The following is a 60948-nucleotide window of genomic DNA, read 5'->3' on the forward strand; positions in this document are numbered from 1 at the left end:
AATCCTCTGTCTCCAAATGAACTGTCAAACGTGTCTCCAAACGAGCATGACGTCACGATTTGTATGGAAATGTTAAGGGCTGTGACGTCATCATATGCGCGTTGCACGGTCAGAAAAAGACTCAGACTTAACAAGGAAAAATCAGTACGTTTTGACAGTTAGGTACCCAACGAACATGTTTGGGGACGATAACAAAGCGAACTGCAACAACAATCGTCCTCTATAGTTTATTACCTCTTTGCAGCCCCACAGAAAAACGGTGATTCTCGCTTTGTTTTCGCTCCTTTCGTGTTGGTTACTGCACAGCTGTGTAGAACAATTAAGAAATGCATGCTCCTGCTCCCCATTTGGATCTTTCTAAAAAATCTATCATGGGTAGCCTCCAGATAAGTTCTTTATCATGCTGCTTGCGAAAAAGTCTACATGTTACAAATCGTATCAAATCTGAGTAAAGCCCCAAACGCAATATTTAACGGAACAGCGACGAAACGGCAAATTTGACAATATATGGGCTCTGTCAATTTTCCGTTTGCGTTGGGCAAAACTATACTATATATAGTTATATAATAGTCTCCTGGTTTGGCTTAACATAAGAGAAAAAATTGGTACAGTCAGCTCTTCTCGCTTAGAAAATTATTATTTTGTAAAAATGTTATTTTTTTTTTTTTAACTAATTTTTTTGCTAATTCTCTAATACACGCATTCATCTCTTAGACTGGGTGTCTGTTTTTAACACTATCATCCTTATTTGCTATGTTACTTTTTGTTATTATTAATACATTTCAGCTCTGGCAGTTAGAATTTTCCTCTGGTTGAATTGAACCAGGAATTACAATGTTTAAAATGTTAATTAGAAAATTTTCTCAACCGACTTAACCTTATCATTTGCCATTGCCACAATGCTGCGCCATGATAAATTTAACCATTCTTACCTGTTTTCTGCTGCATTCAGCGAAAATCCGCAACATTTATTTAGGCATGCAACTCCGGCAGGCAAATAGTCATTTAGCATTATAGAAATACTATACAATAATGGTTATGGTGGCTATTTAGCATGACTTTTAATCTATTTAGTTTAAATTTATTTCAGAGTGTGGACAGCAATATATTTTTTTGAGTTATACTGACCCAAATTTGAGTTCAGCCGGACGAGCGTGTTTTTATTTAATTTTAGTCGCAGGGTGAGTTCTTGGATGTTTTCTTTTTTGACGTTTCTTTCATTCCACAAATCAAAACACCAAAAACACCACCACGTTTTTAAAGTGAACTTCTTCGCATTATTTTAGAACATTACTTACTCGTTACTTTGGTAATAAATATTGTTGAATAATCCTCAATTCAATTTATTAACTACCAAATTCATTGTTTATATTGCAGAAGTGCCAAACCGCTGCCAGCCACGATGCCGAAAGTCAGCTCCCGTTCGGGGCCTCCCCGGAAGCTGTCCACGAACAAATCGAAGCACTCGATGAATCCGGAACGCTCGACCGAAGGCTTGAAAGGGGTGGCCAAACCACGAACCAAATCCACCATCAAGCGGCTGCAGATGTACCGAAATTTCAAGGCCAAGCGGGACCGGAGGGGTAAGATTTTGACGCCGGCACCGTTCCAGGGATGGGTTGCCAGCGGAACGGTGGCTCGGGTTGAACCTTCGCCCAAATGGTTCGCCAACTCGCGGGTAATTTCGCAAAGTTCGCTGCAGAAGTTCCAGGAGGAGATGGGGAAGGCGATCAAGGATCCTTACAAGGTGGTGATGAAGCCGACAAATCTGCCGATCACGCTGCTGAACGAGACGGCACGGTATCAGAGAGTGCATTTGCTGGACACGGAAAGCTTCGATACGACGTTCGGCCCTAAGACGCAGAGGAAGAGGCCATCGCTGAAGGTGCGCGATTTGGAGGACTTAACCAAAAATGCGGAGGAATTGGCGGATCGGTATGACGAGGGCAAGGATCGTGATTTGGAACGGGAAGATGAAGGAGTGAAGGATCAAGTGCGGGAGTGGATCTTTGCTGCCGGGCAGAGTAAGCGGATTTGGAACGAACTACACAAAGTGATTGATTCGGCGGACGTGTTACTGCAGGTATTGGATGCCCGTGACCCGATGGGAACGCGGTCAAAGTATATTGAGGGATTTTTGAAGAAGGAGAAGCCTCACAAACATCTTTTCTTCATTTTAAACAAAGTGGATTTGGTTCCGATTTGGGTGACACAGCGTTGGGTGGCTTTGCTGAGTAAAGAGTATCCGACCATCGCCTTCCATGCTTCATTGACGCATCCTTTCGGTAAAGGAGCATTGATTAATCTCCTGCGGCAGATCGGAAAGTTACACGTCGACAAGAAGCAGATTAGTGTTGGCTTCATTGGATATCCAAACGTGGGAAAGTCGTCCGTTATTAACGCCCTTAGGAGTAAGAAAGTGTGCAAAGTGGCGCCAATCGCCGGGGAAACAAAAGTTTGGCAGTACATCACGCTAATGAAGAGAATTTTCCTGATCGATTGTCCTGGCGTGGTTTATCCGACAGCCGAAACCGACACCGAGAAGGTTCTGAAAGGTGTCGTCCGAATAGAGCTGGTGAACAACCCGGAAGATTATATTGAGGAAGTGCTGAAGCGAATTCGGAAGGAGTATCTCACAAAAACTTACGGACTCTCCGAATGGAGTTCGCACATCGATTTCCTCGAACAGATAGCCAAAAAATCCGGAAAGTTGTTGAAAAAGGGTGAACCCGATGTGCAGACGGTGGCGAAAATGGTTCTGAACGACTGGCAGCGCGGTCGATTGCCGTTCTATGTGCCTCCAGAGGGATTCGAAATTCCTAAATCTGTGCTGGATCAGACTGCGGATGCAGAAAAAACTATCACGGAGGACGACCAAAAGAGTTCGTTTTCGGGAGTGACGGCCACTCCAACGATACCTGATTCGATCAAGAAGGGTAAGGAGCTGTTCCAGATTCAGGACTTCCGCAAGATTAAAGTGAATTTGGAATTCGAGAGCGAGGATGTCCGCGAGATTGACAAGATCGATCTGGAACTGTTAGAAAAGCTGAAGGAGGAAAAGAAGCAAGAGGCAAAGAAGAAAAAGGAGTCCAAAGGTCAGAGTCTGGAAAAAGAGGATGACGATTCGTCCGGAATTTCCGATTTCTATTCGGAGGATGAGTACGATGAGGAGATCGGGAAGGTTGTTCACAAGAGTGCCAAGAGCAAGTCGGTCGTGCCCGCTGATAAGAGTAAAACAAAATCAGCTAGCGGAAGCTTCGAAGTGGAAGAAGAATCATCCGAGACAGCAAAGGGATTATCTAAAATGACGGCCAAGCAGCGAAGGGCCGTTGAAAGGGCATCCAAGCGCAAGAAGATCGGTAGCAACTTCTACGAGACGCATAACGTTAAGAATCGAAACAGGAACAAGAAGCCGAAGGCGCCCTAAAATTGTTTTTCGTGTTGACGTAGCATTAATTTAGATAGTTAAGCAGATCTTTCAATAAAATTATCCTAATAATTGATTTGTTTCAATTTCTGACATCGTATACCGATAAATATATTAATTAAGCTTTTGAATTAGATTGGTACCAGTTTATGAATATTTTTATTTTATTTAGATTGAAACTGTTACAAAAAATCAGGGATTTGTTTTCCATAAATTGTATCAATATCGTTTGATCCGTTCATCGTCTTCGCTTTCGGTACAGCACCCGACTTACCTCCCCTAGATTCAAATCGGCCACCGCCGGTACCATCTGCTTGGCACGCAGCCGAGCCAAGTGGCCCGGATCCTTCCGCAGCAAGCAGCGCTCCTCCTCCGGGCAGTCGCAGTAGTTCGAGATCCTAACGCTACTCCGTAAGTCGCTAGCCGTCGTCACCCGGATCGAATGCTTCGAGCAGTACGGCTTCACGGCCCAGCTGTCCCGATAAACGCCGTCGATTTTCTGGTTGCATCGTTGCCGATCCGGATACTGGTACTGGCAGCGGACGATGCTGTAGCGGTCTGTGATGGTGCTGACCGAATCCACATCCGGTACCATGGCAAGGGACAGAGACGGGTAGACCAAGAAGGCAAAAAACGTCACCCCCACCAGCACCTGGATCGGTATGAACAGGGCAAAGTACTTATCCGGAAGGTATGTCAATCCCAAGCCATCCAGGGTCGAAGTGGGGATAAATGCCCAGAGTACGTACAAAATAAACAACGTTTTGAACAGCAGGAACAAACAAAATCCATAAATAGCACGGGAAGGTGTAGGGGCGGGTGTGTGCTCGGCCATTTTCAGTAAAACTCGTATTTTTCGGAAGTAGCTGGCCCAAACTGGTCCAAGGTTTCGCAACAGAGCAGCAGCGATTCAAAGAAAGAAGTTACACCAACCCGAACGTTCTTGGCGTGCTGACCGTTGAATTCTACCAGCAGCTGGTTGTCCTGAAGCTTGAGGGTTTTCTCGATGAAACTCCGCTTTGGTTCGTTGTCGATTCGAAGTACGTCGTACGCAATCTCTGCTTCACGGCGCGAAGGAAATGGTATCTTCAAGGAGCTGGATTTGATTTTTTGCAAGTTTACATTGTTATACAGTTTATTGGTCTGATAGGTACTTACACAAAGATATTTCTGCTATCGGTCATGGTCAGTTTTTAATACTTTTTATGAAATTCAAGTTTCACAAAAGTTAGCGGCATTCAAAATAATTATAAATACATAACGCAGGGCAGCCTAGTCGTGCACCGAGGATGAAAATTAAATTTCCAAGACAAAATTTTCAAAACGTCTTATCTGCTTTTGTAAACAAAGATTCAAACGACGATTTGACGAATCTGATAGCTCTCTCACGCAAACCAACACCATCAACAGGTAGCGGAAACATTCGCTTGTCTATTGGTGGTGTTGGTTTGCGTGGGAGAGCTATCAGATTCGTCAAATCGTCGTTCGAATCTTTGTTTACAAAAGCAGATAAGTCGTTTTGAAAATTTTGTCTTGTTTTAATGCTTTTTGTGTTGTCAATTTGACGGTTGGGAGATGAGTGACGTTTAGGGTCTGTTTAAATATTACGTAACGGCACTGCTGTGAGCAACCTCTTCGTTTTAACCTCCTTATTTTTTCCGTGTATAGGCCTTTTCACGAGACGTTTAAAATCAGCTGATTTTATTACGGATCCTACACGCAAAATAATCTACTCGTAAACTTTACAGGAAAAATCACGTAGCCACTAAAGTTCACCAATACCACTAATTTCACCTGATGCATATAAAACATAAGGGTATAGCGTGAAAATTGAACAAATTGTTCATGAAATTCACCAAAATATACTATACGATATACGTGAATTTCATGTCATTGATGCATTGGCTGAGAACTCACTCAGCTGTCAAATTCTAGGCAGCCAAGTGCCAAAAAACGGCAGCCTTTACCGTGCGCGAAATGCTGGATATGCAAGTCAGTGTTGTGTGCCAACAATTATCAATCACGCAGTTATCAATTTCTCATAAGGTTAGTACTATTTACGATATCTTTTTATCTGTTCTGCAATAATGCATTCACATATGTTCGCAGCAAATTGATCACCTTCATCATGGAGAAATCTACCAACCTAAATCCAACTTTCCATCCCACAACATATAAACAACGAGTTTTTCAATTGTTTTCTGCGACGCTCTGCTTCGGTTTCCGGACACCAGAAGATGACCACCGAATTTAACAATAAAAACAAATTTCCCATGTGTAATTAAAAGTTATAAATATGTTTGTTTCCTTTTTCTTAAATAAAAACATAAAGATTTTTATTGTTTATTATTCTTATTTGTGGAAGTAGAAAAATAAACAAAGTACATTAAATGAACCTTCAAAGCCATGAAGCAGTTACGTAGCTTTTACGTGAAACGCTGGTGACATCCGATTGAGTGGAACTGAGTTCCCGTACCTTTGAGTCACTTAACCGTTACGTGAAAAGTGTTGTGGAAAAATCCACGTATATATTCACGTAGATATGACGTTACGATTATTTTGGGTGTATAAGAGATGTGCGAATACTTTTCCAGATGATTTAGCAACGCTGTTATAGCCTATTCAGATTGGGCTATTTATGACTTTGTTAAGTGAGAGGGTATCCAATTATTACGAGGTGTTCAGACTGCAGCAAGATAATATATCTTGACGTTTCCATGTTTCCTCATTTGCACGCTAATACAGGGTTGAATTCAAGGAGAGTTTTAAAATTTAATTTGCGAAATCAAGCATTTGTGTGGCGACAATCGAACATTTTTTTCTGAACAAAGTATCTACGAAAAAAAAATATGAAAAGGGATTTTCGAAGAATATTTGAAGCTCTCATTAAGGATAATGAGCGAAGCTACATTCATTAGTTGGGTTAGTTCGCCGTTATTCGGGGAATCAGACTATTCCTCAATTTATTTTTAAGTTTAAAAAGTATTTTGATTCTATACGATGATCGAACGGAGATTTGATAGAAAAATTTAGATACTTTTGGGAATTCTAACAAATAAATAAAAAAAGGACGATTGGACCAATTTTCAAGAAATATTATTGAACTAAAATGTATTTCCACCAGTATCTCCATGTATGAAGGGCAACTCAGCAATTTAATTTTTTTTTTAATGGAAACTGAACCATTGCGTTCTACTCGACAACCAATGATAAGCAGACCCCACACGAGGCATATATTGACAATACTTTTTTCGTCAAACTTTTCATCAAACTTTTCTTCAATATTTTCACTGATTAGCCGGCATGGCCGTAGCTGAAGAATAACTCATTTTTTTCTTAAACTAATACGAATCAAATAGCGGTATAACGCACAAAACACGCACACACTCAACCGTCATCGACTCCTGTGGGAAAACTGCGGGGGGAGATGAGGGGAAATATTGAAAAGAATATCAAACTTTTCTGATTTCCCTCAATATTTACTTCAATATTTTGGGTTCGTACTCACACGATCAATCTTTTTCTTCAATAATCAAGAGTTTGTCAAACTTTTTCCGTCGTGTGGGGTCTGCTATACAGCTTCTAAGAAAATCGAATCGTGTGAATGTGATATAATTTAAACTGGATTTTGGATGAATTAATGCATTACCAATCCATGTTTTTTTTAAGGTTATTCTGCTTTATATATACATCCCATTCAAATCGTACAGTTGTCCCACGTGAAAAATGTTGAAATCCAAAGTATATTAAGCCATTCAAGGAGCAGAATTGAAACAATTTATAAAATCATGTTTATTCATCAAATATATTCGTTTTACAACCATTCCTACGTCTTAAATTGTCTTTTCTACTTCATGTTAATTCTAGAGGAGCATCTGTTTTTTTAAACAATTCATGTTGAATAAGTGGAGAATAAATAATTATCATCATTATTTTTCATCATATAAAATGCTTTCCACAAAACCATCACAATCCGAGTTATTCTTCATCGCTCAGAAGATTTTCATCTAACATGCATTCGACCCTGCTGCGACAGAAAGAGCATGACTGTCAACTACGAAACGAAATGAAAACAGAGAGAATTTTCTCTCTGGCAAAGAGAGGAGAGCGTGACGCTTTTCAGTTTTGTTTTGTTGAATTTCTCCCTGCATCCCAGCTAGAACGAAAGCTCTCTCGTAATAATTGTTCGTAATCAATTCTTTTTAGCGGGTATCTTTTGACAGCGCAAAATGTATGGAATATTACGTAAATAATGACACCATAAAGCGTATTTACCCTGAAACGCCAATTATTATGTCATTAATGGCGTAATCTGAATAGGCTATTATTCAACATTATTATTAGATCTTCGTTAATAATGATGTTTTCGGTGTTACTTGGGTAGGTCGTCACAGGTCAACAAAGATACTATTCGGGGTTTTCGTTTATCAAGCTTCCAAATATCTAGTTGTTGGTTGTAGGTTGAACATGTTTGATGCTTCTTTGTTGAACGGTTCTGAACTATGGCCTATTTCAGCCATTTGATTCAGTTTCGACTGCTTTCACTAGATAATTTTTAAACATTTGGCCGCTACGCTTTCATCAAAAGGTAATGTGATATATTAGATTTTTTTCAATATAGTTGGTTACTAGTTTTATAAGGAATGACTCTCGCGATTGATGATTAGGTATTCGAACGAACTTTTCGTACTTCTTTTGTTTGATGGGAACATGACTCAAATGCTACTAATAAGGAAAAACTGCAAAAAATTTAAAACGACTCCGACACAAAAACACTGAAACTAGATAATCTAAAATATTGAAGGGGACTATTTGGATAAGGTCTCAACATTGACCATTTGAACAACGTGGCTTTGGAACCTCTGTTATTGCTTAGTGATGAATTGAAACCAACTCAATTATTATGAGAACATGAAAAGGGCCCGAAGTAGACTTTTAGTCTAGAAACTGTCAACCGCCACACCGCCATAAGCTTTATAGCTTGATGGTGATGGTCGTTGTCGACTGTAACTGCCTCGGAGAATTGTTTATCGGCTATGAAGTCTGATGAACAGCTAAAACGCTATATTAATTCTTATCCGACGTTTCAGTACCTTTATAGGTTCTTTTTCAATGGATTAGAATTGGTTTAGAGTTTCATTGTCATAAGTTTAGTTTAGTATATTGCTCGCTTTTTTTAATTACAATAAATTTTCAATATTGGGTTTTGTGATTCTTTTCCCTGACCTCAATCAAAATTCCCTGACTTTCCCTGACATTCCAGATCCAAAATGAAATTCCCTGACTTTCCCTGACTTTCCAGGTTTTTCCAGGTAGTCGACACCCTGTAATTGTTTGCATCTGAGAGAACGGATTGTATCACTACCATAACATATGCTGTATGCCGAAAAATATGTACCGGGAAATAGCCATTTTTGAATGGTAATTATACTTAACCGCCTATTACCCAAATAGTACATTTGACGAATACAATATATCATGTTGTTCATACCGTTTATGTTGAGGTATGTTTATTGTTTTTACATATGATAATTCGAATGGTAATGGCAATGTTATTTATCATCACGAACCATCTGATATATGATTCAAATATGGTTTAGAATTATGCGGGTTTGTACCTTCAAAATATTTTACTGAAAATAATGTAGCTGTGGCATGTAATGAAAGAATGTCGCATTGTATGAAAAATGTTGCTCGACATTAAAAATGTTGCATGACATGAAAAATGTTGCATGAAATGTAAAATAATGCATGACATGAAAAATGTTGCATGACATAAAAAACGTGAAACATGTTACATGACATGAAAAATGTTGCATAACATTGAAATTGTGGCATGACATGAAAAATGTTGCACAGCATAAACAACCCAAGTAACCATGGAGCTATATATGCTTGTAAAAAACACAGCCCTAAAAGTTGATTTAAAGTGGAAAAGGGCAATTATAAGACCGAATTAATGGCTCATTATTGTACGTGGATTTCCCTATTGGACCCAACCATTGACGAATACATAGACGGAGTGGTGGCCATTTTTCCGGGCACCACTATATACCCCTGGGGAGTGACGAATTACAATTATTACAATCACTCGACCATTGAGAAGCCCCTCAATTCGAATCACGTCAGTTTGACAACAGTTGTCAGTTATGCTCATTTGTTTATGTTTGATGTTTGTTTTTGTTGACGAATTTTTCAATCGCGTTAGAAACATTCAGTTATTGTGTTGAACTACGAAATTTCTCGCAAAAAAGAAGTTCGTATATTCCGTGGGTTTGACGGGAGTATCGACGATCGCGTGGGGACGAAGCTTTATTTAGAAATTGGTGAACAGAAGAGTGTCGAACGGGAAAAACTCCGAAGGAAGAAAACAGGCCACAATCACTGTGGCGGTTAGAATAATCGAGAAGGTACCCGGTATACCGGGTATTGCCTGGTATTTTCAAGAATTGATGGTATTTATTCCGTTAGATCTGAATCCGACCATGGAAATGTGAAACTCAATATCCTTCGTAAAGTTTCTGAAAAGTGAGTCCTGATAGAAACGATGGCGAGGAGTATTCCGGTTCGGCTATCAATATGGAATTTCTGATTGAGGTTTGTTGGATTATTGAACTGTTGCGGGAATCGGACATCAGCAGCCGTGATGAATTTACTCAATCATCGTGCCTGGATTGCGCTGCTGGATGAAGGGCAAGTAATATTAGCATTAATGAATGACGATTGGATTTTGTTGTATCAAGTGGGAGACGTAGAATTGGTTGTTCTCTATACACAGAGAGAAAAAAATTGTGCTTTTGAGAATATCGGACTTTTGTTTTGAAAGTTGCGCATTTCTAGTAATTTTGAGTAGCAAATCATTTACTGTGAGAACAAAACTTTCAATTTTAAAGTTTTTTTGGCGATGAAACATTGTACCTTTGAGTGCGAAAATTTTTGAACTGAGGGATAGAAAATTTTCAAATGAAATTTTCATTTTCTTGGTTTGGCAACTCTGGCGATAAATCAGAACCACTCTGGCAACCAAACGAGCTGTCAACATCTTGTTTTGAGAAAATACTCCCGGCGTTTTCGGAAACAGTCAAGCGCTCCTCAAGCCCTAAATAAATTGCTTCAACAAACTGAATGGAACCACAGGTAAATATCTCTCTTTGCCATGGAAACTCCATGACTCCATGATCTTTTATTCATCGATCGTCGCAGGATCGTCGTAGATACCTCGGAAAGATCATCAAGCACTTAACCTCGCATCTATTCGGTCATCCGGCTATCTACATTCAACGATATACATTTCTGCTTTCTTTACGTAAGTATTTCCATTCAGTTATTAGTGAGAAAATTCAGGGTGATATTAAATGCTATTAAATTTTGTTCCAGGTTGAAGCTGTTATAAGATTCCGTCCAACAGAGAATACAAGTTTCGTGACGAATTCCCGTCGGTACGCCGAAAAACGAATCCCACCGGATGTTGACAGCCGCCACCTCGAAACGCTTCCTTGATGAGGCACAGATTTAAAGAAAAGTAACAGAAAAGAATGTTGCTTGATTTTTTATTTGATTAAAAAGGATAATAAAATAAAAACGCAAAATAACCCATTCTTCTTGCCATTCTTAATGTTTTTATTTGAAATTGGAAAACATAAATTTAAAATTCGCATGTGAAATTGAGAGTGAATAAAGCTAGTTGTTTTTAAAGTATCACTAGATGATTCTAATGTTAAATACACCTTTCGTTTTGAGAGGAGAATGAGGAGAGGAGAATATTCATCCTGTCGAAGTGCTTGCCAAGGTGAAATTTTTTGCATTGGTAGATTTAACGATTCCATACTTTCTACTGTAAATCACTAACTAATTATCTTAATTTTAGCAACGTTTTTTTTAATTTTCCCAACGATTTTTTTTTTGTGTTTAAAGGTTTTTTTTTTTTTTTTTTTTTTATATCTTTATTATAGAGGTTTGCAGCCCTAGGAGTGTAAAGCTGATAAAATATTCATAACCATACTGGCAAGTGTCAATATAATTTGTAAACAACAATTAAGACGATCCCCCAGTGCGTAAATAAAGCCAAAATAGCCACCTCTATCATGACGCGAACTCGCACCGGTCGTTGGTAAACGGGTTTGGGAAATGTAAACGCAACCTTCGGTGAATAGCGAGTTGGCAAATTTGGCGACCCGCTCCAACCGTTGCCAAACCATCACACGGAAATATAAAGTAACCCATAAATAAAAAATCTGCCGTCTGCTGAAAAATTGTTCGGGTACTCAAAACATCAAAACCATTGTGATGGAGGTCAGTTTAGTTTGGATTTCAACTGGTTGGCGGCGCTAGTGCATATGAAATAATCTGATAGGTTAGATATCTCGAAATCTGGAATTTTTAGAATATTGGCGCCTTCTACAAAGTTGTTCGGGTGGTTAAAACCATCATGACGAAAACAAGTTTAATTTGAAATACAACCGCTTGGCGGCGCTAGTGAATTGGAAATAACCTAAAAGGTTAGATATTTCGATAGTTGAAATCTTAAGAATATTGTCGTCTTCTACAAAATTGTTAGGACGATTAAAATCATCATGACGAAAGCAAGTTTAGTTAATAATACAACCGCTTAGCGGCGCTAGTGTATTGGAAATAACCTGAAATGTCAGGTATCTCAAAATATGTAATTTTTAGAATATTGCCGCCTTCTACAAAATTTTTCGGGTGGTCAAAACCATTATGATCAACGCAGGTTTAAATTAAGATATAACCGCTTGGTGGCGCTAGTGTATAAGAAATAACTTGCTAGGTTAGGTATTTCGAAAACAGAAATTTTTAGAATATTGCCGTATTCCACAAAGTTGTTCGGGTGGTGAAAACCGTCATGATGCAAGCAAGTTTAGTTTTAAACACAATCGCTTAGCGGCGCTAGTGTATAAGAAATAAACTGATAGGTTAAATATATCAAAATCTGGAATTTTCAGAATAATGCCGTATTCTACAAAGTAACTTGCCATAAGACGAGTTCGTACAATTCCATTTAATTCCACCACTTGGTTGTACCTTTGACAGATACTACAGTAAGACCATCTTCAGTGTCTCGTATTTGACTCGATTCGACTCAACTCGAGCGCCAATTAGTATTGCGGTTTCAAACTAAACTTCTGGTTTTGATTACCCTGTTAAATCTTACATAATAACCAACCTAACAGATAATTCGGATAACTTTGTAGAAGATGGCCACTACACACTTAATCGACAATTTTTTGCTCGGTAAAACAAATTGACGAACATGACCGTTAAAGTTTATTTTAACTGACATCTCGTTAACAAATAAGACATTTCTTTGTGTTACTGAAATTCGGCAGTCAGCTTTCGGTAATTCAGAAATGAACCGAATTTCGGTAACACATCTGTCAAACAGAAAACTTTGTTTCGCGCTGTATTTCTGTATCGCTCACACGTGAAGGGGAAAAAAAATCATCGTTGATAAATCTTCCTGTAAGTATTCAATCGATCTCCATTTGCTGTTGAATTTTAATCATTTTAAGCATACTAGTTTTATTCAATTTCAGTGGATTCGCTCCAGGTGGAATTCACACTACAAAGATGTCTTCTGCGCTAAGGAACCAAACTCGACATGTTGGGATACCATCCAGGAACAAACGGAACCGCGGAGAAGGGTGGACAAACCATGAGCAACAATTTTCGCGAAGCAATGCACGGTCGCATGTTCGTGGGAACGACTCCATCATGGTGTGTTGGTGCTGACGTATATTTTTTTGATGAAGAGTCATATTGGTACACGTGTTTGTTTAACCTTATTAAGCAATAAACGAAAATCGAAAATAAAGTTTCAATTTCATATTTTGATTTGATTTCGTATTTTGAAACATGAAAAAAATTTTTTTGCTGAATTTCGGCAATGTATTACCGAACAGTACGGCAATTTTTGACAGCTGGCTGTTTATACATGATTTACGACCAATCGGCAATTTGAACTTTCACCGAGATTTCTACCGAGATCTCAGCTGTTGGATTCTCGGCAATTTATTTTGCCGGCCTCGGCGAAAAAAATTAAGTGTGTACGGATTTAGAAATATTTAACCTAACAGGTTATTTCTCATACACTAGCGCCGCTATGCGTATGAATTCCAAACTAAACTAGTCTCCATCATAAATGTTATGGCTACCCGAACAACTTTGTAGAAGACAAAATCTTTCTAAGTCTTATAGATCTCGAGATATCCACCTCACTAAATCTGTATATATAAAAATAAAATGGTCTGTGTTCGTATCCGCATAACTCGGAAACGGCTGGATGGATTTTCTTCATTCCTTCAGCAGATATGTTCGTTATAGTTTCCGACGGGTTTATATGATATTTCCTCATGCGAAAATTACGAGTAAAGTTCAGTAAATCGTGAAAAACTGAAATGAAGATTCGTATGGAAATTTGGCATGGGAATATTCGCCCACTATGCAGGAAAACGTCTGCCGGGTCGACTAGTTATTGCGCATAAGCCCGAAAATTTTATTCCCACCTTTGGGTTTCCGCGCCGAGCACTCAGCGCCAGACTCGGCGACAAGGAGATAGTGTGAGTGCACCGGTGTCAAAAAATAGAGCTTTTGGCTGAAAATTTAGTTGTCAAATTCACATTTTGACAGCAATATAGATGTATGAGTGAATAAAATATGCAAATGCTCTATCACGGAAGCAGTCGCTGAAGACAAGTGTCAATGGTTTCAGTGACGAAACGAAAAGTTTTAATGCAAAAAGCAATATTGCATATAAGCTAGCGCCACCTAGCAGATGTGTGTCTAGCTAATCTGATAATCACAAAATGCATTACGCACATATTTATATTACAAAAGTTGGAGCGCGTTCTGAAAGATTTGAAAATAAATAATATTTGTTTCCTGATTTTATTTATTTCCGTGTTTGCCTCAATAGCAACCGGATATTCACCACCGGTGCGAAGCATGATTGCACTTCAACAACCTTGATAGAAACAACCGGTGTGAGAACAAGTGCATAAATATAATATGAACGCATTTCGTTCCTATACTAGACACTCATTTGGATACGCATCGGTGGGGATCGTCTAAACAGACATAAAAATAGAATATAATTGTTACAGTTCTAGCACAGGTTCTAGGTTTATGCTACGTTTAGACAAGGCAAGTGAATTGAGCAAGTCGCTTGAATCGAACGCGAACTGAACGTGTAAACACCTTAATTCAATTCACTTGAACGAAAAGAAAGTTGAACATGTTCAACTTTTGGCAAGTCAATTGAATTCAACTGAGTTGTTCAATTCACTTGCCCTGTCAAAACGTAGCATTAGGGTTAGTTTCTGTTCAATTGAGCCATGGATATCTGATGCGTATCGGACTGTAAAGCAAATATTTATTTTTTTTTCAAAAATCTGTATTCCTCATAATTGTTTGTTTTGCTTTTTGCATTTCCACAGGCAAGAATCCAACTAGCAAGAATCCGACCACCGTTCAGGAAGACCACCTCTGGCATGCATACGCTTTGCTTCATTCACTGCACGGAGATTTGTAAATACACATTTGATGTATAAAAATCACCCACCTTGAGATGCAGTATGGAGCTGTCAAAAAGGTGGGTAGTATGAATTTATGCAAAATGCTTCAAAATCACCCACCTTGAAATTGATAACAGTAGTAATGAATGTGGGTATGTTTCACTCCATTATGGATGAAAATTTAATTAGAAGTTTTTTTCAATTCAGTTCAGACCGTCAGAAGAAAATTTTATTTTCAAAACGACTTTAAATCAAGATTTAAATCTTGATTTAAATCAAGAAAATTTCAAATAATCAACAAGTAGGCTCCGGCGAGTATCGGGTTACTTTTGAGGTAAGTTAAATTTACATATCTTTAGTTTTTTTCTTATTTTATTTTGGAAAATTAATTTCAAATTATTATTTTCTTTTTCGCAGATTGAACTTTAACGAGAATACCAATAGAAAGCTAATGAGACATACGACTGGTATTGACCATAAACTGGCCGAGCCCCGGATCTGAATTCACCAAATAAGCGGCGCGGATTGCTCCAACATGTTTGAACCGATGGCCTGCAGGATTTTTCTTAATCATCATTGTATTATATTATGTTATTTATATTGTGATTGATACTTATATTCTGCAATAAACTAATGATGTATTCCATCGATTTTGTTTTATAATCTTATTCAATTATCATCTGATTTTTCTATAATTTAACTAAATTATTTCAAATTTATATGGGTATTTTTCACCCACCTGCACAGGTCCAGAATTCGAAAAGATGGGTGAAAAATACACATCCATTTTGACGTACAACCCTTTTACCCATTTGTGAGTATCGCAGACTTACCCACCTTATGGGTTAGTCCACTTATCTCGAAGATGAGTGAAAAAACACCCATTTCTGAGTATTCCTTTTTCTCCGTGTGTGCAATAACAGCCGTACTCCGAAGATCTTTGTGCATCCTCAGTGCAATGACTCCCTGAACCGACATGTCAATGACCTTCCATCCACGAACTTAAATAGCCGTGCGGTTCTTTGTTCGGGAATGCATTCAAATTCTTGCGTGTTGCAGTGAGACGCCCCAGTTGGAGTTGTTCCGGAATTTAGATCCCCTAGCGGATTCACATCGTCAACTTCTGGCTTTCCAAGAATGCGCTGGTTGCAAATCGTATTATTGCGCATAAGCCCCAAAATTTTATTCCCACCTTTGGGTTTCCGCGCCGAGCACTCAGCGCCAGACTCGGCGACAAGGAGATAGTGGTCAAGTTGGTACTCCTGATTTTTTGACAACTGATGTGGATTAGTTGTGTGAGTGCACCGGTGTCAAAAAATAGAGCTTTTGGCTGAAAATTTAGTTGTCAAATGCACATTTTGACAGCAATATAGATGTATGAGTAAATGAAATATGCAAATGCTCTATCGCGGAAGCAGTCGCTGAAGACAAGTGTCAATGGTTTCAGTGACGAAACGAAAAGTTTCAATGCAAAAAGCAACATCATGGTCACTAAGCATCAACTAATTAAGGCTAGTAATACTGACGCAAAACGATAAACGCCGAAGATTGATCGACCAATCTGCAGCAGTCGAGGGTGATAAATTTCCACATTTATTGTGCTAATACGTTGATTTTGCTGCTGGATTATGCGCTGGAGGTGAGTCCTTTTCAAACATTGATAAAAATTGAAATAGGTACTTTTAATTAGATGCCTTTTCATAAACCTGAAACATTTTCGTAATAGCATAATAACTGAACATAATTATCACGAAGTTTTAGTTTAGAATTGGATATTATCTTCCGTTCAGTTGAGCCATTTATGTCTGTTTCGATTCAGGCTGAAGTATATACAATACATAATCAAAGTCTTATTGACATCATATAATCCACTGGGACATTGTCGCCTCGCAGCTTAGTGTTCATTAATCACTTCCACAGCTGTTACTTGAAAGGTTTGTAAGCCGGGTTATTATTTTTGCATTCGTATATAATAAAACTAACACGATGATACATTCATAGCTTAACTTTTCAAAAAACCTAAGTAACATTTTTCGTGAATTAATTTGAATATTACAAGGAACAGACCAATATGAAAGCTTTCGATTGCAGCACTCAAGTTAATTCATGAATAAAATGTTACTCAGGTTCTTTTGAAAAGTTAAGCGAGATTTATGCCCTACAGTTGCAGTTTCAGTTTGGTACACTCAGAAATAAAATTAATCCGTAACGGATTTACAATTATTCTTTCCAGTCATTATGCACTTTTAAACCTTACAAAGTATAAACAGTATACTATCGAGAATTATAATTTATACTAACCCGGAATAACGTAAAAATATTTTTGTTTGCATTCTGTCATTTGCAAAATTCCATCAAATCGCGTGTGCAACAATGTCGGTTCGAGTATTTTCCGGTGGACTTTCCAGGCAAAAACTCGGCCAAAAATAACAGTCGCTCCATCGCAAGTGCTCCGCGAACTTCTATTACAAATCCAGAGTGTTTTACAGACCGCAATCTAACTTAAAAGTCCAAAATTGGACTCTATTAGCAATTGATCGGAGCCACACGACAAGGCAATTGGCAGTGGAAGTGGATATTGCCGAGAACGCCATCCAATTCGAACTGCTACAAATGGAGCAACTAGTGCACGCGGTTTTTATCCGTTTGGTGGCCTGTTTGGGCAATTTCCAGAACAGAACTGCAGCCCTTTCTCAAGGACGACACCTCCTGCCTTTAACCCGTAAAAAGTTAGTACACCTGATCCCGGAACTACTCACACAGCGTCAGTGCAAGAAGACGCTCTAACACCTGCCAGCTACGACAAGGGAACAGCTACCCCTGTTCCCAGCGGATTATTTGATAGGAAAAACTCGGCCTCTTATTTTGGTAAGACAGCGTCAGTTTTCGGAGGTTGTTTCTATTCAAATAATTATGTTTCCCAGATCGTTGAATTCAATATGAATGAAACAAGATTAGCTACACTTTCTACACGGACCTTGTAGAACCATGGAGAATGGAGGAGGATTACTTGAGCACCGGAAGACGACCAACACTAATCCACTTCTATGTTCAGCGTGTTAACTATGTCCCGCTGTCCCGCTCCCGTACCTTCAGGTGAACCCCCAATGCTTCGGCCGGCTCATCATCAGAAGCATCAACGACCATCACGAATGTGACGGAATGCCGAATTATTTATAAATGGAGAATAAAACATGTATTTATCTTATTTTGCTATTTCTTTTCAATATCATTGAAGGAGAACCCAGTGACAAGAAACAAACATAACCTAGAAACTATGACCAAATCCAAAATAAGCTAACCAATCATAGTGCTTACTTATACTATAGAACATTTTTTGAAATTTATACTATCCCGGTATTTTCGGATAGAATACTAATTTGGGGTCAACCAGGCAAATAGTCATTTAGAATGACTTTTAAACTATTTAGAATAAATTTATTTCAGAGTGTACTGCTTGATGTTATGAAATTTATAACTGTCAAAATAGAACTACAACTTGGTGCCCGCAACGCAGAGTTGTAAACGAAATGCAACTTGGTTTTATTTTTTCATAAAACAAAAATAAAACAAACTAACATTTTTCGCGGTAGTTTTTACCTCGTATACGAACAACAATGAGTTTGTCCATCATCTCAAACAAACAAACACAATTAAATAAATTTGAAACTCAGTTTCATTCAAGTTTCAAATCAGGTTCTATTTGCAACAAACCAGTCGAGCAGTTGCAAATCAGTTTCAAAAAGTGCTCGAAAAATAAAACTGCAACTCTGCGTTGCGATCTGCTAGTTTCAGTTCTAATTTGATTTCCAAACACGCCATATACAAAACCCAACAGCATTGCGACCGGCCTTAGATCAGTTAACCTATTTATGGGTACTTAATTCACCCATATATAGGTAATGTGAAATTTACTGATAATATTGGTAATATTTACTTATATTATTAGTAAACATATGTAAACATTATTAGTAAAAATGGAACTTAATCGAACCCATCAGAATCAATAAGTTCGTTATAGCAAAACATAACAGGACTCGTTTTTTGAGTAAGGTAAATGCACAGACAAACAGACGTAACACTAGAGAAATTACCATCGACCATGACTTCAACGATCAATTTGAATTTGATTGATTGCGTGTTTCACAACTAGAGGCGCTAGCGTCGTATTCCTTCGAGTTTGACATTCCACTACAGCGCCTTCTGGTGACAATGCGATACGAAACATTGTTTCGTGTAACATGCTCGCAAGATAGTGGTAGAGGAGTTGAACGATATAATGTTCAAGTTGTTACGTCTGTTTGTCTGTGCTAAATGATTGAAAATTCTAATCCAATTCTTTATAATATTTTCAACTTTTTAATTTCAGATCCACACTCAGAAATAAAGAAAATTGATGTTAGATTAAAATTTAACCTATATTGACATTTTTTCAATTTAAACTATGGATTGATTAAATTTTATACTACCTAACGTTAAAACTTAATCTAAGGTAGATTTGTCCCCAAATATGTTTCTATGTATTCTTTGTGATTGGCACGCGACTATTTTTGCACAAGTGGAAACTGTTCCGACAGATACCGCGAATTTTTTTAAATTGCTCTTCCGTACCTTCAAAGTTTGCCGCGAGGATTGCTGGACGCACAAAATTAATGGTGTATAGTTTACCGCAAGTTTACCTAATTTTAAAAGATTGTCAAACGGAAATGGTGTGAAAGTGCTGAGATGCACACATTGTCTGTATTCGCCGCTCCGTCGAATATGGCTACTACAAGTTGGACTGCCTTACGGACATGGAAATGAAAAACACTTCTTTAAGTGGTAAGTTCCCATTCTTCTGAGATGGTATGACCTCTTCCATATAAAAATGCATTATTACGATATTATATTAACTTGTAAATATTGGTTATGGTTCCAGGAAGATTTCAATTCTGGAAAACCCCCGTAAAAATCAAGGCGTGCATGCTGGAGGAATTCAAAGTGGATTGACAAATTATGGCCCGAGCGAAATAGCTAGAAAAAAAACCAAACAAGACATCAGCTGCTCTGAGATGCACACAATTTGTAGTGCTAGAATTTCTTACTCACTAGTTGGCGAAGATGACTTTTATTGTAATTTAATCATAAATGTTATTACGAATTAATCACGATAGTCACCGGCATGCTGACAATAATAATTAATTAATTACACCATGTTCTCTTAGGTTTAAGATAATAAAACGCTATGTGTATTTTATTTATTTTCGTTATTCTCCTTATTCTTCAAATCAAAACAACACATTTCATTGCAGAATCCATCTACAGTAAAAAAAGAACTGGCCTCAAAGTATGCTAGATCATAATAACTTGAAGTTATACTAGGCTCGTTTATGTGGTACTTATACTTAGTCGGGGTCAACCAGGCAAATAGCCAGTTAGAATGACTTTTAATCTAATTAGTATACATTTTTCTCAGAGTGCACCCTTTGCCTCCTGTTGTTAAACTTCATGTATTCCCGGATAAAAATTTACAGTAACTTGTATGACATAACCCATTGAAATACAATAGATTGTGTGGCAAACAATACAAACTATTGTATGCTTATTGTAAAATATTCACGGTTGTAAAAGATCTTTATTGTACGTACATTAAAATCACAATATATTTAAATGTTTCCGATATATTCTATTATATTTTTATTGTTCGCTTATGTTTAGTATTGCTCATCCAAAAACTAAACAATTTTTAAAAGTATTCGGTTTGGATGATCTGGAAATCCGTCTAATGTTATTGAATTAATATAATTTTGGAATATTTCATGGATTTATTATATTGATGAAATAACAATTGAAAACAATAAAATTACAATAGCTTTGTTTGTTAAATAAATAAAAATGTTATACCGGTTCTCAAGTATATATTTTCATATTGCAGGTCTTGTTGCAGGTCTAGAAATGTTCTGCAATAAAAATTTGATTTCAAAAAAATTAAAGGGAACAAAAACTTTTGCTTTTAATTTACTCGGAGAATGGCTGGATTCATTTGACCGTGTACAGTTTTGTTTATAATTAGTGAAGAGATGAAAATAATGAAACTGTATGGTGCAAAAAGTGTTTTTTTCATTGCAGTTTCTGCTGCTGGGAAAGCGGTAGATCACTATGGCTTCTGTACCGTGGTGAGTATCTAAAGTGTTGAAGCGCGTTAGAGCATCATTACTGGGCGCGAGTATTTTGATCACTCTCACTGTACTGTCATTTTAGATTAGTCACTCTTTTTCGCATCGGTCACTATTTTCGGTATTTTCGGTTATCATTTCGGTGGCTGCATTCCGTATCGGTGACGTTCGACGTTTGATAGTTCATCAAATAGTAGCGCTGTTATTTGGTCAATTTGGTCACCTGTCAGCTGCGCTACTGTTTTAGCAGCGCGTTTACTAGCGACCGGTAAAGTGTCAAGTAATGATACTGCGGCTTATACTCACCACCGGTAATCGTAATCTTCACGCACAGAAATGTATTGTAGAAACAACAATATTTCGAGTTGAATTCAACAATAAATATTGTTAGCTCAGGGCTAATAATATTTACCGTTTGAAATAATCCATAATATTGTTGTTTCTACAATCACAACAATCAAAGGTTCAACTCACGTTATTGTTGAAACAACAATATTATTGTTGAAATAATTGTAGCTTTATTATTGTTTCAATATATGAACACAGTAGATTCAACAATATAATATTGTTGATGCAATAATGATTTATATATAGTTTATATTTTTTCTTTTTTTAGGTTAAAGAAAATAAGAAACAAATGAATGTTGAGATTTTTTATATTTTTGATTCAATTAGACATATATTAATATATTTTTTTAAATAACAAATCTTCTGATGCCCTATTTCAATTGTTAGGATGTATCCAGGACGTGACAATGAGTGAATATTCTGAAAAAAGAGATATGACTATGAAGTTTTGCTTCGAAGTTAAAATTTCATCTCTATTTACCAGACATTTTCGCCATTTGTTCATTCGTGAAGCTTATTTCTGACAACTTGAGCTTCAACATTCATTCCGGACACTGGAACGTAGGAACCCTTTTATTCTGGAAGAGTTTAAGAAAAATCACTTTATGGATTTAAATTATTTTAAATATTTGAACTTACATGAGTTGCCAGTACATCCAGAAAACTTTTAGGACCTAATAACATCTTCCAAAATCAAAATTACACTTTCACGGAGATTTTTATTTTTATTTTGGAGATAACTGAAATGGCAATACAACATACGCATTAAAAAATACACGATTATCTTTATTCAAGTAAAGTTAAAAACAACAATAAATATTGTTGAAATTCAATTATTATTGTTGTTTGAATAATAATATATTGTAGAATCAACAATCACACCTTTTTAATTCAATAATAGACCGATTATTGAAATCAATAATATAGATTTTTAGTTTAATCGTAAGAAATTCTGCTGCGTGTTATACTACAAAAGTTCAATGTACATAATGAACGCAGTGGTTCATCCCGAACAAAAAATAAATGAAAATTTTATCATCATAGTACCTGATGACATGCCTGGTAACATGTATCCTTGTTCCTTTACAGAAATGAAGCTTATGATAAATAAAATACAGTCAACTTTCGCTCGTTGGGCTAAACTCGTAGCCCATCTAGTGAAAGACTTTCGTTAGTTGGGCTGAGATTTCAGCTGTCAAATCAGCCAATACAATAGAAATTCAGAGCTGCCAACTGCGAAAAAGAAAAAAAAACTGCCGTTTATGTCATAATTTGACGTCCACCTTCGTTTTAAGTGGGCTACAGCCCAACTAACGGGCGCCCAACTAAATCGTAGCCCATCTAAAGATAGCCCAACGAGTGAAATTTGACTGTACTGCTGCTTGCTGGTCACTGATTGAAGATCGTTGGCCAATCTCACCAAGGGGATATAATAAGAACTGATGCAGGTAATTTTTCTTTTCTTCTCGAAGTATTTTTTCTAATAAAACTGACATTTTTTACATTTTTCACAGGTTTATATCTATTCGGAACAAAGTTAGTACACTTTTTTAACCGATGTTGGATTTTTCTCCAGATACAGGCAACCCACTTAACTTTGGAAGTAGTGCGCTGGATTCGTCTAAAGATATGCTAAAAAACCGGACGAAAATAAAATGATATGTAAAACAATTAATTGTATTGTATTTTTATTGTAATATTGGAGTATAATGTATTCTAAATCCTGTTGTATTCCTATTGTAAAACAATAGAAACAGTAATTGAAAACATTTAAAACACAATGTTTTCTATTGTTTTGTCGCTCGAAATCATCCCATTGAAGAACCGTAAAATCAATTGTTTTGCTCCGAATTTTGTATGGAAAATTTTCGATTTTTATTGTAAAGATACATAACAACCCCCCTTTTTAATTGTTAAAGTCCCATTTACCATTCATTTTTTCATGGAAAACCATTATTTCTCATGTGATTTTATTGTCAAAATTCCATTATATTCAAAGGTAAAAATTATGTTTTAAATGGTGTTGTAACAATAAAATTTATGATATTTTAATGATATTTTTTATCGGGGTTGCGGAGCTGCATATTATCCCACCCTTTGCTGCCAGTTCCGGTGCTACGATTCCTGCTCGTAGCGAAGGCTATCGCTGTTTTCGATCCTGCTGCTGTGACATCCTGACCAAATATTTTTATTCAACTGGTAATTCAATGGAATTTTATTACCTTTACTATTAATTTGCTATATTTTCAGAACATTAAGCATGCTGCGGAAAACCGTTCGTTTCGCCATATTGATCAGCAGCTGTAAGATACCACGAAGGAAACCAACAATAATACTTGATTTGACGGGTCTGGAGCCGAGTCTGGAGCATCCCCAGAAGCAGGTTAGAGAAGGTTAGCAGGCCATTGGAGGAACAATCCACAGCGGAGCTATCGATAAATCGCTTGGGGAACGTGGACATTTGCGTGATTCGGACTAAAAATTGAAAGCAAAGGCTGCTATTTCCGAGGCTATTCGTTTTCGTACCGAGGGCTGATTTTCTTTGCTACTATGCGATGCCAAAGAAGCTTCCACACCGATGATCTTGATTCAACGGTAAGCTATTCATCCGTAACATGTTTTAGTTTTTATTTTGATATAGAATATATTTTTAGATCTTTGCACCTGTGGTGACGGAACGGGGCTTTCACAGTACTTCCAGCATCCTTACTGCTCTCACAAGTTTCGGGATTATATACCGTCAAATCTCTACACGGCTACTGCGGAGCAGCCTAGCAGGTGACCCGGTACCTGCTGCGGTTAACGCTTACTGACCCGAAGCTGCTCCTGATCATCCAGCCAGTTCCGGTTTCGTCGATCGCGTAATTTTAATCTTTCGGTAATCAGTTTCGCTAATTGCCCAACATCCAACAACGAATAGGTTGATAAAGACTGTATATTGTAAATATATTTATATAGTAGAATTAAATTAAGAAGGCATGCCAAAAAGCTGCCAGCTGTTGACGAATATAAAAAAAAGGATAATAATGTGCACTATAGGCTTATTTGTTTTGTTTTTTTTTTTGCGAAATATTGATTTGTTTATATATTTGCCCGGTATGGTACATAATCAAAAGAGCGAGATGCATCACTCCAGCATGCTGATGATCTCAGTAACGGAGATTAAACCGGGTGCGACTGCGACTGTCTCCAACAGAACAAAAAGCTCTCGTCAAAGCTGTCCATATGCATGTGTACAAGAGCCAAGAATAGCATTATCCATTCTTTTAGGTAATCATTTACAGTATAATAAAAATAATACCTAATCTATTTTTTCGCAACATTTGTTACATAGTTAGAAATCATGATATTCATTTGATTGTAATTCAGATTAAATTGATTTGGTTTTATTGAGTAATAAACTTTTATTTTAAATCACTTAAAGTAAATTATTATTTGGTTTTATTTAGGTTTTATTCAACCAAATATTTTTTTAGGTAATTTGTTTTCGAAATTGTTCTTTTTCAACTTAGAACCTTAGCTTAATGATAGAAATAGCTGACGCTGTTGCCATTGCTTCTTCGTCTTCAACTCGACGGAGCATAACTCCAACAATTAAGATTCTCGAAGTAATTAGTTGTATTAGGGAATCAATTTTGATGTTCAAATTCAAACGCTGCCAGCTATAACGAAAATATGAGGTGAAACTGATTTACTCAAAGTCACAATAGGTTGGAGAATGAATAGCCAAACAGTTCTAAATATAGTATATTACGAAACCATTGAATAAATTTTTAAATCTAATTGTAAATTTAATAAAAAAAAATAAATCAAAACTGTTTCCTTTCCAATGAAAGAACTAAAACGAACGTTAACAACAAAATGATTTATTGATTGAGATTGACTGAGAAATATTAATTGATTAACTGTTTGATTGCGATTAATTGATTGATTAGATATTGCTTGATTGAGATTGATTGATATAGATTTATTGATTGATTGCGATTGATTAACTGAGAGTGATTAATTGAGATTTGTTGATTGATTGATCGATATTGATTGGTTAATTGACATTTATTAATTAATTAACATTGATTGAGATGGTTGATTGATTAATTGAGATTGTTTGATAGTGATTGATTGATTATTTGATTGATTTGATTGGTTAATTGACATTTATTAATTAATTAACATTGATTGATATTGATTGCTTGACTGAGAATGACTGATTGTCGGTGTTGAACTTAATCTGTAGATTAAATACACTTTAATAAAGATTTAAAAAAAATGACTGATTGATTAATTGAGATTGATTGATTGATAAAGGATGATTTATTGAGATTGGTTAATTGATTTATTGATTGATTAATTGCGATTGATTGATTGATATTGATTGATGAACTGAGAATGATTGATTGATTAATTGAGATTTGTTGATTGATTGAGATTTATTGGTTAATAAGGATTGATTGATTGGGACACTGCCACCTCGTAACTTAGTTTTCATTCATTAGAAAATGGCGAGTTCGATTCTTAGTTCAGCCTAGTATATTTTCGGGTCGGAAACATTTTTGGTTCCCTAAGCATGGTGTATCCATTGTACCTGACAAACAAGATACATACTCATGCAATAGATAACATAGAAAGCTTTCAATTATTAACTGAGGAAATGCTAACAGAATACTAAGTAAAAAGCAGGCAGTTTTAGTTTGCATATGGAGAAGAAGTAAAATATATCATGAGGCTAATTTTCTAGTCTGAGCGGGAAGTTAACCCAGTTACTACACCCACCTCTAATCAGTCTGATGGTCTTGCTTTGTAGTCGTGCGTCAAACCGCTCTTTGAATTCCCATCATAAAAGAATCATTCCCCGATTCCGCGAATTAAACCCAAACGGAGGATTGAGAATAACATAAGAAAAGCTCGTTGGGAAAACTAGAAGAATCGTGAGTACAAAAAAGACAATGAGTTATTGATTTTTCAGTAGAAAAGGATTGTTCAGTTTATTAATATGAAAACTTTACTTCTGCAAGTTTTTTTTTCTTTCAGTACATACATAGTATCAAGTAGTAATGCTTTCAAGTTAGTCTCAGTTTAATTGAGTTGGTTTGTTGGTTAATATCAAACAATCGATTATTATTTTATTATATTCACTGGCGTCAACGTATTTAAACGCGGCGACAGATGCGCAGCTGAAATTTCGTTGACTCATCGATCGTACTTAGGAACAAAGAACTAAAAGTGTCGACGAATTACCGCTGCATATAAACTTTGAGGAATACGCTGATCAGGATTCAATCACGAATAATCTATGTGCTCCAGGAACATCGTACTTTTGCGAGTGAAAGTCGAGAGATGATGTGGGGCAGACGCATAACCTAATTTTCATTGACCTTTATTTACGGGTCAAGATGGCAATGATTTATTTCTCGTTGATGCTCGGTGTGCAGTATAACAAATGCTAGCAAATCCATAATTAACTTAACGGTACTAGCTGCATACACACTTAGATTCGATTTTGCTGTTCGGTAAAAAAATTGACGAAATACTTCGGTAAACATGAAATAGTACCGACTTTTCGGTACAGTTGATCAGTTTCACCGTAAATTTGTAAATCTTTACCGAACGATCCGTTAATCTTGAATTTATTTAACGTGTTCGGTAGAAAAAAATACAATTCATTCGGTAAAAATTCACAATCACTGAATACGGTAAACACATTACCGAACAAAATGTAAAATGTCATGTGAATTGCCGAAGTACGGTAAACTTAACTCAACTGTCAAACTGTCAGCCATTTTCTGAAACAAAAGTCTTGCGGTTATAGTGATCGATGGTGAAGAAGTTTTGATCTCGTGGCCGGAGTTTGAAGGCAATTGAACAGGTATAGCAGCAGCTACAGAAGCAGGATGCTCGTCTAATCGGGCCTAAGCTTGCATTTAACTATTTCACAATCAAAATTGTTTTCAGGTTTCTCCGGTTCTTCTGTCAGGAACATGTTTCTGGATATGATTCTGGGTCCCACCGTCATATCAGCCATAACCTTGGAAACCTACAATTTTCTGTGTGGAACACATTTTTCGATTGCACATGAGGCACTTGCAATGGGTGGTATGCACATTTTGATTTCCTAAAATGCATAGTACACAAACATCATGCTGTTGTGTCCGTATTTGCATAAATCCATTCAAGATTCGGAATTTTCGAATATACAGCAAGAAAATTTTAAATTAATTAAGGAAGGGTAATTTGGAAGCAACAAAGCTAGTCATTAGTTTAAGCATGTTTAAGTACTTGTCGTGTGATATACGGTGAATTGTGATTCATACTTCTGGACATAAATAATAATAAATAATCTGCAATTTTAGTATTGTTTTATTTAGTAAAGTTCGAAAATAATGAATTAAACTTTGAAAACAAAAATTACCGAATTGGTACGGTACCTGCGTTACAGAAATTACCGAACGGTACGGTAGTTTTTGACAGATCATAAAATTTTTTGTTACCGAACTGTACGGTATTTTTTGACAGTTTATCAAAATGTTCAAGTACCGAACGTTCGGTAATGTTTTTGATTACCGAACAGATTACCGTACGTTCAGCTGTTGAAAGTTCGGTAAAAAATTACCGTATACTGTAATTTTTTTTAAGTGTGTAGGCTCTGGTTTTTGGTTCCACCAATACATCATTTATCATGTAAACTGGACCGTCTTCTTTGTCGCGCCTATCATTGATAAAAATGTCATACGTTAAAATATTAACAAAAAGTCTACTGGGAAAAAACACTCACCAATCAACCGAAATTAATGCCAGATTAGTCCAAAATGATATTCTTGGATATGATAGGTTGTAAAATGTTCGTTGCTGTTGGGGGTGTTACCGGAATTGCTGTGGTCCGAGAAGTACTTATCGGTTCACGACTGCTGCTAGTTCTGTTGTGGTAATAAAGAATATGTTACTTTGAGTGGTCGGTTGGATCTCAGTTTAATTTACCTATTATTGCAATACGTAGGCTCCTCTTTAAATTCTGATTCGTTCTTTGCGGCTGCAGAGATCATCGCCAGTTGGCGGTCCTGGAGAATCATCATTTTGATCGCTGCATCCGAAAAGCTTCTGTTGTGATAATTACACTTTTGGATTGGTGACAGTGACCAGTTGTTGTTTTATAACCGAAAAACAAAATGAGCAAAACAAACGCGAAAAGATGAAACAAAATAACAAAACTGTCAAAACGTCGGGAGGGGTAAGTCAATTCGCTTGCACAATATTTGTGTAATGCGTCACCCACGAGGGGTATTTTTTCCAAAATAAAGAAGAAGAAATGGTGCCCCAATTTTCAATGGCTTTGTACCGGACATTTCGGTCTATGTATTCGTCAATGACCCGACCGTTCGAAATAGTCGCTCCTTGAACTGTCGTTGAAATCGCCGTTTTCACCTTCACACCCGTCTTCATAGAGCTTGCTGACGTTTGATCATCTTTCTCTTGTGCGCGCACAGAATGAATAGGATTTGTTTTCATCGGGAAACGCTTCGGAAGCGTTTCCCGATGAAAACAAATCCTATCCCCTCCGTGCGCGTGCAAGAGAAAGACGATCAACGTTAGCAAACCTTATAGTAAAATCTGTCAAAACTGACTAGTCTGCCACGTGTTTTTTGCTGTTTCCCTCGGACTTCTCTTTCTTTTTCCGATGTTTTGACATCTGTTTTCATAGACAAGGAGCAAAAAACAAGGTAATATACCAAACATTTATTGAGTTTGGCAAACCTTGCTGGAGAAGGGAACGTTTGAAATAGGCAAGTGAGCCGACCTTCGAATCCATTGGTCAAGTAAATCCACAATACTTTGACATATTGAAATAAAGCACCAGTAATGCATTGCTGCATTCGTTATGCTGATTTAGAGTATCGTTGTCTGACAGTTGATAAATAAATGCAACTTCACATCATTAAAACTGATCTAATGCTATTAGCATTTAGCATGCCGATTTGTGATTGATATATGTGCAATATTGTAATGCTTGGTGTTACTTGGGAATGTTGCATGACATGAAAAATGTTACATGAAATGAAAAATGTTGCATTACATGAAAAATGTTTCATGGCACGGAAAATGTTGCATGACATGTAAAATGTTGCATAAAATGAAAAATGTTGCATAACATTGAAAAAGTGGCATGAAAAATGTTGCATGACATGAAAAATGTTGCATAAAATAAAAAATGTTGCATGACATGAATAATGTTGCTCGACATTAAAAATGTTGCATGACATAAAAAATGTTTCATGACATGAAAAATGCTGCTCGACATTAAAATGTTGCATGACATGAAAAATGTTTCATGACACGGAAAATAATGCCTGCCATGAAAAATGTTTCATGACATGTAAAATGTTCCATGACATTGAAATTGTGGCATGACATGAGAAATGTGACCCTGAAAAATATTGCATGCCTGAAAATTAAAAGTTTGCATAAAAATTGCCTCGCCATAACAAAAAAGTGGCCTTCAGTGCAGGGGGAGAAGACGGAGCACTAAAGCCCTACCTTAGTGCGCGAACACGATGTGAACGCTTTGCCGCAAACCTACTCGCAATGTGAACTGTTGAAAGTCACGACTGGTAGTTCAAAATAGCCGCAAACAGTTTATTTTTGTAAATTTTTTTTTCACTATTTTCAGTCTTATTAGCATAATAAAAGGAGTGTATCATGTCCTGCTGTTTCTTCGGAAATATAAACATTCGTGAGCAGATTTTTATGCAAAATATATTTGTTTACAATTTATCTCTAAAAGTACCTCAGGCATTCTTATTTGTTCATCTTGATTGGGACGTTTGACGTCTACCGCTTTGCTGTTCCGCAAGTTTCCAAATTTCTGAGATTTAGTACAATGTCACTTTTGCCGCAGCGCCGTCATTGTGGACTGCACCATTTAGTTCCATGTGTTGGAAATTTGCCGTTACCGTTCTGCCGCATTGCCGTTCACAATGTGTTCGGGCACTTACCCTAGCTATCGTCAAAAGATGGGTCCATTTTACTGTCTAATGAGTAATGCCGGGTTTGCAGTGTAATATATAGACCTGCGCAGGAGTTCATCAAATTCACTTACACACACACCAATGTTCGATTCGTCATGTGGAAAATAAGGCTTGCTGACGTTTGATCATCTGTCTCTTACACGTACACATAAAAGATAAGACTTGTTTTCATCGGGAAACGCTTCCGAATCTTACCCTTTTCGTGCGCTAGTAAGAGAAAGATGACTTACCGTCAGCAAGCCTTATAAGGCTATCTGACGTTTATCATCTTTCTCTTGCACGCGCACAGACGGGATAGGGTTTGTTTTCATACGGAAACGTTTCCGAAGCGTTTCCGTATGAAAACAAATCCTATCCTTTACGTGCGCGTGCAAGAGAAAGATGATTAAACGTCAGATAGCCTTACACTGCCAAAAATATCTATATAAGATATATGTGTCGCCGTTATAGATTTTTGCAATAGCTCCTTCCTAATATAATCGATATTCCGTGTATAGTAGAAAATCGAAAATTTGTTTTCAATAAAATGAAATATCTGCAGTTATCAGACGTCGCAACTCATTTCTGATTAGTGCGCATGATAGTACATACATGTGTGCATGATGCGCACTACTAATGAAATATTTCAAATTGTCGCGACTCGCGTCGCAGCGCGAGTGCTCAATCGCGCGGTCCGGTTTGGTGGCGGCCCGACAATATAGAACCACACATAAATTAAATAATTGCTAATTCGAGACCACACATATAGTTTAATTGAATATATATTTTATTAGTAGCTCGCGTGGAGAATGGTTATGTGTCCGCTGATATACATCATTAATTAAATCTATGGATTTTTGCCAATAAATATGTGTGGATTTTTAGTAGTGTATGTACGAATCTAAGTAAAAATAAGAAGAAGACACACGACGGTGTTAACTTTGACAGATCCAGCATAGGAAGATCATTTGAAAATGCTTATAATAAATTCAAGATAAAATGTAATTAAAATTTCATTGATGCATGATACGGAAAAAGTTCCGAAGTGTATGATCGATACATTTTTGGAAAATATTCAAAAAAAATTGAGATGAGCTTCCAAAGATGTAATTCAGAACTTTTTCCGTATCGTTCATCAATCAGATTTTAATTACATTTTGTCTAAAATTTATTATGAGCATTTTAAAATGATCTTCCTATGCTGTGCTGAGGGATCTGTCGAAGTTAACACCGCCGTGTGTCTTCTTCTTATTTTTAATTGGATTCGTCTATATTAAGTTCTCCAAATGAATAAAAGTGTGCGTGAGTTCGCTGTATTCCTCTCGCAGTGTTTGTGATGATTTTTCTGCAACTGGATTACCACCAACTTTTATTTTAAACATCCTACACAGTGACATTAGTGTTGGTGATTCTGGGATTCTGTTTTCATCGGAAAATGCTTCGGAAGCGGAACAGAATCCAAAAATAAATTCACTCACGTTTTCAAGGGCACACCACTCAGTACGGAGGCAGCGGACAACTTTTGTTTTTATTATACACAATTGAGTAGAAAACCGGAATGGGGGACTATCGAAGTTGGATTTTTCTCGCAATCCGTACGTTAACCCCTACTTCGCTAGTGGCACGCTAGTCTAACTAGGGGCTAATTTGGGTTTGTTGGGAAGTTGGGTTTAACGTATGGATTGCGAGAAAAATCCAACTTCGATAGTCCCACATTCCGGTTTTCAACTTAACTATCGATATTTCAGCTTTGCTGCGTCGCAGCATACGTGGAATAATAAAAATGACAGTTGTGCGAAAACGCACAATTGAGTTCTCCAAATGAAAAGAAGTGTGCATCATTCCGCTGTATTCCTCTCAATGGCGTTTTTGCTGCAACTAGATTACCACCCACTTTTATTTTATCCATCCTACACAGTGATATTGGTATTGGTGATTCTGGGCTTGGAGAAGTCAATATTGAGTGGTGTGTCCTTGAAAACGCCAGTGCATTTTGTTTTGGATTCCGAGATGCTTGTCCTTGGGGAAGTAATTTTGCGTTGATCTATTGAGTTCTCTAAATAAATTAAAGTGTGCGTGAATCTGCTGTATTGAGTTCTCCCACCCACTTTTATTTTACACATCCTACACAGTGACATTAGTGTTGGCGATGATGGCTTTGGAGAAATGCATAAAATAATGGGTGGTAATCCAGCTGCAGCAAAATCATCACTGCGAGAGCAATACAGCGAACTCACGCACACTTTTATTCATTTGGAGAACTCAATTCCTCTCGCAGTGTTTGGGATGATTTTGCTGAAACTGGATTACCACCCACTTCTATTTAATACATCCTACGCAGTGAGATTACTGTTGGGGTTGGTGAGAACTCAATAACACTCATACAGCAAATGTAAATTTGCAAAATTTCAAATCCAGCTCCTTGAAGATACCATTTCCTTCGCGCCGTGAATCAGAGATTGCCTACGACGTGCTTCGAATCGATAACGAACTAAAGCGGAGTTTCATCGCCAACAACGTTCGAGTTGGTGTAACTTCTTTCTTTGAATCGCTGCTGCTCTGTTGCGAAACCTTGGACCAGTTTGGGCCGGCTACTTCCGGGAAGTACGAGGATTACTGAAAATGGCCGATCATGCACTCGCCCCTGCACCTTCCCGTGCTATTTATGGATTTTATTTGTTCCTGCTGTTAATACCGCTGTTTACTTTGTGCGTAATCTGGGCCTCACTTTGGGCATTTATCTCCACCTTGGCCATGGATGGTTTGGGATTGACACACCTTCCGGAACAGTACATAGCCATGGTCATACCGTTCCAGGTGCTCGTGGGGGTAACGTTATTTGCCTTCGTGGTCTGCCCGGCTGTGTCCCGTGCCATAGTACCGTATGTGGATTCGACAACTGGGCCGTGAAGCCGTACTGCTCTAAGCATACAATCCGGGGGACGACGACTAGCAACTTACGGAGTAGCGTTAGGATCTCGAACTACTGCGACTGCCCGGAAGATGAGCGCTGCATGCGGCGGAAGGATCCGGGCCACTTGGTTCGGCTGCGTGCCAGGCAGATGGTACCGGCGGTGGCCGATTTGAATCTAGGGGAGGTAAGCCGGGTGCTGTACCGAAAGCAAAGACGATGAACGGATCAAAGGATATTGATACAATTTTATGTGAAACAAATCCCTGATACTTTGTAACTGTTTCAATCTAAATAAAATAAAAATATTTGTGGTGGTATTGACGAACTTCTTACTTTTGTCACTCTATTCTCTTCTAGGATTCCAAGCTCGTGTGCCCTCTTGGCAAAAATTTCTTCAGCTCTGCACAAATCAATAGCTTTCTCGAGAGTAATGTCCGTAATTGCAAACATTTTTGTACGAAGTTTAGGCCACTTGTTAGCTGTTACAATCTTGTAAGCTAGAAGTTCCTTCTCTAGAACTCCCAGCTTGGCCACTTCAGCAAGTACTTTTAACCTGGAACTAAAATTGTCTATTGTTTCACCAGTCGTTGGTCCAGCCGAGAAAAAATCAAGTCGATCTATGATTAGATTCCTTTTATTCCTTTCTGATTTTGCTTTACTCTTGTACTTACTTGTGAGTACTTGCTTTTGGTACTCTTGTGAACAAGCTTTCTGATCTCCTGCTTCAATTCGTTGCGATATTTTTCGCATCGTGTCGAAAGGATGCGTGGAGATGACGAGGATAGATCACGGATACAAATTTCATCCATTTGATTCAAAAATATTCATGTTTGTTCACAAACTGATAATATGTTTGAATCAAACATATTTATTTTGAAAATTAAATTTAATGCCTGTTTGTTTTATGCGTGCACTAGTGGGTAGCCCCTCGCTCGCTCTTGCAAAAAGTAAACAAAAACTTCAGTTCGGGTCAGGTCCGATTGGATTCCAGCAAAGAAAGGGAAGCAAGTTTTTTCTTGCTTCCAAATTGCTGATGAGGATGTTTTTCAGGTACAATAAGGTAAGTAAATGAAATATGAACGTTACCAATTGTGGAATCTGGTAGTCAAATGCTACCAGAATATAAATATTGCAATAATTGATAGGAAAATATTTTTGCGGTCGAACCAAAACAATAATATTCATGTTTGATTCAATAATTTCGGTGGTTGAAGCAACTTAAAATGCATATTTGATTTAAAAATAGTTTTTGTTTGCTTCAAATGTAACATTATGTTTGTTTCAAACGTATTTATGTTTGGTGCTAGAACAAACTGAACATTTGTTAGAATTTACCTCAAATATGTTTATTTGTACCATACTTTTTTCTGCGTGATGAGGATGAGTAATGGCGGAAAACTTTCCCGAGGTGTGGCTTGCCCCTAATATTCCCGGCAATCAGGAAGTGGCAGTTGAAAAAAAAAATCCTTAGGGATCCCGAATTCTGGAGAAATCTTGTAAGCTAGAAGTTCCTTCTCTAGAACTCCCAGCTTGGCCACTTCAGCAAGTACTTTTAACCTGGAACTCAAATTGTCTATTATTTCACCAGTCGTTGGTCCAGCCGAGAAAAAATCAAGTCGATCTATGATTAGATTCCTTTTAGCGATCACCTTATACTATGTTCGCACTACAGCCTGAATAACATGTTATTCAAATTATCGACAAAAGAAAGCTCATCAAGATAGCCGAATAACATGTTACAAGGCCCTAGTGCGAACATAGTATTATCCTTGATCGCCGCGAGAGCTGCTTGTGGATCAGTTTTCTGTTGCGCCGTAAGCTCGAAGTTGAAGAACTTTTTCCTCGCCGGCCCGCCGATTACGGTTAACAGAAAGCTCACTATTCTTTCATTATCCGTAGCTGGCCACTTGTCCATACCGATAGCTTTCGAGTAATTTTTCAAGCTTCGCTCGAAAAATTCAAAATTTTCTGACATGTCACCTTCCAATTTCAGTGGTGACGGTTGAGGAATGGCAACACCTGATGTACTCGCCTGTAGTTGCGTGGCTGTATCAGCTGGTCTATTTCCGGCCACTACTGAATTCATGAGCTGTGAAAAGATTCTGGTTTGATGTTCCAGAAACATCCTAAATTGATCTCCATCCATGTCGATGAGGATTCACTGATCACTTTTTTCGCTTCTCAAAATGGCCGCCGTTGCGACTTTTAATTACAGAATTTTTTTTTTATCCAAGAAAATTGTCGCAATTTCACTCGATGACGCCGAAAATACTTAGAAGCATGCGATTTCTTCTGACACCATGTTTGTTATAGTCAAAAGCCCGGTTTAGTATTTAATATCATTAACTTTATTCCAAACATATCTGAATACACCGGTAACTAAAACGATAATAATGGCGGATGCATCGCTGCTGCTCATGTGATTACAAAGCGGAAACGCTACAAAGGGTTCTCCAATAGCACGGCGGGAAACACATCGAGGGGTTCGTCAATACCTCAACAATATTTTTAAACTGGTACCAATCTAATTCCAAAGCTTAATTTTATCATGTGAGTGCAAGCACTTATTTTGACTGTCGATAAACGATGTCAGAAATTGAAACAAATCAATTATTAGGATATATTTATTGAAAGATCCAAAGAAAGATCTCTGCTTAACTATCTAAATTAATGCTACGCCAACACGAAAAACAATTTTAGGGCGCCTTCGGCTTCTTGTTCCTGTTTCGATTCTAAACGTTGTGCGTCTCGTAGAAGTTGCTACCGATTTTATTGCGCTTGGATGCCCTCCCAAGCAACCAGAAGTTCGGATAAGAAGGGCTATTTTGGCTTAATCAGCTCTCATTTTAAGTAATTTTGTGTATGGTGGGAGCGTAAAAGTGAACTTTAAAGTTCCGTTAAGGATCCTTGGAACTTGATGTGAACCATAGTGAACTAATTAGTTCGGTTAAGAGTAAATTTAAGTAAAATCTGAACTTCTGGTTGCTTGGGCTTTCAACGGCCCTTCGCCGCATGGCCGTCATTTAGAATAACCCCTTTGCTGTCTCGGATGATTCTTCTTCCACTTCGAAGCTTCCCCTAGCTTATTTTCTTTTACTCTTATCAGAGGGCGAGACCGACTTGCTTGGTACTCCTTTCTGATCTCCTCATCGTACTCATCATAGGAAAAGAAATCGGAAATTCCGGACGAATCGTCATCCACATTTTCAAGACTCTGACCTTTGGATTCCTACTGCTTTGCCTCTTGCTTCTTTTCCTCCTTCAGCTTCTCCGAGGGATGCGACACATCTAGATTGATGATTCGATGCTTCTCGGTATCTAGCAATAGTAAAACATAAACATAAAATTTCTTTTGATTCAATTCGTTGCGATATTTTTCGCATCATGTCGAAAGGATGCGTGGAGATGACGAGGATAGATGAGGATGAGTAATGGCGGAAAATTTTCCCGAGGTGTGGCTTGCCCCTAATATTCCCGGCAATCAGGAAGTGGCAGTTGAAAAAAAAAATCCTTAGGGAATTCTGGAGGGATTCCTTCTGGTATGTTGAAGGAATTCTTTCAGGAATTCTTTGGGGATCCCTGCTTCGGGAGCTTTGAAAAAGTATATTCTGAAATTCTGGAGAAATTCCTCCAAGAATTCTTGTGGAATCCCTGGTGGAATCCCTTTAGGAATCCTGGAGGAATTCCATCCGGATTCCTGGAGGTATTTCTCCGGGAATCCTGGGGATATTTTTTCGGGAATCATGGAAAAAATCGAGGAGGGATTCTTATGGGAATAGTGGAAGATTCCTCATTGAGTTCTGCAGGGATTTCTTCGGAAGTCCTGGGAAAATTCGTCCGGAAATTGAAGAAAAATTCCTTCTTCAGTTCTGTAAGATTTTTCCGAGAGTCCTGAAGGGATTCCTTGGGAGTCGTGAATGGATTCGTTCGGGAATCATGGAGGATTTCACTATAAAAATTTCACAGAAAAAAATAAAATTGTACCTTTAAAAATTATGCACTTTCAATCGGAAAAGTTGCAAATTTTCGTAAAAATAAAAGTGAAATAACATTAAAAGAAAGTTATGCATTTCATTCAAAAGTGTTTTTTATCTTTCCTGAGTGTAATTTTAAAAGTTCAACTTCTTAATTTCAAAAACTGTTAAACTATCAAAAAATTGTTCATCTGTCAACAAAAAGTTCTGAACAAAACAGAGAAGAAGAAGAAGAAGGTTTCGAAATGGTATACGGTTTTTGTTTTTGCTGCTGGAACATTTTGTTGTGCAGCTGTCCTCCAGAATTAAAAAAATAAAGCTGTCCTCCAGAATTTAGGAATACGAAGGTAGGTCTTATTTTTGAAAAAGTGCTTACGCTGGAGCTACCAATCGTCAAAAACAACGCCCCGCTCCGGTGCTGCAATAGCGCTAGAAGTATCGGAGTTGGTTGGCATGAAGCTCATAATGTTATTAATGTAAAATTTCTCATCTACAGGTAATTTATGGCGCAATGCCCACATACAACCCCAAATGATGCGCACCCCTCACTCTGGCCAGGGGCTGGATCCCGGACTATTATACTGAAAAAAAAGTGGCCACCGTGTTGTGGATGATGCTCCAGCCTCCAGCTTATAGGCCTCGTTATAAGCAGTGTATACATCGTTTAAATTAAGAAAAATGCTGAAATCATGAAATAAAAAGTAAAAGCAATTATGGGGATTTGATTGGTTTTATTTAAAACTGAAAGATGATTGAAGGGTACAAGGGAGAAGAGGGGATGTTCCTTTAATTAGAAATTGAAATTTTCAATTCCGAATGAAAATATTTGCTCTATTTATCACAGTATGAATATTTTCAATTTGAATGTTCAAACTTTTAATTTCAAAGCGTTTGGCAATTTTTGAACCATGATTATGACAAAAGTTGGCGTACTTTTATTTTGAACATATGGAACTCTCTACGAAAAAGAACCAATGCAACTTTTTAATTTTACCAATGGTTTTTTTAATTTTAATAGTGATTTTTCTTTCTGTGTAGTGAAATGTAAAACTTCTTTCGGTAATCTTTCTTCTGGAATCCTGAGGAGATCCTGAATAAATTCCATCGGCAATTCTGAAGGGAGTCCTACACACAAAAAAAAATCGTTGGTAAAACTAAAAGAATCGTTGGTAAAGTTAAGAAAATGAGTTAGTGATTTTCAGTAGAAAGTATAGAACTGTTAAATTTACCAACGCAAAAATATTACTTCGGAAAGAACCATTGACTTTTTAAAATAAAAGTTTCGCTCTTAAAATGAAATGTGTTTTTTGCATTTGAATTAACTACTGGCGCTTTCAAAACAACAAGTTGTTCGTATTGTAAATTTGAGTTTATTTCTACTTAAATTATTGTATACAAACTATGGAATGAAAATTCATTTGTGATTAAAAATGATTTTGTTTTTATTTAATATTTTATTTCCGTTCATATACGAAGAGTTGTTAGATTATCCGAGTGTTTGGCATATTTTTTGTTTTTCGTCGCCGCTGCCGCCGGTGAATAATGGTCTTGATCCTGGTACATTTTCTGGAATCAGACGGAATCTACCTGGCCTAGGGGATGTTGGTATTGTTGCACTAGCTTACGTATTGCTGCTCAGGAATGTCGCATCTGATAAAATTAAAGTAACCTAGGTTAGCTGGTCAATGTAAAAGGTTGCACTCACTTACCATCAGGAAATATATTAACTCGCGAATAAGCCTTTTCCGGCTCGGGGTTTCAGAATAACGTCGGCGTATTCGTTGGGCCGTTCCAGTCGATTCCAACTCAATGATCCAACCACAAACCTGCGGTTGCAGGTTGGCTTAATGATTTCCACCGCCATGAAACGCTATGCTTCCTCGATGCTTCGTTAGATTTTTCACCGACTGATGGAGGTAATTTCGATGAAAGCGGTGTGTACATCACTTGCGGAAACGGGTGCATGTTAGCTCCGGGTGGGTATAATGCAAATATTGCTGCTTGGCAAACACAACACTTTCTATATAGGGTACTCTGAAATTTTGCGATTGTTTCCTGGGCTTTGGGAAATAGTTGCATACACGGACAAGGATCCCAGATCGACGAGCGCTCGTTTGATGGATTGAGGAAGCGCGGAATATTTTAATCAGTTGCCGGGAAGATTTTATTTACAGCCACTGTTGCCAAAATTGAAAAAAATGGTCATCCCAATTGATAGTTTTTGATCTTTTATTAGAAACTTTATCGCTTTTAAAATTACAATATTTGGTTGAGAAAAGTACTGTCAAATTAACACTTTTGTTCTAACAATCAATGTTTCGCTATTCAAAACTACCAAAACAGTACGACTCTTAAAATAAAACCACAATATTCTCAAAAGCACAATTATTTTTTTCTCTGTGTATGAGAATTCCTTCGGGAATTGTGGAGGAATTCCTTCTTCAGTTCTGCAGGAATTCATACGGGAATTCTGGAGAAGATCCTTCGGGATTCGGGATGGAGGTTTGCATTCGAGAGTCCTAAAGGTATATCTTCGGGAATTTTCGCGAAAAGTGAGTCAGGCATAAAAGTTATGAAACGAAAAAAGAAATTCATCAAGTAAGCACGATTTTCGCTTTTCTCCGAGGTTCGCTCATAGAGAAAAATCCTAACTTAATTCACCGAGTAGTGATACTGCCTTCCTCGCATTTAGCCAAGACACCAACCATATATGGTACTAATATGTGTTGAATGTTGGACAAGTCTAATGTTATGTGTACGATGTTTATAATCCCTTGCCATCCCTGTGAATATGTTGTTGTCTATTGTATGTTGAATGTAAATAGTAGTAAATAAACGACCACCGCGGAGAGCGAATCGCTTGTTTTTCTCGTCCACTTTACGCGTCCGAAGTACCCCGCCGGGAGTTGTGTCGGTTCCGCTGTTTACCGTGGGAAGCCTCAGTGACAACTTCCCACAGGTTATTGGCCCAGTGATAGTGGAGAAAACGGTGGATTTCGCTGAGAAAATAGACCCGGAGTGTGAAAGTTTGCCCGCGGACGCTACCCTTTGTGCTTGTCGTTCGGCGGGAGCAAATTTGTTCCACTCGTTAGACTGTGCTGCAGTGGGTGGTTAAAGCAGCTGAGAACATTGTACATGGTTAAAAGTGATTACCGGGAGGTGGTTAGTGTCCGGATTGCCAGCTGTGTTTCGTTCCATCGAAGCTGGATTCGGAAGCAATTAGTGCGGACTGAGAACCATTTTGTGCAACGAGCTGTAACTGTAGCCGGTGGTGATCGAAGACATTGTTGTGTACCGACTTCGTGTGTGTACGGGATTACAGTGTGCGCCATCAGAAAACGAACGATTTCGAAATGGCTGAAAAAGTTTCGATCGCGCGTTTGGGTAATAAGAATTACCAAACGTGGAAAATTAAAATTGAAATGCTTCTGATCAGTGTCGACCTGTGGCATACGGTGAATGAGAAGAAACCGGAGCCAGAGACTGCGATATGGTCGAAAGAAGATCAGAAGGCGAGGGCAATGATTATTCTTAACGTCGAAGATAATCAGTTGCCGTTAGTGAAAGACGCCAAATCGGCGGTCGATGTGTGGAAGAAATTGAAGAAGTACCACGAAAAGGCTACGGTTACGTCGCGAGTGTCGCTTCTGAAGAAGCTGTGTAGTTTTAACTACGAAGAAGGTGCGGATATGGAAGCGCACCTGTTCGCCATCGAAGAGCTGTTTGATAGGCTATCGTGTGCCGGTCAAAAGATCGAAAGTTCGCTGCAGGTCGCGATGATCTACCGGAGTTTGCCGGAGTCATACGACGGTCTGGTGACGGCGTTGGAGAGCCGGCCAGACGCGGACCAGACGATCGAGTTTGTGAAACAGCGGCTGATGGACGAGTACCACCGACGGATGGAGAAGCGTGCAGGAATGTCCCGTGAGTGTGAGGACCGGGCATTAAGTGTGCACAGAAGAAGAAGAAGAAGCGAACGTGCGAGGGAACGAATTTGTTACCAATGCCGAAAACCGGGACACATCCGGATGAATTGCCCGATGCTGCGGGAGCCGGAAGCGAAAACGGCAGCGAAGAGGGACCCCCGAATTTGTTTCAGCGTGGGAGGCGATCGGCAGCAGGGGAACTGGTACGTGGATAGTGGCTGTTCGAGCCACATGACCAGTGACCGGGCATTCTTCAGCAAAATCGACGTGAATGTGAAGCGAGATGTGACGTTGGTGGATGGTTCCACCGTGAAATCTGCCGGAGTAGGCGAAGGCACGCTGAAGTGTATCGATGGCAGCGGCGAAGTGAACGAGGTAGTAATGAGAGAGGTGTTATACGTTCCGGGACTGGACAGTGGTTTGATTTCGGTCCGGAAGCTTGCCCAGAAAGGACTGAGTGTAAACTTTAACAAAGCTAAGTGCGAAATTATAAGCCTCGGAAGAAGAGTGGAAGCCGTTGCTGAACTTCGTGGAGGACTGTATGCCTTGAGAGTTGCAGAAGAAAAGAAGCGGAATTGGCGTACGAGTGTGCAAAGCAAAGCTAGCAATGGGCGTTCGCTTGAGGAGGAGCGCCTGATAGAAGAAACTGACTTTTATGACTGTGTGGATGAATATTGAGGAGAAACCCGATGCTGTGTGCTGGATGAGTCGTGAGCGACGAAGACTAAGCGGTGAAGAAGACGAAACAGGGGCTGACGACGCAGGGAGAGTGCCGAAGACTGAGTGTCCAACTATGTAGAACTTTGTTTGACTTTGTGAGGTAACACTTTGTGGACTTTGTGATATCTGTTAGAGATGATAAACCTCGAGGAGGAGTGTTGAATGTTGGACAAGTCTAATGTTATGTGTACGATGTTTATAATCCCTTGCCATCCCTGTGAATATGTTGTTGTCTATTGTATGTTGAATGTAAATAGTAGTAAATAAACGACCACCGCGGAGAGCGAATCGCTTGTTTTTCTCGTCCACTTTACGCGTCCGAAGTACCCCGCCGGGAGTTGTGTCGGTTCCGCTGTTTACCGTGGGAAGCCTCAGTGACAACTTCCCACAATATGGTTCGATGTACCATTTCCTGCATAATTTTCAAACGCAACGTTCGATCGTTAACAAATTCAATAGTGATCAACTAGGCTTTGCCTTCTATCGAATAAAACTTGTTGCGAGAAAATCGGTTGAGGATTACTACATGAAAAGTTGTCTAATGTTTTTCTTAGATTTTGTGCACACACATACACACACATACGCACGGACAGACAGACATATGCTCAGCTCGCCGAGCTGAGTCGATTGGTATATAATACTATGGGTCTCCGAGGCTTCTATAAAAAGTTCGTTTTCGGAGTGAGATGATAGCCTTTCGGTACGAGCCTTTGTTGTACGAGAAAGGCAAAAAAGAGATAGTAGAAAGATGTGTTACACTACAAGCACCGACGAACCGACGTGTCACTGGCGCTCTCTGATAGTCTCACACTTTTTAACGGTCATTCGCTTTTGCGGGCGATCGCTTCTGTCAAATGAGCTAAGACACAACTCCGCTGCAATGTTAATACACGTAGGTTGGTGGCAGAGCTATGAAAACTTCGCGAGCCATTATGGGGGTGGCGGGAGTGTTCGATGATTTTTCATCATGGCGTCGTGGCCAGCAAATTTAAATTATTTTCTATGGGGTGACACGTCGGTTCGTCGGTGCTACAAGCTCCGAAAGAAATATTTCCAAGCTCCAAAGAAAATATTTCCTCCGACCCGAAAATCGCTTGCAATCAGTTGCAATGCAGAGCCATGGAAGATAAAGAGAAAAAAAAATTGATTATTTTATATGAATGTTTGATTTTGGTATTCCATTAAAAACCCAGATTAATCCACCTACAGTGAGATTTTGACCCTTCCTTAAGCCCCAAACGCAGTACAACGGAACGGCGACGGAAACGGCAAATTTGACAGAAAATATATGGGCTAACTGTCAAATTTTCCGTTTCCGTCGCCGTTCCGTTGTATTGCGTTTGGGGCTTTAGTTATAAGGATTTTTTCCAGACTCCAGTATTTAAACCGAGATAAAACTACTCAGCTTCCCACGGTGATTTACCGTGAAGCTGACAAAATAATTGCCTACCTAAAGGCGGATGTCATAGGTTGAATGACAACTTAACGAATGATAACGTACTGTGCTTCATGCTGCCTATCTATAAGGCGCTCGTCGGATTGAATAACTATTGTGACATGGTTAGTAACTATCGTAACGGTGGATTAATATATTGTACTCGTAATTTCCAGAGACCTCGATATTAATTAATCCAGAACTAACTAAATCAGTCATTGATCTGAGCGAAACTCAATAGCGTTCAATAATAACATATATTTCGCCTTATGGATGCCTAATTTGGTAAAACTAAACTCGTTCAATACCTTAAAAATGAGCGAGATTTTTATGGTAGTAAATTTCAGAATTTGCACATATACGCACACATACATGAATACAAGTGATCTATTAGTGTCTCAAAACATGCTCACATTTGCTATCTAGCTTCCACTGAAGAAATTTTTGAAATCCCTTTCATTTTTTACGTTTTTTGCTTTTCTGAGAAGATTTTCTTGTACATGCTTCTATATGTTCCTAAATTAAAATCATTTGTTTCTTTGAAACAAATCAGAAAAATAGGCATAATTCCATGTCATATTATTTGTTATAATTATATTTTCAATGTCAAAGTGTATTTGTTTAAAATACCATACATTTTATTTAATAATTCACGAGATTTCTTGATAGATCAATACGTAACACACCTGCGTAACGCATACAAAGTGAAATTATAGACACTTCCGAAGGAAGGGTCAAAAATTTGGTTTTGATTTTTTTTTCCAAGTGGGGAAGGAAGGGTCAAAAACGTTTCAATGTTGGTTTGAGATTAAAACATTGTTCATGGAATAGGAATATTGGATTTGTTTTTCGGGTTCATACATTGGATTTGAGTATAAGATTGGAAAATCGTATTGAAATATTTGAATTCCAATTTGAGTTATGATGATTTGGAATATGGAAATTAAGTACAGATATTGGATGCTGGATTGTAAAATTAGACTTGCCTAAAATTATCCTAATAATTGATTTGTTTCAATTTCTGTCATCGTTTACTGACATTCAAAATGCACTTAACTCACTTGATAAAATTAAGCTTTGGAATTAGATTAGTACCAGTTTAAGAATATTTTTATTTTATTTAGATTGAAACAGTTACAAAAAATCAGGGATTTGTTTCACATAAAATTGTATCAATATCCTTTGATCCGTTCATCGTCTTCGCTTTCGGTACAGTACCCGGCTTACCTCCCCTAGATTCAAATCGGACACCGCCGGTACCATCTGCTCGGCACGCAGCCGAGTCAAGTGGCCCGGATCCTTTCGCAACAAGCAGCGCTCCTCCTCCGGGCAGTCGCAGTAGTTCGAGATCCTAACGCTACTCCGTGAGTCGCTAGCCGTCGTCCCCCGGATCGAATGCTTAGAGCAGTACAGTTTCACGGCCCAGCTGTCGAATCCACATCCGGTACCATGTCAAGGGGCAGTGACGGGCAAACCATGAAGGCAAAAAACGTCATTCCCACCAGCACCTGAACCGGTATGAACAGGCCCATGAACTGATCCGGAAGGTATGTAAATCCCAAACCATCCTGGGTTTTGGAGGAGATAATTACCGAGAGCGTGGCCCAGAGTACGCACGAAACAATCAGCGTTATTACCAGCAGGAACAAATAAAATCCAAACATAGCACGGGTACGTGTGGGGGCGGGTGGGTGCTCGGCCATTTTCAGTAATACTCGTACTTGTCTGAAATATTCGGCCCAAACTGGTCCAAGGTCTCGCAACAGAGAAACAGCGATTCAAAGGAAGAACTTACACCAACTCGAACGTTCTTGGCGATGAAACTCTGCTTTAATACGTTGTCAACTCGAAGCACGTCGTAGGCAATCTCTGCTTCACGGCGCGAAGGAAATGGTATCTTCAAGGAGCTGGATTTGAATTTTTGCAAATTTACATTTGCGGAATGAGTGTTATTGAGTTCTCCAAATGAATAAAAGTGTGCGTGAGTTCACTGTTGGTGATTATTCTCAGGTGATTATGGCTTTGGAGAAATGCATCAAGTGGGCGGCACGACGTCATGTTTTTGCAGCCAACATCTCAAAGTAAAATTTATGATAGTATTTGAGTTGTTTACCAACATCTGATTTGATTCATATTGACTTCTCCAAGCCCAGAATCACCATTACTAGTATCACTGTGTAGGATGGATAAAATAAAAGTGGGTGGTAATCTAGTTGCAGCAGAAACATCACTGCACTTCGAGAGAAATACAGCGGAATGATGCACACTTATATTCATTTGGAGGACTCAATTGACTTGCGCGTGTGTATGTGTGTGTGTCTGTGAAAAATGGCGCAAAAAATGTCAATCGGTTTTCAGGCACTTATCCTCAACCGATTTGCTCGCAACAAGTTGCATTTTACGAAGAATCCTGTCCCATTGTTTCCTAATGAAATTGACCAGATCGGACTATCACTATAATCACTTTTTTCGACACTTATGCTACGTTTAGACAAGGCAAGTGAATTGAGCAAGTCGCTTGAATCGAACGCGAATTGATTGCACGGTAAAAATATACACGTCAATGCGAACTGTTCTGCATTTGAATATGCACTACTTTGGAATCAAATCAATATCAATAGCTGAGCTCGTCGCATTCAAACACCACCACTTCCATTTGACGTGCACAATGTTTTGATTATAAAACAACAAAATAAAAAAATAGAATTACCTCAGCTTAGATTTGAATAACATACCTTTTGCTTGAAAGTCCTTCGTCTTACCATGACTCCATCTCACACTTCGAAGTACCTCTTGAAATAAGCAGAACAGATGAAAGAACTGTCATCTATTTTTAGAACAACACCAATATCGCTCCACTCTTAAATCAATAGCATTGAACCTGTGAATTCAATAGCATAGCACTTCCAATTCTAGTGGAGACATTATTGGTGCTGATCGAAGTGCTAATCATTTCAACATCCAGTGAGTGGCACTTTGATCAACACTGTTGATGTTATGGAATTGTCTGCATTCAACACACTTGTGAAAGGTGTGACACCACTTCAAAATCAAAGGAATATCATTTTCAATAATGGTGATTTTAAAGTTGATCATTCAATAGATGGAACAGTTAAATTGAGCGTGTTGATTTTTTACCGTGTGTGTTAATACCTTAATGCTACGTTTAGACAGGGCAAGTGAGTTGAACAACTCAGTTGAATTCAATTGACTTGCCAAAAGTTGAACATGTTCAACTTTCTTTTCGTTCAAGTGAATTGAATTAACGTGTTTACACGTTCAGTTCGCGTTCGATTCAAGCGACTTGCTCAATTCACTTGCCTTGTCTAAACGTAGCATAATAGTATTATCTGAGACTTTTATTATATGTTTCTCAATCCTTTTGAACGAACGAGAAAGGCGTCAGCCCCGCTAGGTGGATTAATCTGGGTTTTATTTCATTTAGATTGAAACAGTTACAAAAAATCAGGGATTTTTTCCCATAAAATTGTATCAATATCCATTGATCCGTTCATCGTCTTTGCTTTCGGTACAGCACCCGACACACCTCCCCTAGATTCAAATCGGCCACCGCCGGGACGATCTGCTTGGCACGCAGCCGAGCCAAGTGGCCCGGATCCTTCCGCAGCAAGCAGCGCTCCTCCTCCAGGCAGTCGCAGTAGTTCGAAATCCTAACGCTATTCAGCCGTCGTTCCCCGGATCAAATGCTTAGAGCAGTACAGCTTCACGGCCCAGCTGTCGAATCCACACCCGGTATCATGTCAAGGGACAGAAACGGGTGGAGCAAAAAGGCACAAACCATCACCCCCACCAGCACCTGGAACGGTATGATCAGGGCCATGGTCTGATCCAGAAGGTATGTCAATCCCATACCATCTAAGGTCGAGACGAAGATAATTGCCAAGAGTATGCACGAAATAATCAGCATTATAAACAGCAGCAACGAATAAAATACAAACATAGCACGGGTAAGTTTGGGGGCGGGTGTGTGCTCGGCCATTTTCAGTAATACTGGTACTTGTCGGAAGTAGCCGGTCCAAACTGGTCCAAGGTTTCCAAATAGAGAAACAGCGAATCAAAGAAAGAAGTTACACCAACTCGAATGTTCTTGGCGATGAAACTCCACTAGGTTGTCAATTCGAAGCACGTAGTAGACAATCTCTGCTTCACGGCGCGAAGGAAATGGTATCTTCAATGAGATGGATTTGAATTTTTGCAAATTTACATTTGCGAGATGAGTGTTATTGAGTTCTCCAAATGAATAAAAGTGTGCGTGAGTTCGCTGTATTCCTCTCGCAGTGATTGTGATGATTTTGCTGCAACTGGATTACCACCCACTTTTATTTTACACATCCTACACACTGACATTAGTGTTGGTGATTATGGCTTTGGAGAAATGCATCAGGTGGGCGGGACGACACCATGTTTTTGTAGCTAACATCTCAAAGTAAAATTTATGGTAGTATTTGTGTTGTTTACCAACATCTGATTTGATTCCCACTGAGTTTTCCAAATCCAGAATAATCAACACTAATGTCACTGTGTAGGATGTGTAAAATAAAAGTGGGTGGTAATCCAGTTGCAGCAAATCATCACAAACACTGCGAGAGGCATACAGCGAACTCACGCACACTTTTATTCATTTGGAGAACTCTTTCGCTTTGGAGATTTGGAGAACTCAGAACGCTTTTGCGAGCGTGTACGTACTAGCACAATTCAATTACACTTTTACTCAGTTTGTTTGCAACCATAAGCAGCTGTCGCGGAAAAATCAAATGGGATTGTTTGCAACCACGAACCGTGCGTTCGTGTTGGTGAGAAATGTAGGCGAGACCCTAATAATGACTGCAAAACAAACCCATTGTGAGAGATATAGATGACACCCACCTGGAGGAATGACGAATCGAACATTGGTATGTGTGAGTGAATTTGATGAACTCCTGCGCAGGTCTATATATTACACTGTAAACCCGGCGTTACTCATTAGACAGTAAAATAGACCCATTTTTTGATGATATTTGCAACTGTCAAAATAATGGGTATTAGTAGGTAATTTGTCAATGATGTGGTAATATTGCCTATCCGGAACAAAGTTAGAACGCTTTTTGTACCGAAGTTTGATTTTTCTCCAGATACAGGCAACTTTCCCAACTTCGGAAGTATTGCGCTGGATTCGCCTGAAGGTGCGCTAAACAGCGTATCAATTAGTTTGACAGATACAACTTCGGAAGAAAGTTCGGTCCGGAAGTCCCAGACTTCCGAATTCTAAGTTGGTACTACGCCGACAATAGATAGGAAATACAAATTGACAAATAAAATAATAATTACAGCAGGGATTGAACTTATCATTTCATTATCATTTAGGGTCTGTCTCATTTGGAGAATTAAACTTAAAAGTGACAGTTCGAAAATTAAAAAATCACCCCGTTATAAGAATGGCTGGTGCTACCCAGCAATTCCAATAGGACATCGATGGAAAATGATTCGATATCTGTCAAAAGTAATCTTGCTCTGCGAGCAGGGTTATTCGATAATTATTGAAATGTCACTTTTAAGTTTAATTTCAGTTTAATTATCCAATTGAGACAGACCCTTAGTATTCAGCTAATAACTCATTACAGAGGCGGAATTCCAAAAAGTGTTGTATGGTGGATTTCTTGCGCTGTTTTTCTTCTACAACTTTGTCTAAGGGTTCATTGCTCTATGTCTAACATTCACAGCGTAAAACGCTAGTATCTTTTAATATACTAAATGACACATTGCTAATGTGTATAAGTATAAGTGTTATTATCATTATCACGCGCACCCCGACAACAAACACCAATCGTGAACCGCAATGACCTCTATATCTACATACGGAGGTCCCAGCAGCCCACCCGTGACGTTTTTGTTGTCGGGGTAAGCATGGTGTTCACTGCATCGCAGTAGCATGCGCTGCCTCGCAGTGATTGTGATTTAGCTGAGCTACTCGCATGACCGAGCCCGTCTTGAGGCCGGTCAGGCCTGCCCACCGGTTGGGTGTTTGTTGTCTGTGCCAGGACCACAGATCAAACACCTCGGTGCGGCCTGGCAGGTGTGAGCCTTGTGACCTTCAGCTCCGCACCTCCGGCAAAGCCGACTCCGTTCAGCTAAATTGGTTTTGTTAGCTGAAAATCCAGCAATTCTTTGACATTGCTGAACATCCAGCAATGTATATGTCAAACACTTATATTTTTATTCGTTCATTTCATTTGCCATGTTGCGACAGACGATGAAAGCCAAGGCGAAAACTGAACCGAGGAATATATTGGTAATTTGCGTTTTGGAGGTGACAACAGCAGTTTCTAAGCAGTTTGCAGCCTACATATTTATTCAAGACTTATAGATTGTGGGGGGCTCATGTTTTTACCATATTTTCAATGAAAACTACTGGCAAACATAAATTTAAGATTTTGCTGAAAAACCAGTAAAATTTAAGCCGCGATAAAATTGCTGAGAACCAGCAAAAGTTCTGTCAAAACACATTGGTGTCATTATTGTTCTAAATACAGCAAAATATTTTGCGGAATTTATTGCTGGTTGAACAGCACAAAAAAAAATCAGAAAAAAATTGTTGGTTTCCAGCGAAATAAAATTAGTGTGACCATCCCTCTAGCAGCAGCAAAGGTTACCAGTCGCAGATCATTATCGTTGGTAGTGGAATGAAGGCTTTCCGGGCGAAAGAAAGTTTCTCTTCCGATCTGCGCATTTGCATCCCCGATGACACTCTTTACATCGTGTGTTCGGCACTCTCCTTAGGCCTTATCAAGGCTTTCATAGAACTCATCCTTCTCGTCATCAGGCTAATATCGCTCGTTGGGGCATAGATGCTGATCATACTATAGTTCAAGAATTTGCCCTTCATTCTCAACACGCAAATGCGGTCGCTTATCGGCTTCCACCGGATAACACGCTTCATCTGCTTCCCGATCACCATGAAGCCAACTCCTCGTTCTGCTCTGTCACCGCCGCTATAGTAGATGTGATACTTGAATGAAGTGTTCGCTATGGGATCCACCGCCCGGAATTTACGTTCTCCAGTTCTGGGCCACCGTATTTCCTGGATTGCTGCCACACTCACGTCGACCTTCTGCAGCTCACGAGCCAGAAGCCCAACACGTGCGGGTGTCCGACTTTCCAATCGTTGTCCTTTATTCGTTGCCGGGTCTGTTGCCGTTGAAGCAAGCCGTTTGCTATACTTTTGCCTTTCTTGGTAACTGAATAGAATCTTCGATAGGCTACCTTACGAGGGCTGCGCTACTTAGAGCAAGATTACCGGTGGTGAGTTTAAGCCGTTTGGCAGCGCAGTATCATTACTTGACACTTTACCGGTCGCTACTAAACGCGCTGCTATAACAGTAGCGCTACTGACAGGTGACCAAATTTGGTAGCGCGATAAGAGCGCTGCTATTTGATGAACTGTCAACTGTCAAACGTCACCGGTACGGAATACAGCAACCAAATTGAGAGCCGAAAATAGTGACCGATACGGAAACGAGTGACGAAACTAAAATGAAAGCGCTGCGCGGGTGATTAAAATGCTCGCGACCGATAATGATGCTCTTACATCACGTTGAAGGGGCTGCCTTGTCGATGCTGACACGATGCAACATGGTGTGCACAGTTTAGTTTAGATTCCCTCGCTGGCACTCAGACGATGATGAGCCGCCCCTAACATGGGGAACAGACGCTCGATGAGATTTGCACCTCCGGAGAGGATCAAATCCCCCCTTCCCTGTCAGCAAACGACCATAGTTCCCACCGGGGTTGGTTACCCGATCTTCTCTAAAGTTGCTCGTATCCCGGCCAGCGCCACGAGGAGGTAGGGATAGGAGTTGCTGGGTAAGAGGCTACCCGAATAAAATATATTATAGGAAAACAATACATTTTTTGGTAACATTACTATCAAAAACAATAAATTGACCTTAGATTATACTGTATATGAAATAATAGAAAAACATTAGAATGTATTGTTACGAACCATTCAATTAATTGTAAATGAAGCTTTCGCTTTAGAATGTATGGGTTGTTAAGTATCGTAACTATACAAAATCTGAGATTCTTTCAAAAAATTTGTGACTGTTTGTGACAGGGGGAGGGAGGGGGGTTCGTCTTATGTGACATCCATCCACAAGAGAAAATTCTGAAAGCATTTTAGGAAGAACTTGCATTTAAAAAAATAAACTGCTAAGCATAGCTTGTGCCAATTTCAACCTAAGATTTTGGTTAAATTAACCTCAGTTTTGGTTGTTTCTACCATTTATTTTTCTCCGTGTAGTAGCGACCGGTAAAGTGTCATTGATAAGTGATACTGCGCTGTCAAACGACTAATACTCGCGCCCGGTCTTGCTCTAACGCTGAAATATGCAATATAACTAAAATTTGGTTGAAATTGTTTTTTTTTTTCTGGGTGTTGGGTCGATTTTGACGCAGCGTGAGATATTTTAGTTACTACACAGAAAGAAAAATCACTATTAAAATTAAAAAAACCATTGGTAAAATTAAAAAGTTGCATTGGTTCTTTTTCGTAGAGAGTTCCATATGTTCAAAATAAAAGTACGCCAACTTTTGTCATAATCATGGTTCAAAAATTGCCAAACGCTTTGAAATTAAAAGTTTGAACATTCAAATTGAAAATATTCATACTGTGATAAATAGAGCAAATATTTTCATTCGGAATTGAAAATTTCAATTTCTAATTAAAGGAACATCCCCTCTTCTCCCTTGTACCCTTCAATCATCTTTCAGTTTTAAATAAAACCAATCAAATCCCATAATTGCCTTTTACTTTTTATTTCATGATTTCAGCATTTTTCTTAATTTAAACGATGTATACACTGCTTATAACGAGGCCTATAAGCTGGAGGCTGGAGCATCATCCACAACACGGTGGCCACTTTTTTTTTCAGTATAATAGTCCGGGATCCAGCCCCTGGCCAGAGTGAGGGGTGCGCATCATTTGGGGTTGTATGTGGGCATTGCGCCATAAATTACCTGTAGATGAGAAATTTTACATTAATAACATTATGAGCTTCATGCCAACCAACTCCGATACTTCTAGCGCTATTGCAGCACCGGAGCGGGGCGTTGTTTTTGACGATTGGTAGCTCCAGCGTAAGCACTTTTTCAAAAATAAGACCTACCTTCGTATTCCTAAATTCTGGAGGACAGCTTTATTTTTTTAATTCTGGAGGACAGCTGCACAACAAAATGTTCCAGCAGCAAAAACAAAACCCGTATACCATTTCGAAACCTTCTTCTTCTTCTTCTCTGTTTTGTTCAGAACTTTTTGTTGACAGATGAACAATTTTTGATAGTTTAACAGTTTTTGAAATTAAGAAGTTGAACTTTTAAAATTACACCCAGGAAAGATAAAAAACACTTTTGAATGAAATGCATAACTTTCTTTTAATGTTATTTTACTTTTATTTTTACGAAAATTTGCAACTTTTCCGATTGAAAGTGCACAATTTTTAAAGGTACTGTAACCGTTTGGTTACAAATTGTAGATTTTTGTTTTGCAATTATGTTGTTTTGTCGGAGCCTTCACGTTTCTCGTGTAATACCAGCAGAACTACCACAGAAGCGTTAGGGTTTGGTACCGCTGAAAAGACAAGAGGATGCTATCAAATATCCAACATGGCATCATGATTCTGCAAATGTCATGTTGGAGGAAAAATGCAATAAAAATTAGCGGGAAAATATGGAGGGAATTTGGTATAAAAGAGTAGCCATTGCCCAAACTCGGCCTCTTAGTAAATCAGGCGTCCGTGTGCTGGGAAGTGAAAGTAAAGGGCAGTATTCCAAGTGACCCCCCCCCCCCCCCTTTCTAGTGGGAGCTAGTGTGAGCTCCGGGGAAAAAGTGTTCAGCACACGGCTCGGCACCGTAAAGACCGTGGATCCTCAAAGGAGGACCTATATATCGGGCCGTAGGCTCTAACCGCAAAGGAGATTTCCCCTCTCGGCCGTCCAAGGTGGCTAAGCCACGGCCGGTCGATCGCGCCTACGAGGGAAGACGCCTGCCCACCATCGTCCAGCAACGCCCGCTGGCCCCGTCGGACAAAGATTGTCCGTTCACCGCTCGCCTCGCTATTCTGGCGAGATTTCTGGCCGCACAGTTGGACTGAAGTCACTGTGGCGGCTATTTCGGCCCCGTCATCAACAGCAGCAGCGGTATGTACCGGTACGATCGATAGAATTAGGATACACTTAACAAATTAACACACAATTTGATTACACAGAACAACACGCACACGCCACAAATAGGAAAAATAAAATTATACAAGGAAAGTGAAAGTTCTGTGTTGTTAGTTTTTGTTTACCGCGAAAAACCCTTGATTACCCAGTAGTTAGCCGACCCTGGGATTGCCGGAGAGTCTCTTGCATCTTGGTTGTGCTCGCTACTGCGTATTGTCGAGTAGTTTCAATTGGCTCCCAGCCAAAAGTCCGCGAACGGTAATCAAGGGTCCGTAGTAGTATACAAAAATCTAACGATTTTGCCGACGGGAGGTGGCAGGGATCCGTGCTTGCACGAATGACATCCACCTTTAGATCACTGTTTATTCCTTGATGTGGAAAAAGTGTTTGTACAAGGTTTTTGCCTTCAAAAGAGGTCCTGAACACATCACGGACACATTTGCGATCGATTGTCGTTTTTTCCGATCAAAAATTCGTTGATGTTGGCAAATTTTGTGTTTCGTGAACCGTTTATTGACATTTATTACATAGGCATATCATAATTATGCTTTACTGTTTATGCCCATTTACTTTGACAACGAACGCGCACAATTTATTTTAACTTGTTTTGTTTTGATTCGTCACTGTGTTTTATGATTTTGTTTTCACCCACTTAACCACCACTGATTCTCATACAATGACACGCAAGCGACGAGCAAAGGCTGAAACCAAATATGTTGCAATAAATTGGCAGCCAATGACATACGATGCGGACGAATCGGACTTGGAGGAATCATCGGAGATTCCCGGTCCGTTACTATCGACGCATCCTAACTACCCACTAGAGGAGTTAGAGCTGGACCTCGAAGAAACTCTGCACACCATTCGGGAGCAGAGGACTTCGGGGATAATGATGCCAGCAGATGTCGTAAAAATTAAAAGAATAATTAATTTATTTATTCGTGACATGGACATCGTCACAAGCGATGCCAATTCTCGCTATTTACCCCCTAGCGCGACATGCGAATTCAGGGAACCGGAGTCGGAACCAGAAGAAAACTATGAATTGATAATTCCTAGTTCCGATTCCGATGAAAACAATATGTCCTTCAGCGAGTCCGAATTCAATTCGGAAGACCAACTTCTGGTCAATAAGGGAACGACAAGAAGCCCAGTGTCACGCTTTTCTTCTGGTTATTTTTCTCTCGATTTCACCGGTAAGTCGATGCTTCCTTCATCAGATTTTCCCCGAGACTTACCTGGTAGTGCTTTCCATTTTTCAAATTCACAAACTTCGAACCCCGAATCCCTACGGAAGCAAACCCGGACATTTAAGACCCGACGGAAAAAGGCCAACAATAAACTTCGAGGGGAACCAACGGCCAAAGAACTGTGCATGAAAATAACTTCGATTTTGGAACCCACATTTTCAACGAATATTTCGCGTTCCGGACGCACACCTGGAACCCACCAAAAGGTATTTTCTTTCAATAAAAAGAAAAACAAATCCAACTAAGTATTCAACAATTTTATTTCTCATTTATTTCAATTTCCACTCTTACCTATGGCAGATTGCCCAGTTCCGGTGCTGTGCGGGATTACTTTTTGCCCCCAGTCACTTGGTGCAATCACCGCCGAAAGGATGAACACCTGGAAAGAATTTGAGAAACCAATTTTAATCATTTTATAACACCCAAGGACAATGGAATTGTTAGTCGGTTGTGTTAGTTGTAAAGAGAATCAATTAGCTGTTAGTCTAGTCCTAATGTAGTTTGACCGATGGATGAAAGACTCCGATCAGTCGTTGAAAAAGGCTAGCATGCAATAAAATGATCCCACTTACCTAATTTATTACGGGGATCCATACCAACACTGGCAGGATCGGAGCGGGAGGCGAGGGGTTAAATCAATTTGCCCTCATCTCACTCCACCTGTGGAGCTGTTGGGAGGGGATCGCCCAATTTGCATTAATTGGCCAAATCTAATAAAATTAATTTCCAATCATTAGCATGATGGATGTTTTATTGTGTACACATTACTTACCTGATTGCATCTTGCAGAGGCAAGATGATTATCACGGTGTCCCGGAACCGTTATGGGTTCGCTATTGGGCAATCTTTCGCAGTAAAGATTGCTGCCAAATAGCCCAGCAACCCGCCGTGAATGAAGCCATTCACCTAAAAAGAGAAGACACAAACACATACGAAGATTAGTCTTCGATATGTTTATATAAATCGTACGTACTACTTACCGATTATATCACTGAAAAGGCTAATTTTATTACTTTTCACTTCACTATATGTTTTCCACTGCACAGCATACCGTAAACATAAATAAACAATGGATATGCTGTGTCAGAATACATTGACAGATTTATGACGTTTCGGCGAATTGTCACTCACTGACAGTTTGCCCGCCGGCGAATCAATCCCGCCAAGGGGTTCGGCCGTGCACATCGAATGTGATCGAATGTGGTGTATATATTGTAAATAGGGTTGTAAAATTGTTTTTCGATGCGCAACTTGTAAATATTATAAATAATGTTGTCTACCCATAATACGGGATATTTTAATGATTTTAATTTGTTTTATGTATATTTTGCATGTTTTAATTTATTTCATTTTTGTATTTTAATTTGTATATATTGGTGCACGTACGTTATTGTTATTTTATTATATTTATTATTTATATTTTTAATTTGTTGTAAAGCTTTATTATGATATCGCGCGATATAAGTAGAGTAGTTTAGAATTTTAAATTGTTGTTTTGTTAATACTGTATATATTTTAAATTGTTTAACATCCACGAACCGATGACGGCCGAAGATGACTTGAGAGAGTGAATAGAAAAAAAAATGCAAATCCCTTCGTGCTTTCGCATTTTTTTCATCGGGGTGGTGGATAGTGTAACCGTTTGGTTACAAATTGTAGATTTTTGTTTTGCAATTATGTTGTTTTGTCGGAGCCTTCACGTTTCTCGTGTAATACCAGCAGAACTACCACAGAAGCGTTAGGGTTTGGTACCGCTGAAAAGACAAGAGGATGCTATCAAATATCCAACATGGCATCATGATTCTGCAAATGTCATGTTGGAGGAAAAATGCAATAAAAATTAGCGGGAAAATATGGAGGGAATTTGGTATAAAAGAGTAGCCATTGCCCAAACTCGGCCTCTTAGTAAATCAGGCGTCCGTGTGCTGTGAAGTGAAAGTAAAGTGCAGTATTCCAAGTGAACCCCCCCCCCCCCCTTTCTAGTGGGAGCTAGTGTGAGCTCCGGGGAAAAAGTGTTCAGCACACGGCTCGGCACCGTAAAAGACCGTGGATCCTCAAAGGAGGACCTATATATCGGGCCGTAGGCTCTAACCGCAAAGGAGATTTCCCTCTCGGCCGTCCAAGGTGGCTAAGCCACGGCCGGTCGATCGCGCCTACGAGGGAAGACGCCTGCCCACCATCGTCCAGCAACGCCCTGTTGGCCCCGTCGGACAAAGATTGTCCGTTGACCGCTCGCCTCGCTATTCTGGCGAGATTTCTGGCCGCACAGTTGGACTGAAGTCACTGTGGCGGCTATTTCGGCCCCGTCATCAACAGCAGCAGCGGTATGTACCGGTACGATCGATAGAATTAGGATACACTTAACAAATTAACACACAATTTGATTACACAGAACAACACGCACACGCCACAAATAGGAAAAATAAAATTATACAAGGAAAGTGAAAGTTCTGTGTTTTTGTTACCGCGAAAACCCTTGATTACCCAGTAGTTAGCCGACCCTGGGATTGCCGGAGAGTCTCTTGCATCTTGGTTGTGCTCGCTATTGAGTATTGTCGATCTAGTTTCAGTACAATTTTATTTTTTTCTGTGTAGATAACGATTGTCGCTTCGGTTCCCTTTGTTCTGCTGTCCGAAACATGTTGGTACATACCTGTCAAATCGTATGGATTTTCCACAAACAAACAGACATAACACTTGTCAAATGTCCATCGTTCACTGATGTACTGGTCAATTCAAATAATCATTAGTTGGCCAATCGATCACTCGTGGCGCGCGCATCGGATTTGCTCTAGTTTGACGTTTGCTCACTACCGCCATCTGGTTCGTGATTTGCCCAACTAACTGAAATCAACAGATGTCGTTAGAGTTTGAACGACGATGAATTTTATTAGTGAATGTTCAATGTGTTATGTCTGTTTGTCTGTGGATTTTCCTTCTTTGACATTTAGCTCCCCTATCCTCGCCAGCAAAAGATGTTCCGGACAGTGACGACAGCGACAATCTTTATCTAGTAACTAAAATATCTTTTGTGAGAGCAAAGAGAATGAAAAATGTGCACGGTTAGAAAAAAGTTCCTAACATTGGGTATATTTCATGATATGATACATTCGATGATTCTCTGAATAATAATCTTTTGGTGTATGATCGAGATTTAATAATTAATGATTTGACATTTTTCGTCTGTATCATAAAATCATAAAAGAGCTATTACTTGAAAAATTATCATTCCATATGAATAGAAACCAGGAGGGTGAAACGCCTGTCATCCGCGGTACAATGGCACTCTACCCAACATCGTTTTTGGTACCCCATAAAAAATCCTCCCTACTTTCCCCCCGACTAAATCGATTCACGTCGGTAGGATCGACTAGGATCCTATAATGAGAGATATGCAAATACTTTTCCAGACGATTTAGCAACGCTGTTACTTTTGTTTGCAAACGCTTCCAGCACTTGCCGCAGCGCAAAATGTTGAAGCTTGTATATGACTTTGCATTTGATAACAATTTGGAATATGTTTGTCTGTCCACTAACAGTGTTCAAATAAGCATTATCACTAAAATAAAAGTGCAATACAAATAAGCGAAACACGATACTTAAACTATTGTACTTCCAGTTGAAAACCGAAGTGAGCTCTCGCGACAATCGAGTTTTCTCCCATTTCCTTTTGTCGCAACTACGTCGTGACTAGTGCGCATCATGGCGCACGGCGGTGGCATAGATGCGCACTAGTCGCGATGCAGTTGCGACATCAGGAAATAAGGAAAAACTCAATCGTCGCGAGAGCTCACTTCGGTTTTCAACTGGAAGCACAATAGATTACTTCTACTCGCGAAAGTAAAACAAATTGTTTATTCGATGAAATTTTTCTTAAAATCTATCTCAATACCTCTCAACCTCGTCTCAATCTGCAACAATAACAACGTTCATTTGGCTCACGCTTTGACAGTTCTCAATGCTCGATTGGCTTACAATGGCCGCTTTCGCATATCTCTCATTATAGGATCCCTAGGATCGACCGACTTTGGTCCCGACGAATTTATAGATTGTTTCACCGAGCCTTATGGGAATTTTACAGGAGATACAACCGACGCGACGATAAACTAAATCGGTGGACTAACATCGATTGAATCGAATGAATAATAGGTCGACTTTGTTGTAAATGATATGTGACGAAACCAGACGAAATATAGTGATTAATCATATTATTACGTATAATCATGGAGCGAATTAGATTAAACCTATAGATAAATCGGTTGACCAAATAATGAAATCAGACGAAATAGGGTGTTTAATCGATTTATTAAATTTCATCAAAGAGCAGATCAGACTAAATCTATAGATAAATCGGTGTGCCAAATAATGAAATCAGACCAAATAGGGTGTTCAATCGGTTTAATAAATTTCATCCAGGAGTGGATCAGAATAAATCTATAGATAAATCGGTGGATCAAATAATGAAATAAGACGAAATAGGGTGTTTAATCGTTTTATTAGATTTCATTAAAGAGCAGGTTAGACTTAATCTGTAGATAAATCGATGTGCCAAATAATAAGATTAGATAAAATAGGGTGTTTAATAGGTTTATTACATGCACGCTTACTTCAATTCACCCAAATATGGGTGAAGAGTACCTAAAATTCCCAAAAAGTGCACATACCTAGATATGGGTAAATCACCGTTTACCCATATTTGGGTATTTCATTTTAGGAGCAGTTTATAGGTGAATATTACCCAAATTTAGGTACTTTCTTGAGCTTTTACTTAGGGAGTCTTTCCTATTAGGAAATTGTATTTTGTAAGTTCCGATTTCTTGTTAATACGAAATGAAAATGTTTATAAAATAATGTAACAAAAATCATCTTTATTTATGCAAATTTAATATGTAAGAATGAACCTCGGAATGAACTAATTAGGGTCATTGTTCAAGGAATTATTCGTATGTAATACACATATAGGAAATGTTGCGATGTAAAACCTTCTAGTGAAGCCGAAACTGTTAATTTCCGAAAGCAGTAAATTGTTTCGCTGGTTGCTGGAGACCTACTGCGGTATATCACTAATGTTGCATCTTATTCTGGCCAGTTTATGTTTCCACGGACGACGACTAGTTGATGATTGACCGGTAGCACTAATGTGAATATGCATCCCACCGTACAGATAGAATGGTTTAATTGAAATCACATCCTTCGCTGCTTCATCCTGGCAGTCGCTAGTAACTCCACTGAATTTCCTGCTTTACATTGTATGATGAATTTACTCGCAAGTTCTTGCAAGGTAACTTCCATTGTTGCAGCCTGCGGTTTTCAAGTGGCCGAAATCAAAATCTGAAATTGCGAAAGGAAATATTCGTAAACATTAGAAATAAAATGTTCCTGACCATTGTCATTAATTATTCAGTTGAATACTCACCAGCAAATGAAAAAAGATCTTCAAATACAAGCATTCCAAATTAACGAAGAAATTAATAACACGACTGCGGGGAGCACACCCGGTATCCATGTTCTCGACTGAGAAACGAAAATGTTTTATTTTTCATCCAAATATGGATAAACTGATTTATCCATATTTGGGTAAAGCAGCTTTACCAACATTATAAGTAAACTTTACTAACATTATTGGTATATTTCACCCATAATTATGGTATACTCAAATATGGGTGAATCAAGTACCCATAAATAGGTAGAGTAAACTAAGCGTGTGGGGCCATGGCATAACCCGTAAATATTTATGGATTCAGGTCCGAGTACATGAACAATTAGTTATCGAGCGGGATCTTCTCAAACTTATCGATTCTGCAAGAAAAAGAAGCAATTAGAAAATTTTCTAGTAGTATTTGTTCCATTCAATGAAATCGCGGAACAACTTTGGGGCCATCCACAAAGTACGTCACGCTCCTACGGGGGAGGGGGGTTCCGAGCAGCGTGACGACTCATACAAAAAATTTAGAGTTGTAATACAAAAAGTGTGACGAAGGGGGGAGGGGGTTGAAAATCGCAGATTTTTGCGTGACGTACTTTATGGATCTTCCCTTTCGATACTCAATCTCCTGA

General features: G+C 38.8%; 3 protein-coding genes, 4 long non-coding RNA genes and 3 pseudogenes across 9 annotated transcripts; 4 read left to right on the forward strand and 6 right to left on the reverse strand.

Moving 5' to 3' along the window:
- Positions 1–1166: 1166 nt before the first annotated feature.
- LOC134226180 (nucleolar GTP-binding protein 2) lies at positions 1167–3499 on the forward strand. The gene is made up of 2 exons (XM_062706782.1): positions 1167–1309; positions 1378–3499. The coding sequence occupies exon 2, from the start codon at positions 1403–1405 to the stop codon at positions 3425–3427; it is 2025 nt and encodes a 674-aa protein (XP_062562766.1). The 5' UTR covers positions 1167–1309; positions 1378–1402; the 3' UTR covers positions 3428–3499.
- A 52-nt stretch (positions 3500–3551) lies between these two features.
- Positions 3552–4262, reverse strand: LOC134226181 (phosphatidylinositol N-acetylglucosaminyltransferase subunit P-like). The gene has a single exon (XM_062706783.1). It carries the CDS (start codon positions 4260–4262, stop codon positions 3666–3668), a length of 597 nt encoding a protein of 198 aa, XP_062562767.1. The 3' UTR covers positions 3552–3665.
- Positions 4263–4264: 2 nt separating this feature from the next.
- LOC134226182 (EKC/KEOPS complex subunit LAGE3) lies at positions 4265–4725 on the reverse strand. Its single transcript, XM_062706784.1, has 2 exons — positions 4586–4725; positions 4265–4523 (listed from the first exon to the last, which is right to left on the reverse strand). The coding sequence occupies exons 1-2, from the start codon at positions 4609–4611 to the stop codon at positions 4265–4267; spliced, it is 285 nt and encodes a 94-aa protein (XP_062562768.1). The 5' UTR covers positions 4612–4725.
- An 11667-nt stretch (positions 4726–16392) lies between these two features.
- LOC134223334 (uncharacterized) lies at positions 16393–24855 on the forward strand. Of its 3 annotated transcripts, none has more exons than XR_009982528.1 (3): positions 16393–16597; positions 23712–24056; positions 24116–24855. It is a non-coding gene; the product is annotated as an uncharacterized LOC134223334 (long non-coding RNA). The 3 variants fall into 3 exon arrangements; XR_009982529.1 differs by lacking the exon at positions 16393–16597 and adding an exon at positions 20561–21113; XR_009982527.1 differs by lacking the exon at positions 16393–16597 and adding an exon at positions 23529–23660.
- Positions 24856–28095: 3240 nt separating this feature from the next.
- LOC134223335 (uncharacterized) lies at positions 28096–28769 on the reverse strand. The gene is made up of 3 exons (XR_009982530.1): positions 28434–28769; positions 28231–28372; positions 28096–28164 (listed from the first exon to the last, which is right to left on the reverse strand). It is a non-coding gene; the product is annotated as an uncharacterized LOC134223335 (long non-coding RNA).
- A 4218-nt stretch (positions 28770–32987) lies between these two features.
- LOC134223336 (phosphatidylinositol N-acetylglucosaminyltransferase subunit P-like) lies at positions 32988–33711 on the forward strand (annotated as a pseudogene).
- A 3668-nt stretch (positions 33712–37379) lies between these two features.
- On the forward strand, positions 37380–38024 carry LOC134223337 (uncharacterized). The gene is made up of 2 exons (XR_009982531.1): positions 37380–37692; positions 37842–38024. It is a non-coding gene; the product is annotated as an uncharacterized LOC134223337 (long non-coding RNA).
- Positions 38025–44483: 6459 nt separating this feature from the next.
- Positions 44484–45462, reverse strand: LOC134223338 (uncharacterized; annotated as a pseudogene).
- Positions 45463–46846: 1384 nt separating this feature from the next.
- On the reverse strand, positions 46847–48278 carry LOC134223339 (uncharacterized; annotated as a pseudogene).
- A 6877-nt stretch (positions 48279–55155) lies between these two features.
- LOC134223340 (uncharacterized) lies at positions 55156–55930 on the reverse strand. The gene is made up of 4 exons (XR_009982532.1): positions 55872–55930; positions 55664–55797; positions 55464–55601; positions 55156–55270 (listed from the first exon to the last, which is right to left on the reverse strand). It is a non-coding gene; the product is annotated as an uncharacterized LOC134223340 (long non-coding RNA).
- Positions 55931–60948: the final 5018 nt, after the last annotated feature.

This window comes from Armigeres subalbatus, chromosome 3 (assembly GCF_024139115.2).
Source record: "Armigeres subalbatus isolate Guangzhou_Male chromosome 3, GZ_Asu_2, whole genome shotgun sequence".
Classification (NCBI taxonomy): domain Eukaryota; kingdom Metazoa; phylum Arthropoda; class Insecta; order Diptera; family Culicidae; genus Armigeres; species Armigeres subalbatus.

What these genes read in the sequence shown, in the direction of transcription:
- LOC134226182 (XM_062706784.1), bottom strand. Translation starts at nt 4,611, where the DNA reads ATGACCGATAGCAGAAATATCTTTGT. An exon ending in GATAGCAGAAATATCTTTGT is followed by an intron (nt 4,524 to 4,585) that starts GTAAGTACCTAT and finishes AATCAAATCCAG; the next exon opens with CTCCTTGAAGATACCATTTC.
- LOC134226180 (XM_062706782.1), top strand. Translation starts at nt 1,403, where the DNA reads ATGCCGAAAGTCAGCTCCCGTTCGGGGCCTCCCCGGAAGCTGTCCACG.
- LOC134226181 (XM_062706783.1), bottom strand. Translation starts at nt 4,262, where the DNA reads ATGGCCGAGCACACACCCGCCCCTACACCTTCCCGTGCTATTTATGGA.